Below are 72089 nucleotides of genomic sequence, written 5' to 3'. Positions count from 1 at the left end.
TTGGGTTTATTGTACAAACAATAAATTGATGGGTCAATAAATTTGTAATAGGGCCTATTGTTTTTCTTTCAAAAAGCCTAATTAAAGAGAATGCCCAAAATCTAAAAACTAAAAAATTGGCCCAAGTAAACTTTTGTTTCTCCTTCCCTTCTTCTTCCCTGTGGGCAGCTGTAACTTTCTTCCGTTCTTCTTCCTTGTCGGTAGCTGTAACTTTCTTCCTCCTATCAGCAGCAGTAACTTTCTCCCTCCTTCCTTGTCGGGGCCAGTACCTACAGACAGCAGACACACTTTCTTCTTCTTCCTTCCCTTTTCTTCTTCTTCTTTTTCTTAGTCCAGTGCAGGCACACTGAATTTTTCTGTGTCAAATCCAAAGTCCAGTACGAACATCAGCCTACACTGGACTCCATGTAGCTCCGCCCCTGATTGGAGGGCCCCTCCAATAGGGGGTGCCATGTGACGTTCTTGTTTTCCCCTAGTCGCCAACCCCAGACAAGTGGCTTTATTCATGTGAAAAATATCATTAGTCAGTAATCAGTTTGCTAAAAAATCAAATGAATATTGATCACTTATTTTCAAAATTTCATGTGCTTCCCGCCAACCTTTGATTAGGTTGGTATGCGGGGCCCATGTGAAAATAATTTCTAGTTGATTATCATTTCTTTTGCCCAAATTGATCCCAACAATTTGTCATATAGATTTTAACGTATTTTTCTCTTTTGTGTTTTCATTTATTTGGACCATTATATTCACTCTTCAATCAATCACTTCTCCTTCCTTTTTGCTTAGGATGTGAATGACTATTGTTTATACCACTCAAAGTCTCAAACCCTAATTAAAATTTTAAGACCCTATTTTATTTTGCTAAAAATTAAATTTTAGTAGGTTTTGATAAAATTCATGGTTGAAAAATTGGAGTTGAAATTTACTGTCCATTCAATTAATTCTTGACACATTATTAATTTAGTGGGTTAGTGGTAAAATAAGCCCCCATTTGGCCCCCCATTAAATTACATTCCATTACATTCTATTTTTCTTTTTCCTATTTTCAACTACACAATCTTTCATAAAATAATATTACACGTAAATCGAAAATTTTTCCTTCTTTTTCAACCTCTTATTTTTAAAAAAAATACTATTCCTCCCATTTTCATTACCCAAAAATGGGGGCCAAATAGGGGCTAAATGAGGATAAATTTGAGATAACGTGTTAATTATTGATGACATGTCAAGAAATAATTGAATGAACAGCAAAATGAACAACAAATCTTGACTCGAAAAATTGATTAAACTTGTGGATCATATGAAATGTGTAGTTAAAAATGAGTTTGATGAAATATGCTAAACTATTCGTAATCACTATGCATATTTTTTCTGATGTCAAAATGCATCAATAAATAAAATTGTATTGCCCGAAGTATAGTATATTAAATGATTCTTAGTTGCTCAAGAGATCAATCCCATTTAATCAAGCAAATGTAAAAGAGTGGTGTGAACTAGCATATGCATCGATACATAATTTTCATTTGGTGACACCCTGCCCCGTGTAACACCACTAGATTCGGACGTGGCATATGCCGATAATAGATACCAACTAAAAGTCGAACTCACCATCAAGACTACTACAAATACAATATATCACCTTTTATACATCATTTTTCTAACAAAATTTCAGTATTATCTCCCCTGTAAACAGGACTAACCAACCTGTGATCAATTTCACAATTTCATTTGGTGACACCCTGCCCCGTGTAACACCACTAGATTCGGACGTGGCATATGCCGATAATAGATACCAACTAAAAGTCGGACTCACCATCAAGACTACTACAAATACAATATATCACCTTTTATACATCATTTTTCTAACAAAATTTCAGTATTATCTCCCCTGTAAACAGGACTAACCAACCTGTGATCAATTTCACAAAAATCCCAAACTATAGCACAGCAAAATAAAGATAAGCCGAAATCTCCACTTTTACCAAGAAATACAATGAAATATACATATGGATACATAATATATAGTGAGCCCCATAACTATCTACAAGTGATGCAAAATCACATCTAACGTACTGAAAAATTCACCAAAAATGTAACCTCTGACTGAAATCTAAAATTCGCCTCTCAAACTAAGAACTTTCTCCACGAGCCTTTGGCCCCCTCCGTGAACGAAAGTCGATCTCAAAGACCTCTCATAATCAATTCTAGAACACGGTCAAGGTCCCTCTGTGAACTATATGTACACGATCAAGACCAATGTCAGGTCAAGACCCTCCGTGTAGGATAGAACACGACCAAGGCCCCTCTGTGAACAAGAAGAAGTATATAATCATGAGTACTTTTCTGGTCGATCTCAATATTGCAAGTCTCACATGCCAAACAAATCTCAATATCACATGTCTTACATACTAAGTCACAAATATGCCATTAATAATCTTTGATATTCCACATATATCATAATAAAAGAGATTTTCATAATAACCATATAATTCGAACACATAATTACACATACTTTGACAATATACTTCATTTATAAATATTTTAAAAATATTTAAAATTTTCCACTCACAGAACTATGTATGCCGAAATCAATTCGATTGGTACGCTGTCCCGATATCCGTATCGCCGCCTGAAATATAATATAATTTTTAAATCAATAATTAACTAATTTAAGTAATTTCAATAATTAAATAGGAGATACCCAAACATAATTATTTCACGTTTACACGATTTTTAACGTCTCTTTAATTACTAAAACTAATTTTTCTTTCATTTTACTCAATTTCATAGTTTATTACACTTAACCCCTTCAATAAAATTAAATTTAACCTAACAATCTAACAACTATAAAATCAAACATAACTTAACAATAAGTAACTTTTTACTTACCTTTCAAAATTGAAAAATTCAAGTGTAATAGGATAGAGCACTTAATTTCTAACACATTGACGAATTTTCCCCTTTTTTTCTTCTTTTTCTTCCTCTTTTTTTTTCCCCTATTTTTCCTTTCTCTTTTTCTCTCTTTTCTTTCTCCGCGCCGTGTTTTTTTCGTGTGGATGTAATATGTATGTTAAGGATTTGGTTTACACACATATCTATATATGTAATTGCATTGGAAATTGATTGTTTGATAACCGCCTCCCCTTTTTATTTTTATCTTTTTTTTTTTTTTTAAGTTTGACTTTTCTTTGTGAATTGATTAGAGTATTACAAAACTTACCCCCTTAAAAGAATTTCGTCCTCGAAATTCGATCAACTAAGTACGAAAAATCTGGGGATACTGGGGATGCATCTGCTCTTCACTTTTCCATGTCGCTTCTTCTATAGCATGATTCCTCCACAAGACTTTAACCAATGAAATAGTCTTACTACACAAAACCTGTTCCTTCCTATCCAATATCTGAACTGGTTTTTCTTCATAGGCAAGATTTTCCTTCAGTTCTACTGGTTGTGATTCCAAAACATGAGATGGATCTGGAATATACTTACGAAGCATAGAAACATGGAATACATCATGAATTCTGGACAAGTCTGTTGGCAAAGCCAATCGATATGCAACTGGGCTGATACATTCAACAATCTCATATGGGCCAATATACCTCGGACTCAATTTACCTCATTTACCAAATCTGATAAGACCTTTCCATGGAGACAATCGCAGGAAAACTCTATCTCCAACATCAAATTCAAGGTTTCTTCTGCGTCTATCTGCATAGTTCTTCTGTCTATCTTGGGCTGTGTTTAACTTTTCTTTAATTATCTTTACTTTCTCAGTAGTAATCTGGATATATTCGGGACCGAATAACTTTCTTTCATCAACTTCATCCCAACATACTGAAATTCTGCATTTCCTATCATACAGTGTTTCAAAAGGAGTCATTTCTATACTCGAATGATAACTGTTATTATAAGCAAACTCCATCAAAGAAAGATGAGTATCCCAGTTCCCTTTGAACTATAGTGCACAAGCTCGTAACATGTCTTCCAGAGTCTAAATAGTTCTTTCTGACTGACTATCTGTTTGTGGATGAAAAGCCGTACTGAAATGAAGTTTAGTACCCATAGCTTTCTGTAAACTGGGCCAAAATTTAGAAGTGAAACAAGAATCTCTATCTGAAACAATAGATACTGGTGCCCCATATAAACTGATTATCTCGTCAACATATATTTTTGCCAATTTATCTAACGAGTAAGTGACTTTAATAGGCAAAAATCTAACAGTCTTCGTCAATCTGTCTACAACGATCCATATGTCATCATATCCACTCTGAGTCCGTGGAAGTCCAAATAAAAAATCCATAGTAATGTGTTCCCATTTCCACTCAGGAATAGGCAACGTTTGTAACAATCCTGCTGTTTTCTGACGATCTGGTTTCACTTGCTGGCAAATGAGATATCTGGATACAAATTCAACTATTTCTCTCTTCATTCCATGCCACCAATAGTGTTCTTTGAGTACATGATACATTTTTGTACTACTTGGATGCATCGCGTAAGCTGAACTATGTGCCTCTTCTAGAATTTCTCCCTTCAATTTCGAATTATCTGGAACACATAATCTGTTTCCCATAACTAAAGCTCCATCATTTCAAATGGTATAGTCTGTATGCTTACCTTTACTAACTTCTTCTTTCAATTTGCTCAACACTGGATCTTGATTTTGAGTTTTTCTAATTGTGTCAATCAAAGTAGGCCTCAATTGGAAGTTGGCAAACATTGCTCCTACACTAGTAACTGATAATTGAGCATGAGAACCTCTGAACTCACCAAACAAAGATGAACATACTGCATTAGTCTGGGTCATAGGACTCGATATTTTTCGACTGAGAGCATCAGCAACTATATTAGCCTTCCCTGGATGATAATCAATCTTGCAGTCGTAATCTTTTATCAGCTCTAACCATCTTCTTTGCCTCAAATTTAACTCTTTCTGATCGAAAATATACTTTAAGCTTTTATGATCTGTATATATCTGGCATCTCTCACCATACAAGTAATGTCTCCAAATTTTCAAGGCTAAGACAACTGCAGCTAGCTCTAAGTCATGTGTAGGATAATTCAGTTCATGTTTCTTCAACTACCTGGAAGCATACGATATAACTTTCCCATTCTGCATCAAAACACAACCAAGACCCTGACGTGAAGCATTACTATATATCACAAACTCTTCACCGGGAGATGGAAGGGTAAGAACTGGAGCTGACACTAATCTATTCTTCGATTCAAGGAAACTTATCTCACAATTTTCATTCTAAACAAATTTAGCATTCTTTCTAGTCAAACTGGTCAAAGGAAGAGTAATTTTAGAAAAACCCTCTACAAAACGACGGTAATAACCTGCTACGCCAAGAAAATTTCGGATTTCTGTCACATTAGTAGGTCTTTCCCATTTTACCACTGCCTCTGTTTTCTGCGAGTCAACATAAATTCCTTCTGCTGATATGACATGTCCCAAAAATACAACTTTATCAAGCCAGAATTCACATTTATTGAATTTAGCATACAACTACTCATCACGTAGAGTCTGCAAGATGATTCTGAGATGTTCTGTGTGCTCATCATGATCTCAAGAGTATACTAAAATATCATTAATGAATACAATCACAAATCTGTCTAAATACGGGCGAAGCACTCTATTCATCATATCCATAAATGCTGCTGGTGCGTTGGTCAACCCAAATGGTATCACAAGAAATTCAAAATGACCATACTTTGTCCTGAAAGCAATTTTTGGCACATCGCTGTCCCTGATTTTAAGTTGATGATATCCAGAATGCAAATCAATCTTTGAAAATACTGCAGCACCTCGAAGCTGATCAAACAGATCATCAATACGTGGCAAAGGATATTTATTGCGAATTGTCACCTTGTTCAATTGTCTATAATCTATGCACAGTCGCATGGTGCCATCTTTCTTTTTCACAAACAAAACTGGTGCTCCCCAAGAAAATATACTAGGTCTGATGAAACTCTTATCTACCAACTCTTGCAACTGAACCTTTAGCTCTTTCAATTTTGCTGGTGCCATTCTATAGGGTGTCCGTGAAATAGGTGCAATTCCTAGAATCAGATCTATAGTGAACTCCATATCTCTGTCTGATGGTAAGCTGGTAATTCTTTTGGAAATACATCGGGAAAGTCCTTGACCACTGGGATATCTTCAAGTTTTAGTTTGCTAACATCTGTATCAATTACATGAGCCAAATATGCATGGCAGTCCTTGTTGAGTAATCTTCTAGCGTCAATAGCAGATATCACACAAGACAGTAAAATTCTACGCTGTCCATAGAATATAATTTCAGGGTGTCCTGGCTGTCTAAACACAACCTCTTTTTGAAAACAATCAACTGAAGTTCGATTTGTTGCCAAAAAGTCCATACCCAAGATAACATCGAAATCATGTATGTCAAGAGGTATTAAATTTGCCCTCATCTCGTTCTCCTTTACCTTAATTCCACAATCTCGATATATATTGTTTGCTAATAGTGATTCTCCTACTGGTGTATTCACTACCAAACAACTGCCTAAAAGTTCTGGCTTTTGATTCACATATAAAGCAAATGCAAATGACATAAAAGAATGTGTAGATCCAGGATCAATCAAAATACAAGCATTTCTATCAAAAATAGACAACATACCCATGATAACATCTGGTGACTCCTCTGCCGCCTGCTGAGTCATAGCAAAAATTTTTCCCTGGGTCTTCAGTTGTCCTAGTTGCCCTTTTGATTTTGTACTACTACCGCTTGCGATATTAGACCGGGCCACACTGTTTGTACCTACTCTGTTAGCTGAATCATCTCTCTGAGTCTAATTCTGTCTTGTACTACCAGCACTCTGCTGAGGAAACATCCTCTGTGCCATGCTACCCTCCTGGAATACAGCTGGACAATTCCTTTTCAGATGTCTTTCTTAGCCACGGCGATAGCAAACACCAACTCCCTTGAACTTTAAACACTCTCCAAGATGAGATCTTCCACATAATTGGCAAGAAGAAAATCTGGCACAAGTAGAACTCTCTCCTTGTCTCGGAGTAAATGATCTCTGGAAAGAACTCTGAGTATAATTACGACTGGCCAATGGCTGCTGTATAGTACTGGGACTGAATCTAGGACCCTGACTTCCTTGGAGTCGAGATTTGAATTGACCTGAACTGGACACACCAGGTCAAAATCCTCTACTGTCCCTCCGTGGTGGTCTATAGCTAGAAGCACTTGCCATTGTCTGACTACCGCTTGCTCTGAACATTGTTTGTTCTCTACCACTTGGCCTATCAGAAATGCTCTTTTATACTCTCAAAGCCGATTCCACTAATTTGCCAAATTCATTCCAGCCTGCAGCTGTTACAACTGACCTGATTTCTTCCCTTAACCCATTTTTCAAACCATCTGCATTTATCAATTTCGTTGCATACCAGAAGTTGGGCATATTTTGAAAGTTCAATAAATTTCACCTGATATTCTGTAATAGTCATCTGGCCTTGTATTAGTTTTAGAAATTCCTCCTGCTTTGCATCTTTATAGGACTGAGGGTAATAGGCATCGTAAAAGATACGAAGAAAATCTGTCCAAGTAATGATGGAAGGGTCTAGATATGCGCTCCGTACCGACTGCCACCAATCATACGCACCTTCCTCTAATAAGAAGGTGGCGAAACACAACTTTTGATCGTCTAAGCAACCCATAACGTCAAATACCCTCTCTATCTTTGTCATCCATGCCTGTGCAACTGCAGGATCGACTGTGCCAGTGAACACTTTAGCCCCTAACTTTGTAGCCCTTTCAATACTAAAATCTCTGTCAGTATTACACATAGCATATGCAACGGCAATAGCAATTCTTTCAACAGCAATAGGATCAGTTCCAATCACATTTCCCTGTCCCTGTTGTTCAGGAGGCTGGTGAATTGATTCATCTACTCTCTCGGGCTCTCTCAGTTCATCTCTATCAGGAGCAATGTGAGACTGGGGCAACATATCTTAGAGCTTTCGAGTTTTGGCACCACGAGGCATGACTCACCTACAGTTATGCATGATATGCTAAATATTAGAATGTATGCATGTACAATGCAAACCCATGAACTCTAATGCATGCTCTAATACCAAACTGACACACCCCGTCCCGTGTAACACCATTAGATCCAGACGTGGCATGCGCTGATGATAGATACCAACTAAAAGTTGGACCCACCATCAATGCAGTACAAATACAATAAATCACCTTTTATACATCATTTTTCTAACAAAATTTCGGCATTATCTCTCCTATAAACAGGACTAACCAACCTGTGATCAATTTCACACAAATCCCAAACTATAGTACAGCACAATAAAGATAAGCCGAAATCTCTACTTTTACCAAGAAATACAATGAAATATACATATGGATACATAATACATAGTGAGCCCCATAACTATCTACAAGTAATACAAAATCATATCTAACGTGCTGAAAAATCCACCAAAAATGTACCATCTGACTGGAATCTATAATCTGCCCCTCGGGCTAAGAACTTTCGCCACGGGCCTTTGGCTCCCTCCGTGAACGAAAGTCGGTCTTAAAGACCTTTCATAATCAATTCTAGAACACGGCCAAAACCCCTCTGTGAACTATATGTACACGATCAATACCAATGTCAGGTCAAGACCCTCCGTGTAGGATAGAACACGGCCAAGGCCCCTTTGTGAACTAGAAGAAGTATATAATTATGGGTACTTTTCTGGCCAATCTCAATATTGCATGTCTCACATGCCAAACAAATCCCAATATCACATGTCTTACATACCAAGTCACAAATATGCCATAAATAAACTTTGATATTCCACATATATCATAATAAAAGAGATTTCCATAATAACCATATAATTCGAACACATAATTGCAGATACTTTGACAATATACTTAATTTATAAATATTTTAAAAATATTTATATTTTTCCACTCACAAAACTATGTACGCCAAAATCAATTCGATTGATACGCTGTCCCGATATCCGTATCTTCGTAGGGAAATATAATATAATTTTTAAATCAACAATTAACTAATTTAAGTAATTTCAATAATTAAATAGGCGGTACCCAAACATAACTATTTCACGTTTACGTGATTTTTAATGTCTCTTTAATTACTAAAACTAATTTTTCTTTCATTTTACTTAATTTCATAGTTTATTACACTTAACCCCTTCAATAAAATTAAATTTAACCTAACAATCTAACAACTATAAAATCAAACATAACTTAACAATAAGTAACTTTTTACTTATCTTTCAAAATTGAAAAATTCAAGTCTAATAGGATAGAGCGCTTAATTTCTAATACATTGACGAATTTTTCCCTTTTTTTCCTTCTTTTTCTTCCTCTTTTTTTTCCCCCCTCTTTTTCCTTTCTCTTTTTCTCTTTTTTCTTTCTCTGCACCGTGTTTTTTTTTTGTGTGTGGATGTAGTATGTATGTTAAGGATTTGGTTTACACACATATCTATATATATAATTGCATTGGAAATTGATTGTTTGATAACCGCCTCCCCTTTTTATTTTTATCTTTTTTTTTTTTTTTAAGTTTGACTTTTCTTTGTGAATTGATTAGAGTATTACATTTGGTAACATTTGTTTCGTGCAAAAATCATATTATTGAGCATTCCTAGTATTCCTTTAATTGAAAGGAGTTAGGTCTTTAACATGATCTACATTTACTAGATTTTGCTTGATTTTGAATTTGATTTTGATTTTATTTTTTTCAAATGTATGGATTTCCTCTAATTATCTATTGGTGTTGTGCTGTCATTTACTTGGCAAAATATATTATAAATTAAAACAAAAAAACATTTACACAAAAATTATTCTAAAAAGATCTCTATCAAACAGGATATTTATCCTAATGGAATTGCTCTTTTTTTTCTTTTTTTTCCTTTTTTTTTCCTTTTTTTCCCATTTCCTTTTAATGAGTTGAAATTATCTTTTATACACTGTGAGAAGGTTTTCTAAAATAAAATCTTATAATTTAATACAAATAATTTCTAAAATTTTAAAACAATAATTTTCATATATCAAAAGGAACATTTCCATCTAAATTAAAATATAACCATATTTAAAATTTTTGAAGAACAATTGGAGAAAAATAAAAAAATTCAAATATCCGTTGAAGTATTAAGAATAACACACACACATATATATATTGAAATTGTAGTCAATTTGAATACTTCAATTGTTGTAAAGAAACATAGATTTAGCTTAACTCGATAAAATTTGGGTTCGAGATTATTCATGTTGTTAATTCTCCGTATTTCACTATAGTATTCATTAAAAAGAATTTATTTTATTTTTTTCTAAATTTCAATGACAAGTTTGGTCCACAAATTGTTCAAAACTAGACCCCATAAGAAATACAAGTTGATAATTCTAACTACACACACACACAAAACTTGTGGATCCTAAGAAATGTGGAGGGATAATAAGTGAGCAAAAGTGGAGGTGGGCACTATTCAATTTGTACGATTTTTAAACTATTTTCAAACCAAACCATTTGAAATGGTTTTTAAAAATAAATGGATTAAAATATAAACGAACCAGACCATTTTTCCCCGTTTGGTTTGGTTTAATATCATCATAATTTTAGTGAAATAAAAATGATATATTTTAAACAATTGAAAAAATATTAATTTTCAATACAAACTAAAAATAATAAAGAATTCAACTAAAAAATATAAGCTTCCAAAATTCATTACTTTTGATATAGATAAGAAAAATATTATCATAAATCATTATTTTCCTAAAGAGCAAATACAAGTCGACTAATAAGTAAATTTTTTGAAATTTAAATTCAACTAATAAATCTTAGATTAAATAAATATTTTTATTTTTGGTAAATCCAGAGAACGATTCGGTTTGATTTCAAATAGCTTTTAACTATTGAAATTAAAATCGAATTGTTTCTAAATGATGTTGTCTAGATTGAATTGAAACATTGACTAGTCTATTTGGACTTAAACTAATGATTCAAAATTGTGATTTTGATTTAGTTTGATGGGTTGACAATGCTTTGTTTATTTCGAAGAAAAGTTATGTAAAAGTTATGATGTGTGAATAGTTAGTTATTACGAGTAGTTCTTTGTCCAAAAGATGCAGCGGCATAAATCGTCAAGGGTGCTTCCTCCTATCGCCTGCTATCGAAAGCCTCTTGAATCCTTGATGTAGCTTTATTTAAAAATTAAAAAAATAATAGAATTGCTAGTTTTAGAATCTCGTTGGATAAAAAAATGATTTTTATTAGGGGTGAACATGGTTCGATTTGAACGGTTTGAAACAAATTTTCAAACCAAACCATTTAAAGAGATTTGAAATTTTTTCAAATAAAATCAAACAACTTTAATTTCTAAACCAAACCAATCCAAACTACTTTTTTTAGTTTGATTCGGTTTAAAACCACGGTTTAATAATGGAAAAAAAATTCATATATAATCAAATAAGTTAAGTTATAAATACATAGTCTAAAATTTCATGTCAAATATAAGTTGAATTTTTAAAAAATTACAAATCAAAGTAACCTAAGCATAATCATTATAATGTAACAACATGAAATAAATATTGTAAACTCATAATTAATACTAATGACATCCATCTGCAACGATAATACACAATTTATTTCTTCATAAATATAAAAGTCTTATACATAAATTCATTTATTATAGTCAAATGATATAAAATAACTAATAAAAGAAAATGAATGAAAAAAATTCAAATACAATAGTACTTAACTATTGTGACTTTTTATGAATCATCCAATACTTCTACTCTATCCAAGTATTAGTGAATTGTTTTAAGGGAGTCCGACAACTATTAGAACAAAACAATATAAGTACTAATAAAAACATAGAAAAAATTACAAAAAAATAAAAGAATTTGGATTATCTAATTTGAATTTAGGCAAAATTTGAGAAAATTATTATTAGAAGGAAATAGAATGTGTAAGTTTGAATTAAAACCTATATTTAATATTATAGTTAATTGTAATGGATGATCGATAAATATGATTTAGTAATAGTTGTTCAACATTATACCCAATTTGAAAATTCTACATTTACAATTGTGATGACTGATGGTATTTGGATATGATTTAATTAATTAATTAACTGAGATGTGAAATTGTCGAATTGAATTATCTCTAATATGGATGTATATTTTTAACTGAAATATGTTAAGTTTTAATTGTGTTAAATAAAATTTAAACTAATTTATTTTCAAATTGATTTTGGTAAACGATTTGCAAAAATTGAAATATAAACAAAACTATTTCGAAGCGATTTTGTGCGGTTCAAAATCAAAATGTTGACGAATCTACATGGAACCAAACCAATGATTTCTAAAAAATGGTTTCGGTTCGATTTTGCAATTTGATGATTTCTTTGTTCAGCCCTAATTTTTATGGCCCGCAATAGGATTATCAAAACCCGAAGAGACTCCAGTGACCAAATAAATAAATAAATTGAAACTAGAATAGAAGGGCAAAAGGGTCCGAACAAAAGTTGAAATCAAAAGGCGGGGAACACAGCGCCCCAAAAAAATTGAATTTTCAATTATAGTTCTCACTCTTCGAGTCCCGAGTCATTGCAAAGTGCATCCACTCTGTCCGCTTTCTCGTACCTCTCTCTTATTGTCCTTTTACGCTCAAAAACTTCTATCACTGCACATAATTCAGTTTCTCACTCTCGATTTTCAATCAAACTCACGCCATTTCTTTTCGGTTGTAATAATTTTCTTGGATTTCAGCTCAAATCCCAGGTCAGTTCACTCATTTTTTTGTACTTGTTTGCTGTATTTTATTGTTAATTGCGTGGTTTCGTTCTGATCTATGATGGTCTCTTTTAAAATTTTTAGCTAAACAATGTATTTTTGATCTATTTAAATCTCAATTGCTTGTATGGGATTTTATTTTTTTAACTTGATTGTTGGAATTTTCTGTTAATTGCCGTGGTTTCATTTTGATTTGTGCTCGGCAATCAGAAATAGCGTGTATTGAGTTTACTGTTTTTGATCTTTTGTTCATTTGCCTCCTAGTTGCATTTTTCCCCCGAATTTTAGGTTTTATTATATGTTTTATGCCTTTTTTTTTCTTTTTTTCTTTTTTTCGATCTGCACATTTGCAAGTATTCACTGGATAATCTGGACATATAGCTGATAAATTAGTGCATCTCCTTTAATACTGTAAGAAACAAGCTATTTACTTTTACTGATAAAAAAAGTGTCAAATACATGGAAAAGATCTTCGAGAGCGAGGTCCACAGTTAACATCTCAAGGTGATTTAGGATTTTTAACCAATTAAGGTATCAAAGCTAGTTGGCAACTAAAATTGAATTGAAATAAGTGCATGTTAAAGAAAACTCACAGATTGAAGAATAAGAAGTCAAGAACACTCTACAAACACCAAGAGATCACAAAACACAAGTTTCCCAAGGTATGGCTAAATTTAGCCAATGTCCTCTATGAAGTTCCTGCACCATGCTTTCAAGAATGCGTTCAATTGGATAAGTTTTACAAATGATCTCACCCTTAGAGCTCTCGTGAACCCTCGGAAAACCCCAAGAATCTGTAATGAGTAATATTTTGAACCTCAACACACCATCTACCCTAGACTTACTGGAGAACTGATCAAAAGATTACATGAATGAGTTGTTAATTGCTATTTGTAGTTTCCTCTTAGATTATAGAACGAATATGATTGATCCTAATTAGGACATTAAAAATTATAGGCATAGATAGTTGACTTTTGATATTGGCATGGAATGTAGTTTCTATTGCAAAATAGAGGTGATACACGTATAGGGTGGGGTTCACTGAACCCTCACCAGATCAGATACAAGAGGTGGGGTGGGTGGGACCGTAAGGAGAAAATATTTTCAATTTTGAGCACCTGAAGTCTAGAGTAGTTGCTTGATTTTTTGTTCAATTATGTATGATTCAGTTGTACTTCATGGAGTTCCTAAAGCTTTCAGGTATTTTGTAACTCCTTAAGCCGTTTCTTTTGAGTTGTCAAGTGATGCTCTAACGATATGTCAACCATCATATAAACTAAGCGATTAGGCATGATTCTCATGTATTTTAGGTACTTGCACAGGCAACGATGGAGAATGAGGAGATGAAGACAGATTCATTGTGGTGGTATAGTCACACATCTCCTGAAATTTCAAAACTTGTTGCCGAAGATGTCAAGGGTAAGCATTTAAAACGCATCCAAGAGATAAGAGTTGTGCTACACTTACAAACATGGTTTACAAAGTAGGTTGATAAAATAACATCCACACCAATCATTTCAAAAACAGGTTTTTAAATTATTTGAAATCAATGTCCTGGATTTTACTAACACATCTTTTGTCAACCAAGAATTATTGAAGAGATAAAACTTCTCCTGTCTGATTTCTGGAAAAAATCTGCACGAGATTTCTGAAAATAAATGTGTTTGCACTTGTGCAGAACTTCCTTGCCCCATATCCCGAGGTGTATCTAAACCTAAAATTTTGTAGTAGTAAAATCAATTGTTATATTCTGAAAAGAGAGTCATCATCATCTCTGAACCTAAAATCAATTGTTAATAGGGTTAAGATAAATGCACTCGGTGAATTCTAAGGGATTAACTCTTACGAACAAGGCACATTATTATCATGATCTTAGTGAAATATTGATATACATATATTTCTCTGGCACCCAAAAAAAAAAAAAAAAAAATCACTAACGGACAATCTACACAAGCAAAATATTAAAATTGTTCCCGATTCCCCTATTGCAGTGGTAGATGAGAGTGTCGAAGAAATGCTAAAGTTGATTGGACATAGTGGGGATTATTCCATGGAGAAGGTCGACAGTTATCATCTGAAGCAGGATGAGTTAATTGCTCATGTCAAGGAATTTTCCCGGAGGTACCATTTGCTAGCTGAACGTTACAGTGGGCTAACAGGAGAATTACACAGGTATGTTGAGTCTGGAACCAAAATGGAGAATTCTATACTTACTCCAGATAAGAATCTGGGAATGCAAGAATTTGAAAGGGGTGATTTCACTTGTAATTCTGTAAGCTCTGGAAGAGATACTTCTGATTTATCTCTGAATGATGGCTCTAGATTTATCATGTTATCATCAGATTCTGATTCTGAATCTTACAACTCATCCCCTAATGCCCATTTAAGTCCACTTCCAACTAGAAAAATGCCGGAACATGTGATTTTGAACCTTGAGACTGAGTTTTCAGGGATGGAAGGTGTTGTTGACCCAACAAAGCGTGGCCATGCAATTGACACCCAAAAAGTGGACAGTGGAAGGTACAAAGAGATGTTAAAAAACATCTCAACATATGAAGAACAACTTAGGATTTCTAGCCAAAAACTTAGGTTTCAAGAAGAAGAAATTACCAGAATGAGAAATGAACAAAAAACGAATGAATCACTTTTGGTAAAATTGGCTAGTATGGAAACTCAGCTTGAATTAGCAAAGAATGAGATAAAAATGCATGTGGTTCATATACAAACGGAAAACAGAAAGGTTTCTCAGCTACAAATGCACATAGCTGTATTGGAAGCCGAGATTGAATCAGAGAAAAGCCAGGTTCTTGATTTGCAGGAGAGTATAATAAAGTACAATGCAGATGTAGCAGAACGTGATTATGAGATAAGAAAGCTTAGTGCTGCCCTGCAAGACGCCTCGGAAAATTTTGCTTCAGAGAAAGCTCAGCTTGAGTCTCATATTTCTGATTTGTCAGAACGTTCGACCACCCAAGAAGCAAGGACAGAGGAATGGGAATTGCAGTGTGAATCATTAGTTAATGAGATCAAGCAACATGAAGGCAACAAAAATGAGATGAAAAGAATGCATGAAGCCCAAGAAGTAAGTTGGCAAGATGAGATAGAGAGTATGACATTTGAGCTATATGAGAAAAATGAATGTGTGAACACTATGAATAAAGATCTTGACAGGCTGAAACTGGAGTATGACACTCTCCGGGCTGAGAAAGATGAGCTCAATGCTAAGTTACAGACACTTAGTGCAGAGCTAAGTTCCCGAGAAACTCAAGTTCTAGAAACAGAGTGTCGTCTGCATCAGTTGCATTCCGTAAATGTGCAGCTAAGTGCAGGATTTGAAAATACCAACAAAATAACGGATGAATTAAGATCTAAAGTAGAGGAATTAGGGGAAGAGGTGGAATGGCAGAGAGTCTTGATCTCGGACAGTGCCGAAGAGAAAAGGGAGGCTATACGGCAGCTATGTTTTGCACTGGAGCATTATAGAAATCTGAATGAAGAACTTCGCGGTGCGTATAAGAGGTCTCATAAGTTTGGTATTACTGTCTGAAGCTCAAAAAGTATTCGACAAATATCTCATGATGTTTATTTCTCAAATACTACATAAGCTTTACATCATCTTGGATCTGTATTTTGCCCAGTATTGTAATTCATAGTATTAAATCGGTTTTATGTAAGCTTGACATCATCTTGGATCTGCATTTTGCCGTTAATTTGGTTTTCAGAAAGCATGCTTGTGCTGATTCATTTATGGACCGTTTGGGATGTTAGCACTATATTATTATTTGTTCAGTTGGCTGATGTGTTTTGCGTTAACTGCACTGTACGTCACCCAACTTTGAATGGAGGTGCAACCAGGTCATTTATCTTCAATTTGATGCAATCAAATTTGAAATTACCAAACTCCAATTTACTTGCAAATCTAGTCATTCATCTTCAATTTGGTGCCATCAAGTTAGCCATTTTGAGTTTGCTTGTGGATCTAGTCACTTCATTAGTCCTTATTTGTCTTCCTTCAAAACAAAATTATTTTTGTACGTAAATTTAATTTTTTTTCTATTTTTTAATTACACCATTCTTCAAAAGCTTATTCAAAATATTATTTTTTCTTAATAATGGCCATCAAGTACGATCCTATATTGTTAATTTAACTAGTGAAATATGGTGACCTCGATGTTAAAGTAATGAACATCTAATGTGTAAAATTATTCTTTTAGTTTATATGTTAAAATAATGAACAGTTCCAACACAGTATTGTTGTCTTCAAACGATATTTATTCCATCTCGAATACAATTTTGGTGCTTAAAGATTCTCGCGACAAATGGTTTGAAGGATTAATCAAGCCTTGCAAAGAATCAAACTCTTAAGCACGTGTGATTCTCCAAAACTTCAAGCACACGGAGGGGGAATCAATGACTGGAAGAAAAGGATGTTTTATCCTTTGGGGAAACAAAGTAAAGTTTTTCATATGTTTTTAATATAATTTTAATGTCCATCAAACACATATTTATAGCTATGGATCATAGCCACATGAAGTGGTGCCAAAAGAAAGTGATAAACTGCCAAAATTTCAAACCAAAACTACCCCAACGACTTGTTGGTTCCTCTATGCGGTCGCATAGAGTAAACCTATGTGACCGTATAGATTATTCAAAAGCAGGGCTTAAAAGCCCTTACCACCATGTGACCACACCTCTAAGAGGTCTATGCGATTGCACGGATCCCAATTTGGCCTTCGTTTTCTCTTTCATTCTACATTCGTTTTTATTGATTTTTGAACAACATTTTCCATCAATTCCCCACTGTTAAAAATTCAATAAAGTTTCATATTCAAAGTATATAATATTCATGCGTAAGTTTTTAGATATCTTTCGATTTGAATCTAATCATAGTGTAATTCAAACAAAGTAAAGTTGAAATCAAAGTTAGCATGGAGTTTTGAACTAGTTATTCCATGTGACAATACCGATAAGAACACACACAAGTATCACGTGTTCTCAAGTTCCTCAAATTCATTTAGCACTAAAATGACATTGTGTTCATTCTTTTCAACAAGCTTTTAAGAGAGAAACTCCAACTCTTTATTAAGACACCACCTCAAAGTTTATTTAGATGAAGTTCTTCCAGTATCTTTGTTACTTTTAGATATACTTGTATTTTAGCACTAAACTTCGTTAAGAACTTAAAGCTCAACCCCCACTTTAGTAATATTTAGCATTATTTAATTAGGATAGAATTATCGCAAATTTATATAATACTGAAACTATCCACATATCAAATAACTTGTTGTTAGCCTTTGAACCTGTGGATCACCTTTTGAATAATAACATGTAGGGTTGCCGTCATTGATAGACCTTTTAGTTTAAGAGTTTCAATCCATCATATTCGAAGTAAATGCTACTAAATCTCTATTTAATGATTTAGTTAAAAGATTCGCTAAATTCTTGATTAATTTCATATGACTTAGGAATTTATTCTTTCCTTGATTAATTTCCTTATGAAGTCACGTCTAATACTCATGTGTCTTGACTTTTCATTACAAATGACTTAGTATCTTATCAAATATAGCTAGCCAACAATCGATTCATATAATAGATACAACTTGCCACCACCAAGAAATCCTTACATGCTTATCACTAGCTTTAATTAAAGCTTTATTCATTTCCAAACATGGTTGAAAGACTTCTATCAAATCATTACACTAGCCGGCCACTTTAACTTGTGGATTTCATACGTATGTATTCACTTATCATCATTGAATCATTACAATAATCTTTAATAGCATGAATATTCTTTAAATATTCCAATTGAACTTGCAAACGCCGTGATCGGCTTTATTTCATTTCATCCACTTTAAACTTAATGTATATCATCCTTATGATTAGTATAAGGGCATCCTATCTTTCCACATTCATAGATATCTTTCTATAATTTAAAAAGGTATAGGGAACTATAACTTTTATACTAAGTTACCCCCAAAATTCCTCAATTAGAAATACATATGCAATCAGATAATATTGCATCTACAAGTCTTGAACTCTTCTTACAAGTTCACAAGCATTAGTGTTAGTACCCACATTGTGGGTTATACTTGAACTTGGAGTTCATCAATTTTTTCATAGTTCGATTCACTTATCACTTTTTATAATATCCTTGAAAGTCTAAATACTTTTAGATAGTGGTCTTTAAGTCATAATGTACTTTAACCTATCTATCTTTAATTTTGATCACACAATTTGATCAAGATCATCTCATAGATTGATAATGCTTTTCCAAGTATAAACCAACTCAATTGGTTTCACGATTGAAATCAAATTCAACGAATGAAAAAGACAGAGTATCCCGATTTACAAGAATTATAACTTCTTCAAACTTATGCAATTTATCACTTTTGTGACATTCATAAGATAGCATCATATCACATCAAATAAGGTACATATTAGCCTTATTCACCGTAATTAAATCAGGACAAAATCACATTTTTTCGTACTCTCATGCAGCTATAATTTTATATAAATCATCTCACTTAATTTCATTGAATTTATGGAGGCTATCATCATAAACCAAAGTTTAATATAATTTCTAACCAAATATGAAAATTCAAATTTGCCATGTCATTTCCATAAATAGTTGGCATCTATTCTAATACCATTGGAGTTGTACCAGTGACCAACACAGAGATCCCATAAATATACATGTCACTTTATTTGATATCTAAATAAGATAATCAATTTGATGTTATATTCATACTTTATTGCACAAATTAAGATTACTCAAGGAATGACATTGGATTAAGCACCGAACAATTATAGTTCAAACATATGCACTAATCAGCGAATATCAAATGAGTAAATTCACAATTAATTATCACATTTATGTAATCTCATGCATGGATCAAATTAGTATGTGCAAGCAGTGGATATCATCTCTCTTTGGATAAGGCAGGAATAAAATATAAAATGTAGATCCATGTTTTGATAAATTCACAAAAGGATTAGGCGCGCGTGCGCACACACACATGTATGAGCTCCATTATTGAGTTGAGTATTCATAAGCTTATAATATACTCTGCATATTACAACAAAAGTATTTGATCTACTATCAAATTCAAGATTTTTAGTCAGAATATGAAGATCGAGAGAATTGAGAATTGCTCCATCAGTAACTTTGATAGAAAAATTTTGATAACAGTTTGAAAATACTGGACCACTTTCTAGATTAGATTCTAGAAGTGAAATTATTGAATTTTCAAAATTGAGATGTCTCTTATCTCTAAGAGTAAGAAGAATTGGAACATTAAGACCAAGTCTAAACAAGGGTTTGATTGTTATTTGAACTAATCTAATATGAAGATATTTAAATTTCTTCTCGTGGAATTCAATAGCTTCTTTTTAAGTAAATTAATGAAAGAATTTTGACTTTTAATTAAAACAATTTGTTCAATTGTTTTGATAACATAATTTTGAAAAAAATCAAATTTTCCTTTTTGATAGATGTTATGTTTATCCATATTTGGAATAGTCTAATTTTGAAGACGCTGTTCAATTTGAGCAATTTGAAGTTCATGAGAATTGAAATCATTTGACGTAGATGATGAAGATGCACGATCAATTTCTTCTTCTGTTTGAAAAACATTTGTTCTATTTTCATTTGCTTGATTTTCTCGTCTATTTCTAGATCTCGATCTCTTTAACCAATTTGTTACTGAAGACATAACTGAATTTAATGAAATTAAAACAATTTATCAAAATAAAAATAGTTAAATAAGATAGATTGATTCTTATCAAGCCTATAAACGGGACCACCCAAACACGCTTACCCCGGCAAACAACGAGCTGACCAACGTCTATTCAATAGACATCCCGAAATCAAATCAGGTTTTCTTATTTGATTAGTACCTATAGTGATAAATTAGAATAACCTCACCAAACTCTATTATGACTCTGATACCATAATGGCCCAGGGAAAGGGTAACTAAAAATAGAGATCAAAGAACTAAAAACAGAGATCAAAAGATTACAAATTTATAAATAAAACTTTGATTACAAAATTAAAAGTTACAAAATTTTGAAGAGAACAAACTTTTATAGCTAAAATTCGCTCTGCCTTGAAGTAAAGAAAGTCTTCCTTTTTATAGAAGAGTCCGGACTTTAAAATTTTCTTCATTTTGAAGAATCTTGCAAAGCAGTGTCTTCTTTTGAATAATTGATCAATCTTTTGAGAAGTGGGGAATAGCATCATCTTTTGAGAAGTGGGGAACAACATCTTTCTTCTTTTGACAGCTTTTGACTAACTTTATAAAGGTAGAATCTTTACTTTAATATCGTCGTCAAAATGGTTCCATTCTCGATCACAAAATATCGTTTGAGATTATTGGAAAATTTTCAACACCAGGGAAATGGAGAAGAAACAAGATAGAAATAATATCAAGAAGATGAAAACGAATTCGAAGGCTCAAACACGGTATCGTTGTCCTCAAACAATATTTTCCCCCTCTCGGATACAATTTCGGTACATAAAGGGTCTCGCGACAAATACTTTGAAGGGCTTATCAAGCCTTGTAAAAAATCAAACACTTAAGCACATGTGTGATTCTCTAAAATTTCGAGAACACGAAGGAGAAAACAATGAATATGGAAGAAAATGATGTTTGATCCTTGAAATGAAGTAAAGTTTTTCATATGTTTTCAATATGATTTCAATATCCATCAAACACATATTTATAGCCATGGATCATAGCTACACGAAGTGGTGCCAAAAAGAAGTAAAAAGCCACCAAAACTGCCCTAATGGCTAGTTGGTTTCTCTATGCGGTCGCATGGAGTAGACCTATGTGACCGCATAGATTATCCAAAAGTAGGGCTTAAAAGCCCTGCATACCACCATGCGACAGCACCTCTAAGAGGTTTATGCGGTCGCATGGATCCCAATTTTAGTCTCAATTTTCTCTTTTATTTCACGCTCATTGTTATTGATTTTTGAATAGCATTTTCCATTAGTTTTGCCTTTCTTTCTTACTGACACTTCATTATACTGTACAGAAAACTGATGCTTGGGCCCCAGGAAGTGGTAGAAATCTTGATGCTTATATATTGAAGGACCAGGTACCATATAATCCTCCAGCAACGACTTTAACTGAATCCCCATCAACACGCACAAAAACCAAAAAAGAACATAACATAAAATCTCACCTTTTTCTCTTTTTATTTACACATGCTTTAATGCATCCACCTAGGCAACTGCCTAAGGCCTCAAAAAAGTGGCTTGGGCCCAGGGCCTCACAATTCATGGTATATACTAGCAGTTCAGCAGTATAAAAGAAGGAAGCCATCAACATTATTCTCTAATATGTTGCTGCCTACTGTAATACATATGTGTGCGTAAGATGAGAGAAGAAATAAAGAGTGTGTGAGTGTGAAGAGAAGTGTGGTGTGGCTGTGAGTAGAGAGTTGAAAGTGGGAAAATAAAGTAGGAAGAAAAGTGAATAGATGAGAGATATATGGGGAGGGAGGGAGAGAGAAAGAGAGTCGCATGTGAGAGAATGATCATAGGAGAAAACATGGGTTGTTGTGAGTTGAGTGGAAAGTCAGAGAAAATAAAATTGAGTATTCCACTTCCATTGCTAAATAATATTATAATTTGTTAGTAATTTTGCTCTGTCCAAAATTTGTAAGTTTATTTCAATCAGTAAAAATCATTTTGTTTTGGTATTTGAATTCAACAATTTGATATCAAAGCTCAACATTATATCTGTTTGCACTATGAAAACTCGTTTTTGGAGAGTCGTCTCTAAAATTTGTTAAGTTTATTTCATCGATGAAAATCATTTTTTTTTTGGTATTTAAATTCAACAATTTGATTTCAGAGTTCAACATTATATCCATTTGTACCATGGAAACACACTTTTGGAAAGTTGTCTTTCATCATCAACGCATACATAAAATGATGTAGACTCTATTTGGCAATGATCATTTTCTCTCATATCATTTTTGGGTTGTAAGTGATATTTTATTTTGCAATTCTATCTTTTAGATTGTACAAAGTTTTCATATAAATATAGATATATATTTTTATTTAAATATTGTTACATGTGTAAAAAAAAAGTATAGAGCCTCAAAAAAATTTATCACCTAGGGCCTCCAAATTCTTAGGGCCGGCCCTATTTTTAAGAATGGAGAATTGTACTTTTTCATGCTGGGAAACAAGATACAGATAGCGTTACTTGGATTTGATGCTGAACATGGAGGTTAGGGAAATATTCAAGACCAGGGGAAAGATTATTTCTTACATATGAATTTTTCTTGACCAACATGAATTCTTGGAGGTAAGTTGTATGCACTGTATTTTTGTTAGTATTAAATGTTTTACGTCACTTGCTCATTTGTTTGCTTGGGTTCTGTTTTCTTCTTCTTCTTCTGGGTTCTTGACATCCTCTCTGTAAGGTTGAAACGCCCATGATGAAATGACTGCCGGTGGAGCTGCAGCCGCCCATTTGTGACCCATCACAACGATCTCAATATGACGCTTTACATGCGCATTGCACCTGAGCCTTATCTTAAGGAGCTGGCTGTTGGTGGGCTTGAGAGAGTATAAGAAATTGGAAAACTGTTTAGGAATGAGGGAATTGACTTAACACACAATCCTGAGTTCACAACTTGTGAGTTTTATATGGCTTTTGCTGAATACAATGACCTGATGGAGCTAACTGAAGAAATGCTCAGTGGTATGTTACTAGCCTGGTTGCAAATTTGAGTCATTCTGTTGCTGTGAATCCATTTAATCCAGAATGATTTTTTTGCCTGGAATTTTCTAAACATAATTTTATGTGGACCGGGATGGTCAAGGAACTTACAGGTGGCTATAGAATTAAATATCATGCCAATGGTTCGGATAGTGACCCTATTGAGATTGACTTCACACCTCCGTTCAGGTTTGTGGATTCCATTCCTTTTATATTGCCTCTGCGTTTACTTGATTATGTCATCTGAGGGAGAATTGACATGATAGAGGAATTGGAGAAGATGGCAAATCTAAGCATACCTAAAGATATCTCCAGCGAGGAAGCTAAATATCTGGCAGATGCATGTTCAAAGTTTCATAGCAGATGTCCTCCTCCTCAATCAACAGCTAGATTGTTGGACAAAGTAAGTTTTATATGCCCACTATTCTGTGAAATTAGTCGTCTAGTGTAATTGTGAAGTTTGATGTTGAATAAGGGCTCTTGAATAGTGGTTCACTTTGTTTATCTCTTTCTATGTATGCAAATGCAATGCTATAAGACTACCACGCAATCCCTTTATCAGACTACCATGGATCCTAATTGAAGATTTTAAAAACACAAGATGGAGCTTGAAGTTGTTGTCAATTTGCTGTGCTAGATTTTCATGTGATTTTTCTTTTGTAGATCTGAATGGCAGGTTGAGACCAATTTATTTTTTTGTGTGTGTAAGTATTTGAGATTTCTGACTTCAAATTATTGTGACCGATACTTTTGAGTAGGGGTTTCTAATTGTTAGGTCTAAAAGTGTAATTTTGTGGACAAAACGAGCTAAATTGTATAATTATAAAAGTCAGGGACTTAATTGAACATTGGTGTAAAAGTCAGAGACTTAGGGTGCAATTTGTATAGATGAGGTAAATTAGTGCTCGAGTCGTTGAAGGAGTCCAAGATGTTCAAGAAGATCACACAAGATCATCAGAATGCAATTGGAAGTCTAAAGGATATCAAAGAGCCGCACAAATTATGTTCCAGATTTTTAGTCATAACTTGAAATGTATTTTTCACATATAAAACGTTGGAATTTGGACAAGGCTATTTCAAGAATAATTGTAGCCCTTTCCATTATCTTTCTAACACAACTTGAATCACCTCAATCGAACATTAGAAGAGAAAGTTATGATAAAAATACTAACAATTGCTCACTGTCGCTCGCTTCTCGCTGGCATTTCGCTCGAGCGAAAAAAACAAAATACTTCTCGCTCGATTCTCTCTAGCTCTCGCTCGAGTGATACTTCTATGCTGCAAAAACCCTATTTCACATTTTTGAAGTGTTTTGCTCGGCCCATACCATCTAGACACTTTAAAATATAAATACTCAAGTCCTGGGATGAAATTGATGAGGTTGCTACATTATTCTTTCATTGCAAAAGATATTCATAACATCTTTGAAGAGATCCAAAGTGCAATTAATTGGAGATTCTATCTACATCAATCTTGTGATCCCACAACCATTGTTTTGGGGAAAAATATCGAAGTTACATAACCCAAAACACATTACTTCCTTAATCTATTGAGGAAGGGACTCTCTCATTGGAGGATTAAGAGAGGTGGATTGAGGCGCAGTTACAAGCACAAGAACAGATGGTTCATGGTGTTCCACTTGGTGATATAATCAGCCAAGGACTAGGAGGTTGTAATGGACAGCAGATTGGACTGCAGAAGGTAGATTAGGAAATCTAGCAAGAGGCTAGAAGTATCTACAACAGTAGATAGTGAGGTGGAACAGTGGGTCTGATTAGGTACAGAGTTTGGTATAACTTGTACTTACTGAATTGGTATAGTGGAGGTAGCTAGCTTGGTCCCGAAATTTTACCCACGTTGGGGTTTCTCCGTCATCATATTATTTGTTATTTACTGCTTTCCATAATATACAAACTGCGTCATTCCAACATAAGTTAATTGACTTATATGATTAATCACCTAGACAACTAATTAAAGTGATTTGTTACCTTAGTTAGAATAATTTCGCACATAAGGTCAAATTGGTTAAAGTGAAATCTAGAATGTAAATTTGGTAACGCATAAAATTTGAACTTGACACTGTATTGCGTTCGCTGAACTTTCTAGCACATCTAAGCGTTCTAGGTTGGAATTTTTTTCTAATGCATGTCAAGTTATTGACCACTTCAAGTTCCTATTTGTTATCTATGATATTTCAGAGATTCCTTGTGTTCTGATGTTTATCTGATGTAACATTATCTGTTTGTGAACCTTTGAGATAAATGGATGGGGGTAGATGATTTAATTGATTACATTTTCACTTTTTGACAGCCGGGTGCAGAGGTTCTGGATTTGAAGGTTTGAAATAGAGGACAAGGGATGGTTAAAGTTCTTGATTGTAGACCAAATCACTATGTTCTATGTTGATGAATCGTACCCGGTTATCATGTAATCAGTGATTTTTTTTCTTTAGTATTCACTAAATTTTTTAAGAAAATTGGTTATACTTGAAAGTTTGAGATGTTAATGATCAAAAGAAGCAATATTGAGAGTTTCCTACAAGTTTTTCTAGCTAAAACTCAGGAAAGAAGAGGAAAGAAAACCTCTAGTTTTCAACTGGCATGCATCTCGTCAGCTTAGAATCCAAAAGGCTCCCTTCTAACGATCTTAAATCATTTTCCTTTGAGTAAACTTAAAAATATTTTCTTAAACTAGCTAGATTTAAGTTTCCTACTCCCCGAATCATTAATTTGACTGCTAAAGAAATATTAACCTACCTAGGATCCCCAATGAACATAGCTAGAGTTTTGGCCCAAATTAAGACTATCCCAAAAATTCTGCCAGTTACATGGTACCCAATTTTTTCAAGTCATGTGAACTGGCAAGATAAAAACAAAGTTCAAAAATTTAACAGAAAAGATAGAGGGACAGGTTTAGGACTGTAGGCCCTCCAATAGGGGGCGCCTATTTTTTTACCCTGTTTCCAACCTTGTCCAAAAAGTAGGGTTCAAAATTTAAAGCTTTACCAAGACTGTAAAATAGATCAATCGAGAGCTAACCTCAGCTAGAGTTCATAAGAACTTGTGTCAATTCAAAACTGTATAGACTTCTTGGTGTTTATTGGTTTGGTTGTTCAAAACCAACAATGAAAATAAAATAAAATTAAGAGGCCACCCATCCGACCGCATGGCCCTATGTTGAGGCCATATGGCCTCGGCTTGCATGAACCATGCGATCGCATGGATTGGTACCATGTGGTCGCATGGTACACTTTTAGTGATTGTTGGTGGTGACCTTTTCCTCGATTTTTGGCATCATTTCAAGTGTATGGACGAGGCCTATATATAGATATGCCATGTTCAAGGGAAAAATGTTAGAAAAATATCTTGCAATCCATATTTTGTTCCAAAAAATAATCAAATCTCTGTTTATATTCATATTTAGTCTCTTTTCGTGTTCTTCAAGTTTCAAAGAATTTTACTTTGTGCTTTGGCGAAATTTTTTACAAGGCTTGATAAAATCCTTCCAACCACTTGTCGGAATACCCTTAAGCATCTCATAAACACCAGAGAAGGGGCAAACAACATTTTATGATAGAGATCCCACATTCAGGCATCGAAATTGTTATTGACAACAGTAGTGATTTCTTTATTTTGTTGCTGCAATTTTTTTTTTTGGTCTCTACTCCATCCCATCATTATTTTACAATAATTTCAAACGTTATTTCCCAATATGGAGAGCGAGACAACAATGATAACAATCAAAGTTATGAATCAGGAGTTGGTGCGATTAGATCGGTTTGATGGCACTATTTTCACACGATGGCAAGACAAGTTGAAATTTCTACTTATTGCATTGAAGATCTTCTATATTTTGGATCCAAATTTGACATCCTTACTGGAACTAACAAATGGAGATATTGAAGCAATCAATACTGAAAGGCAAAAACCCCAAGAAGATGAATTAATATGCCGTGGTCACATTCTTAATACGCTATCAAATCTTTTGTATGATTCATACACAAACACAACATTGGCAAAGGAGATTTGGAATGCATTGGAAAATAAGTACAAAGCGGAAGAAGAAGGTACCAAGAAATTTTTTATTTCTAAATACTTCGACTTAAAATTTCTTGATAATATCCCATTACTTCCCCAAGTGCATGAGTTATAAGTAATTGTCAACAAACTAAAGGCGGTAAAGATTGAAATCCTGAAGACTTTTTAAGTGAAAGCTATGATTGCTAAACTCTTTGGGGCATGGAAAGGATATTGGAAGAAAATAATGCATAGTTTCGAAGACTATTCTTTGAAATAATTGCAAAAACATCTTGGATTGAAGAAAATCTAGATTGCGTGATAGGAGTGAAAACTCTTTGGAAGGAACTTTTAAGGCCAATGCCATTGAAAAACCTGAACCGCCTGTGAAATCCAAAAAGAGAAAATCTTTAAGGAATTTTAATAAGTCTAAGAAGAAGGCCAAAGGAAGGTGTTTTGTATGTACAAAATTTGAACACTGTGCAAATGATTGTGGACATTGAAAATGAAACAACTTTGAAGATAAAATAAATTCCATCCAAGAGGACAAAATTGTGGTCACCATAAGTAAAATAAATGCGATCAAGGGAAAGTTTCCTTGGTGGTGGTATGATACTTGTGCTACTGTATATATATCATATGATAAATCTTTATTCAAAACATATCATGAAGTGGATGGAGAACAAGAGATTCAAATGGGTAATAAAGTTCGATCCAAGGTTATTGGAAAGGGAAATATTGATATCATCCTCACTTTCGGGGAAATCGTTACCCTTACAAATGTATTACATGTTCCAAATATGAATAGGAACTTAGTGAATGGTAATCTCTTAGGATAATCAAGTATCAAATGTGTGCATGAATCCGGTTAACTTGTATTATCCCTTAAAGGGAAACTTGTTGGAAAATCTAGTCTTGTGAAGGAATGGTGAAATTATGTATGATTGACAATGTAATAAATAACGTTGATTTTCCTTATTCCCCTGATTTATTTTCATTATGGCATGCTATATTAGGTCATATAGGTAGAAGTACTATGAAATGAATGAAAAAATATGACTTGATTTCATATAATGAAAATAATGAATACAAATGCAAAACATATGTAGAATCTACGATGGTTAAAAGACCTAATCAAAGTGTGAAAAGAACGTCTAGCATCTTAGATCTCATTCATACTAATATGTGTGAAATGAATGACATGTTGACTAGGGATGGAAATATGTATTTTATTACTTTCATTGATGACTTTTTCTAGATATACATATGTGTACTTGATGAAACATAAAAACGAGGCGTTTAATTTGTTTAAAGTGTAACAAAATGAAGCTGAAAACTATCTAGAAAAAAAAATAAAGGCCTCAAGAAGTAATAGAGGTGGTGAATACTTTTTTAGAAATTTTAACTTGTTTTGTGAACAACATGGCATAATTCACCAATTTCTACACCTAGGGCACCCGAACAAAATACATTGGCTGAAAGAGAAAATAGAACTTTAGTAAAAATGATTAATGTTATGCTTATATATGCTAAGTTGCCGTTTAATTTGGGGGATGAAGCTTTATTAAGTGCATATAGGATACTTAATAGGATTCTTTCAAGACATACAAAAGTTTCTCTGTACGAATTGTAGAAAGGAAGAAAATCGAGCATTAGATACTTGAAAGTGTGGGGGTGTCTTGCTTATTGCAAGAATACAAACTCTAATAGGACCAAATTAGGTCCAAGAGGCATTAAATGTGCCTTCGTTGGATATGCTAACAATAGCACATTTTATAGATTGCTAAACTTGGAAACCAATGTGATTATCGAATCAAGTGATGTAGAGTTATTTGAAGATTCATTATCCTTGGATAATGAATTGAGGGATAATCTTGGAAATATCACTAGCTGAAGTGGAACATGTGATAAAATGTCTTCCAAAAATATTGATGAGTCTAGTGAACCACAAAGAAGCAAGAGAAGACCTGATAAAATTGATTCTAAACTTATCTCCCTTTACATAGTAGAGAGAAATGAATTGAATGTTGTAAGAATAATTTCTTTTGTTCTACAAGTGAAAATCGATCATAAAATTTAAAAAGAAGCTATGGCTTCTCGTCATAATATCTTCTGGAAAGATGCAATTAAAGATTAAATGGATTCGATAATATCTAATAATACTTGGAAACTTATCAATTCGCCATCAGGATCCAAACCTATTAGATGTAAGTGGGTATTTAGGAGAAAATATAATGTTGACAGCTCTCTAAATACTTTCAAGGTTAGATTGACACTCAAATGATATCGGCTATTTTGATATTTATGCACCGATAGTTAGAATAACATCGATTAGGATATTATTCGCATTGGCTTCGATATATGACTGTAAGTTCATCAAATGGATGTCAATACGATATTTTAAATGGGAATCTCGATGAAGAGGCCTATATGGAGCAACCCAAATGGTTCGTTCTACTTGAAAATGGACACAAGATATGCAAGTTAGTAAAATCATTATATGGTTTAAAGCAAGCACTAAGAAATGGTATGAGAAGTTTGACTTATGAATAATATTATTCGAATTTAAATATAATAGTGCAGATAGATGTTTATATTCTAAAGTGTATGATGATTAAATGACATTTATATGCTTGTATGTTGCGACATGTTGATTATAAATAGTCACATGGACGGTATAGAAGAAACGAAGATGTTTCTATCTTCCATATTCAAGATGAAGGCTCTTGGACAGGTGGATGCCATTTTGGGTATCAAATTCACAAAGACTAGTGGGGGTTACCACCTAAGTCAATCACATTATATCGAGAATGTGATAAACAAGTTCAAACACTTGAACATAAAAGAGTATAATACCCTAATTGATCCAAATTCAAAACTTGTAAAGAATGATGGAAGGACGATTGCTCAATTGGAATATGCAAGGGCTATTGGAAGTCTTATGTATGCAGTTCAATGCACAAGATCGAATATAGCATATGCAATTAGTAAACTTAGTAGATTTAGTAACAATCTAAGCAATGATCATTGGAAGGCTATTGGGAGAGTTCTTGAATACTTAAAGAAAATCAAGAATTTAGGTCTACAATATACTAAATTTTCGGTGGTATTGGAAGGATTTACCGATGCTAGTTGGTTATCTACCACGGGAGAAAGGAAATCCACTTTGGGTTGGGTGTTCACTCTAGGAGGAGGTATTTTTTCTTGGAAATCGAAATAATCCTGTATAACACACTCGACCATGGAATATGAGTATTTAGCCCTATTAGAAATCGAGAAAGAGGTTGAATGGCTTAATTGGGATCGAAGAATATTTCTTCAATACCTAGCACGTGTGATAGTTAAGCCACTTTCGCAAAAACATACAATGAGGTTACAATAGAAAGTCTAGACACATGAGTCTTAGATATGATTACACAAGCAAATTAATCAAAGATGGAATAATTTTCCTAAATTATGTAAGGTCAATTGAGGTTTTGGCGTATCTTTCGACTAAATCTCTAAATAGAAATTTAGTAGCATCTACTTCGAGTAGAATCGGGTTGAAACTCGTTAGCTAAAAAGATCCACCAATAACGGCAACCCTACCTGTCATTATTCAAAAAGATCATCTATGGGCTCAAAGGGTAACAACAAGTCATTAGATATGTGGATAATTGGCATTATTCAATTTCGTAATGACCCTATTCCAGGTAAAAGAATGCTGGTTGTTATAGAATCGAGGGATAAGCTTTAAGCCCTTAATGAAGTTCAGTGCTAAAATATAAATATTCTTAAAAGTAACAAAGGTACTAAAAGAATTTCACCTAAACAACCTTCAAGGTGGTGTCATCTTAATAAAGAGTTAAAGTTGCTCTCTTAAAAATTTGTTGAAACGGACAAGCGCAAGGCCATAATAGCGCTAAGCAAGTTATGAGGAACTTGAGAACACGTGATGCTCGTGTATGTGTTCTTATCGCTATTGTTACAGGGAATAATTGGTTCAAAGCTACGCGCTATCTTTGATTTCGATATTACCTTATGTGAATTATACTATGGTTATATTCAAATTAAAAGATATATAATCCTTATGCATGAGTATCGTATACTCTAAATATGGGACTTCATTAATTTTGAACAAGTGGGAGACGCTGTGTATTGATTTGATTGCTCAAAACCAACAATGAAAAAAAAATTTAAGGGGTTACCTATAAGACCGCATGGCATGATAACCATGCAGTCGCATGGCTGCGACTATGCCGAGGTAATATGGCCTTGGCTTGCATGAACAATACGACCGCATAGATTTATACCATGCGGTTGCATGGTACACTTTTAGTGACCATTAGTAGCCATTTTCTAGCGTTGTGGATTAGAATTTGGTGACCTTTCACTCGATTTTTAGCATCATTTCAAGTGTATGGACGAGGCCTATATATAGGTGTGCCATGTTCAAAGGAAAAATGTTAGAAAAATATCTTGCAATACATACTTTGTTCCAAAAAATAATAAAATCTTGATTTATATTCATATTCATTCTCTTCCTATTTTTCAAGTTTTGGAGAATTTCACTTGGTGTTTTGGTGAAATTCTTTACAAGGTTTAATAAAATCCTTCAAATCATTTGTTGGAATATCCTTAAACATCTCTTAAATATTGGAGATCGGGGCAAATAATATTTGAGGACAGCGATCCCGCATTCGAGCCTTCGAAATTGTTATTGACAACATTTGTGATTTCTTCATCTTATTGCTACGATTTTCTTGTTATTTCTTTTGTCTCTACTCTATCCTTCCATTATTTTATAGCATTTTTATTTTATTTTGAATCCTCTTTGTATTCAGATCACTGAGCTAGTAAATAATACTATGTGTGGCAATAACATGTTCTTATTTGCATCTTTTTTCTGAAAAGTAAAGTTTGAATTGCAGCAACAGTGTTTGATACCAAGGATATAGAAAATAGATCTAGCATTGATTAATCCTCTCTCTCTCTCTCCCCCTCCCCCCTCCCTCCGTCCATCTCTCTCTCGCTCCACTCATTGATTTTTTTGTGGATCTTGTATGGCACTTTCTTGAGGAGACATGTATAAACCCTACTTTCATTATTAACCATCCGGAGATAATGAGTCCGTTAGCAAAGTGGCATAGATCAAAACAAGACCTATCTGAACGGTTTGAGTTGTTCATTAACAAGCACGAGGTATGCGATGGCATAATATATTTGCATCTTCTCTCTTCCTTTTCTCTCGAGTTTGCTATCTAACACATCCTTTCTTCTTGCGTTTATATTTACGCGACAATTTTGCAATGCATACACAAAATTGAATGATCCTGTTGTCCAACGCCAGCGTTTTGCTGACCAAGTCGAGGTATTCATGATGAAAAATGCATCATAATGGCTTTATCACCGTATTTTTCATAACTCGTTAACAATGAATGGTTTTCCAAATTTAAATTCACCCGGTGCTCTGTTGAAAATTTTCCATGCCCAATTCAGGATCGATAGTCAGGTGAAAATGAAGCAATGGCCTTGGATGAAACATTCTGTACGACTCTTGAATATGGGTTGGGGTTAGGTATGGATTGATTTGCAACGTTGTTAACGGATTCACATAACATAAAGGTTTGTGACCTTAGGTGTGTCTGACAACTTTAGTCTCTAATGATTGTTTGCTTTACATGTTTGTCTCTCTTCGTTTGGCTAGCATTCCAACTGTCGACTGTCATATCTCTTATAAAGACAATTCGAGGGATCTTTCCCATGTATTTAAGAAGTAACAGTTTGATTAAGATTAACTTATTCTAAACATCCATTATTATTTGGTGAACAGGAAGTTTTACTCTTTCCAGCTATTCAACCGCAGGATGATCCTTCGACCAAAGACATGTACAAACTTTACTTTTTAGCATCGTTGACACCTTTTGGTGGACATCTTTTTCATGTTGGCTAAACTGATAATGAGCAAGACGATTAATATATATTCAAAAACTAATTACCAAGCTTAATGCTTAAATTGTGTCTAAGCATAGAAGCAGCCCTTCAGGTGCTTCTACTTCATGGGACTTTATTTGGACAAGGAAAGCAATAACTAGATAGAGTGGAAATATTAAATTTGATATCCTGTCTTTGGCTCCAAGAATGAGGAAGTTGAAAATGGAATCCTGATCCTTAGGATGATTGTTTCTATGTTTTTAGGTTGCAAGGAAGCAGTGTAATCGTATAATTTTTTGAAAAGTCCAAGTACGCCAAGGGGCTTAGTTGAGCGATGATTTCTTTTTAATTCAAATTAATGTATTTCGACTGAATATTACAATGAAGTCAAAACAGCACAAGCTTACCCGCACTAGAGGAAAAAGGTGATTATGATGTTGGAAGAACGAGGAGTTTACTAACTTAGATTGGCTAAGGCTTTTGAGGAGGACAATACTAATAGGAAAAAGGAAGTAAAACAAAAGGAAACTTGTATTTCTCAACTCCAAAACTTGTACACTTTCGCTTGTTACAAAATGGAGGATCCTATCCCTTTATATAGTGTTTACATGAAACTTTTAGTCCACACTATTTTCTAAAGACTCCTAGACTATATATTTACATAAGACTTTTAGACCACACATTTGGACAAGATATTTTCCTAAAATTCTCTAGATAGACTTTATAAGACTACATAATCTTATTGACACATTACTTCATTTATCACCACATATTTTACTTAGATATTTATATATTTTTCTAGTAGATATTTATATAGATTTTTCTAGATAATATTTTTAGAAATGATATGCATGTTGGGCTTTTTAATTGATTTGGGCCTATGGGCAAAATCCTTAAACCCATACTATTTAGTCCAAAAGTCAAGTTTATTACTCAACATCCCCCTTAAACTTGATTTTACTACTCCAAATAGAGTTCTTAACTTGCGAAACACGTCGTGCTTGAGTGGCTTAGTGAAAATGTCGGCAATCTGCTCCTAAGAGGTTACATATTTCAGCTGCACTTCTTTCTTTGCAATGCTTTCTCTTATGAAGTGATATCTTATGCCAATGTGCTTGCTTCCATCGTGGAATGCTGGGTTTTTTTCTAATGACAATGCCGATTTGTTATCAACATGGATTTCGGTTGGTTCTTCTTGTGAAGCTCCAAGCGTCTTCAACACGCTTCCAAGCCAAATCGCATGGCAGACACTTAATGTAGCTGTAACATATTTAGTTTCACATATAGATAGTGCTACTATCGATTGCTTCTTTGAACTCCAAGTGAAAGCTGTGTCATCCAAGTAAAACACATATCCAGTCGTATTCTTTCTATCATCACTGTCTTCGTCCTAATCGATATCACTTTGATATAGTGAATAATCCTCTTTGCAGCTTTCATATAAGTTATAGTAGGTGTCTCCATATAGAGACTGCTGAGCCTAACTCCAAAATGGATATCTGGTCTTGTGCACGTCAAGTATTTTAGACTTCTAACAAGATTCTTAAAAAGTGTTGGGTCTACTTTTTTACCTTCATCATTCTTCGACAACTTGGTTCTGCATTTGACGGGGGTGCATCAGGCTCGTAATCCTCCATTTGCTTTACCTCAATCCCAAGATAGTAGGCCATGAGGCTGATATCTATCATCTCGAATTCTTGAGCCACGGTTTTCTTAAACTCAGTGATCATATTTTGATTATTTTCTGTAAATATAAGATCATCTACATACAAATAAACAAGTAAAATATCTCCTTTCTCATTCACCTTTGTGTAAAGGACGTACTCGTGAGGGCATTTTGTGAAGTTATTTTCTTGAAAATACTTGTCAATTCTACTATTCCATGTCCTTGGAGCTTGTTTCAACCTATATAAAGCCTTTTTTTAGTTTTAAGACTTTACCTTCATGTCCTTTTATTTTGTAGCTCATTGGTTGCTCTACATAAATTTCTTCTTCAAGATAACCATTTAGGAATGCAAATTTCACGTTCATTTGAAAAATCTTCCACTTATTTTGTGCTGTAAGAGAGATAATTAATCTTATGGTTTCTATATGAGCAACAGGGGCAAATACCTCTTCATAGTCGATTCCCGATCGTTGGTTGTAGCATTTGACAACCAATCTTGTTTTGTATCTTTCTACTTCTCCTTTAGCGTTCTTCTTTGCCCTGTATACCCACTTAACTCTGATTGATCTCTTTCCTTTGGAAAGAGTTGTCATCTCCCACATATCACTCTTACCAATGGCCTTAATCTCTTCATCCATGGAATCTTTCCATCTTTTATTTTGCGCCGCTTCTTCAAACATTATTGGCTCACAATCGGCAAAAGGATAAAAAAGTGTGAAATCATTTTGATTTTCAATTACCTCATATAGCTCTTGTAGGCTCCTCATCCGCGGTGTCCTTTCTCTTGAACTTTCTCCTTGTGAAGATGATGGGAAAGCATCTCCATGAGTGGGTGATGGAGGTGGACTGATAAGCTCTTGCTACTCTCCATTCTCTTGTTCTTCTTCCTCAAAGAATGGTAATAAGTCGTAGTCTTCTTCTTAGACACCCCAATCCCAAGCTCCTTCTTCATCAAACTCGACATCTCTACTTATGATGATCTTCTCCTTGCTTGGATTATACAATTTGTAGCCTTTAGAACAAGAGTCGTAGCCAATAAAGACATACCTTTGACTTCTATCATCTAACTTGGACCGCTTTTGATTTGGTACATGAACATATGCAATGTTCCCAAATACTCGTAGGTGAGAGATGCTAGGCTTGCTTCCACTCTATGCTTCTTGAGATGTCTTATTCCACACACTTCTAGAAGGCGATTGATTAGACAGATACACGTCGCAATTAACGGTTTCGGCCCAAAGTTCTTTGGGCAATCTCTTATTATTGAGCATGCAGTGGACCATGTTAAGAATGGATCTATTCTTTCTTTCAGCTACTCCATTTTGTTGTGGGAGTATGGAACTGTCAATGGGCATCGTATTCCATTCTCTTCACAATATTTCTCAAACTCTTTGGAGGTGAATTCTCCTCCTCTATCTGATCTCATGCCTTTTATGCTTAGCCACTTTCTTTTTCAACAAGAGCTTTAAACCTTTTGAAAGTTCTAAAAACTTCGAATTTTTGTTTTAGAAAATAGACCCAAGTCTTTCTACTAAAATCATCAATAAAAAGAACAAAGTAATTGCTTTTACCGAGAGAGCTTCGATTGATTGACCCACAAACATCCGAGTGTACAAATTCTAGCAGCTTCTTAACTCTTGTAGATACTTCTTTTGGAAAACTTTTCCTCGAATGCTTTCTAAGTAAGCATCCTTCACATAATTGATTAGCATGATTTATTAAAGGCAAACATTTCACCATCTTTTTCTTACTCAACAATTTTAAGCCTCCAAAATTAAGATGCCCAAATCCAGTGCCAAAAGTAAGATGAATCTTTAAAACAAGCCTTTAAGCATTTAGCACCATCATTTTGAATGTTTAACGCAAACATTCTATTTCTTGTCATTGGGACTTTAGCAATCAAATTTTCTCTTTGATCTCTTGTTGAAAGACTATAATTTTCAAATGAATATTATAGCCCTTCTCTAAGAGTTTTCCCAAATTTAAAATGTTATTCTTCATATTGGGCACATAATAGACATTTGAGATAAATTGATGCATACTATTTTTCAAGCGGATCAAGATTTTACCTTTCCCTTTCAATGGGATCTTGGATTCATCTCCAAAGGTAATGTTGATGCTTATTGATTCATCAAGCTCTACAAAACATATTTTTTCTTCCATACATATGGTTGCTTGTTCCTATATCCAAATACCAAGTATTTTTTCTCTGCTCTCTTCACCTTTGTAAGCCAACGATAGTGCAGAATCCACTTCACTTTTCCGACAAACATAGTTGGCTCTCTCCTCAACTTGATTAGTAATATTTCTACATTTTGAAGCATAATGACCAAGTTTTTGACAATTGTAACATTTAATTTGAGATTTGTCATACATTGGCCGTTCATTTTGCCTTGTACCTTTTCCTCTTCCGTGACCTCTGGTGGAAAATGAGCTTTGTCTTTTTTCCTCGTAAAATGTACTTCTTCCTCAATTTTGGCCTCATCCTCTTCCTCTTCCTCTTTGGCTTCTTCTATTGACGAACCTTCCTTTGCCCTCGTTCAAAGTGAGCTTTGATTGAAGAGATTACTCCAATGACTCTTCTTTCACTTTTTTCTTTAGTCTTTCCTCATGGGCTTGTAAAGATCCCATGAGTTGATCGACACTCATACTATCTAGATCTTTAGATTCCTCAATGGCTACAACTATGTAGTTCAATTTAGAATCTAAAGACCTAAGTATCTTCTCAATTACTCGAGTGTCGTTTAACTTTTCTCCATTCATCTTTAATTGATTCACAATAGCAAATATTCTAGAGAAGTAATCAGAAATTGATTCTGATTCTTTCATTTCTAAAGCTTCAAACTCATCTCTAAGTGTTTGGAGTCGAACCTTTTTCACCTTCTCAACTCCTTTGTGGGAGTTTCGTAAGATCTCCTATGCTTACTTACTTGTAGTAGCATAAGCTACTTTCTTGAACATGCCTTCATCTAAGGCTTGATAGATGAGGGTGAGCGTCTTCTTGTCCTTCTTCCTTGCATCTTTTAAACTATCCCTTTGTGCTTGGGATAGAGCGATCTCGTCTTGTGGCTCCGTGTAGCCTTTCTCTACTATCTCCCATGCATCTTGGAACCTGAGCAACGCTTTCATTCTTATACTCCAATTGTCGTAGTTATCCTTGTTGAGTTGGAGAACTTGAAAATAAATCATCCTACTTGCCATTTTTCACAAGAACCTTAGGGCTCTGATATCAGGTTGTTGGAGGAATAAGGAGTTTATGAACTTAGATTGGCTAAGACTTTTAAGGAGGACAACACTAATAGAAAGAATGAAGTAAAACAAAAGGAAACATGTATTTCTCAACTTCAGAACTTACACACTTTGGCTTGATACAAAATGGAGGACCCTACCCCTTTATATAGTGTTTACATAAAACTTCTAGTCCACACAATTTTCTAGAGACTCCTAGACCACATATTTACATGAGACTTTTAGACTACACATTTGAACAAGATATTATCCTAGAATTCTCTAGATAGACTTTATAAGACCACATAATCTTATTGACACATTACCACATTTATCATCACATATTTTACTTAGATATTTATATTGATTTTTCTAGATAATATTTTTAGAAATGCTAAGCATATTAGGTTTTTTTAATTGATTTGAGTCTACGGGCAAAATCCTTAAACCTATATTATTTAGTCCAAAAATCAAGTTTACTACTCAACATATGATTGATCATCTTTCTTTAGTCTTCTTAACATTATTTGGTGTTTCAATCAATTTGTTATTAAAAATTCCCCAACACATCCCCGTGGCATGCACAAAGGTTTGTTTAGTAGCTAATTGCATGTAAACATTATTGATTTTGCACCAAAGCCAATTTATCAAACTTTTTGGATGAGTCACTTGAAGAATGACATGTTATAATTTTTTGGTTTGCTAACAAAATGAAGGGACAAAATATTAGACCGGATAAATGAATTTTCCTCATCAATTCTTGTAAAGATACCACTGCAAAAAGTGGTGTATTTGGAGTGCGGTCTCTGCATGTTTTTCTTCTTCATTATCGTCATTGGTCATGCAATTATTTGCCATACTTTTTGCAACAAAAAAAAATTCTCAAGATGAACCTTCCTCTAAAGGTATGCAGTCTAATATGCTTTGTCAAACTAGTGGTTTTTCTTAGAAGCACATGAAGGCATGTTATTTTGTCCAGATTAAGTTGAGAATTCACCTCTTAATTTATATTACTCTATTTTTATTATTGCAGAGCTCAAAAAAAAAAAAAAAAAAACATCACATTGTCTTGAGATTGCTAACTTACTTGTTGTTGCTGGACATTCAACATTAGAGAACTTAATAAATTAAAATAATAATAAAATATACCATATTCCAGTTTATGGTTGATGCGTTGTAATTTAATCGCAAGTCAATTCTTTTGCAACTCATACTTCTACATGGTACAATTGCACGTGCACGTGCACAAGAGTCAGCCCACACAAATTCACGTCTGTGTGTGTGTAACATTGGTCACTATAAACTGTATTTCTTCTTCTGCTCGTGCTTCTAGGTTAGTCAATGAACTAAAAATTTAATGGTAAAAGTTGTGTACGTGTTTCTGGCGTATGATTTCGTAGTTCTCTTGTCGAAGCACAATCAATGACCTTTAGAATGTTTAGGTATAATGTAAATAATTAACTCTGTTTTTTTCATTGTGAATCAAATTTGTCCTATGGAGCATAAAAAAGTCTCTTTGAATATTTTACCATCATACAAAATGATATGAAAATAATGTACAAATGGAAGAACTTTTCCCTTCAATGTGTTCATGTATTGAAGTAGTATTTGTGTTCATTTGAATTGTAACCTGAACCCAAAAAACTTGCATATGCACTATTCTTACTTCGCAGAAATATTGGACAAAGCGTGACAAATTGCTTCCTGCTTTTGCCTTCAGTAACTTTGCAATCGCATGGGTATCATTGTAATAGCTAGGGTCTTCTTTTTGGCCTTTTCATCTTGGTTCAACTTTCTATTTAGCTCAAGTCCCTTTTGTAGTGTAAGCCCTTTTATCTATTAAGTCTTGCCGCGTTAGTCCCTCATCTTCCAAATTATGCACCATTTGAGTCCTTTTCATCCTTTTTTTGTTCATCTTCTCAAAAAATCATTCATGATTGAGTTTCTCCTAAAATAAGCGATATGCACACAAGTATCACATCACAAATTTAATCCCAAACACCAGGATTTGACTTCCTAAATAAGGGTAAATATTACGCTTGCAAAAACCCATGCACGTATGAAGTTTATCCCTCAATTTGTTTCCTTTTAGTTGCATTTCGTATATTTCGATAAAATAAAGGATTTGGTTTTGTTGGTTATTTCAGGATCACAACCTCACGTTTTCTGTCCATGTGTTTTATTTATTTAATATACTTAGTCAAGTTATGTTTCCTAGTTTGTTGGAAATGGTTAATTTGTTATGTCCAGCAGTGCGTCATGGCTTGATTTCAGGCCACTTTGTTAGTTTTTAAGTTTTTTATATTATGTAAACCTGACGCATATGAATGAATTGAATTTCTAGTTTCTATTCCCATATATATTCCCCAGTTTTCTTACTTTTTGTTTAAGGACATCTCATTTATCAAATTTTTCTTTTGTCTTTAAACTCACAATTGGTATCAGAGTCTTAATCTTGAGAGACCCGTGAGTTCTTTTGAGGGTTCAAATGGAAGGTGAATCTAGTTTTTCATCAATGGCTCCGCCAGTTTTCGTTGGAGACAACTATCAAATTTGGGCGGTGGAGACATACCTGGATGCGTTGGATATATGGGAGGTTGTTGAAGAAGATTATGAAGTTCAGCCTCTCCTAGCAAATCTTGTATGGCACAAATCAAGACATAAAAAATGGAGAAAAGGATAAGGAAATCGAGGGTGAAAGCTTGTTTATTTGCGGTGGTTTCACTAAGGATTTTTACCAGAATTGTGTCTCTCAAAACAGCTAAGGCCATTTAAGACTATCTCAAGGAAGAATATGAAGGAGATGAAAGAACTAAAGGGATGCAAGTCCTGAACTTGACCAAAGAATTTGAACTTCAAAGACTAAAGGACTCCAAGACAATTAAAAATTACTCAGACAGGCTTCTTAGCATCGCAAACAAAGTGAGGCTTCTTAGATCTATGTTTACTGACTTAAGATTGTAAATAAATAAGTATAAATAAAAATAAAATCTTGTTACGGTACTTAAAAGATATGAAGAAACCATCACTACCTTGGAGAATACTAAAGATCTATCAAAAAATTCCTTAGTAGAATTGCTTAACGCATTGCAAGCATAAGAGCAAAGAAGACTAATGAGGGAGGATACAACAATCGAAGGAGCTTTGGTAGCCAAGCATCAAAACGTGGCCAACAACAAAAAGAAAAAGAAGAAGGAATTTGAAGGAAATGGAGCAAGTACAACACCGGCCAATGCAAAAGGTAAGAATGGAAATAAGAGGAAAATCCTATCCACATTGCTAACACTGTGAAAAGAAAGGTCATCGTCTGTTTAGATGTTGGAGTAGACCAGATGCTAAGTGTTTCAAATGCTATCAACTTGGACTTGAAGCAGTAATTTGCAAAGGAAAAACTCAGCAATAGGAAGTTAAAGCCCAATTGCTGATCAAGAGGATGAAGATTAGCTGTTTGTGGTGTCTTGCTTTATAGGTAGTAGTTCGATTGAAAGTTGGCTAGTTGATAGCGGTTGTACCAACCACATGACCAATGACAAGGAACTCTTTAGAGATTTGAGGCCAATTGACATTACTAAAGTCAGAATTGAAAATTGTGATTATATCTCTGTCAAAGGGAAAGGGACAATCTCCATTACCATCATTGCAGGCACAAAGAGAATTCCAATATTCTCCACGTACTAGATATTGACCAAAATTTGTTGAGTGTAGGTCAATTGATTGAAAAGGGCTTTAAAGTGATCTTTGAAGATGGTTTCTGTCACATTCTTGATGCCACGGGTTCGGAAATTCTCAAAGTGAGAATGAAGGGCAAAAATTTTTCTTTTGATCCCGTCAAAGAAGAACTTGCTACATTTTCCATTGAAGCCAGCAACACCGAGATATGGTACAAAAGACTTGATCACTGTCACTTGCAAAAGATGCAGCTCATGAAGAAAAAGGAGTTTATAGTTGGCTTACCAACCTTTGGAGATCACTTAATAAATTGTGATGCTTGTCAATATGGTAAACAAAAATGGAGACCATTCTCAAAGTCAACCTAGAGAGCTACTCACAAGTTACAGCTAATCCACAGAGATATATCCAATCCTCAAAAGAATTCTATCATTCGCAGGTAGTTGCTATTACATTGCTTTCATTGATGATTTTATTGGAATGTGCTTTTTCTTCAAATTCAAGTCAGAAGTGGCTGGAGCGTTTTGAGAGTTCAAGAAAATGGTGGAAAACCAAAGTGGCTTCAAAATTCAAGCTCTAAGGTAGATAATGGAAAAGAATACATCTCAAAAGAATTTAATTTATTTTGCGAGGAAACAGGCATAGAACACCAGCTTACTGCTCCCTACACTCCACAACAAAATGGAGTTAGTGAAAGGAGATATAGACACATAATGGAGGTAACCAGATTTATGCTTCATGACAAGGAGTTGTCGAGGAAGTTTTGGCTGAGGTGGCAAATATTGCAGTTTTCTTGCGAAACAAATTGCCTACCAAGGCATTAAAGGATAAAACTTCATTCGAGGTATGGTATGGCTATAAACCTTCAATCAATTTGTTTGGAGTGTTCGATTGTGTGTGTTTCTCTCACGTTCCACAAGTCAAGCGTGATAAACTGGACAAGAAGTCAAAACTAGGCATCTTCCTAGATTACAGCTCTTCCTCTAAGGCCTAGAAGATATATCAACCTCAAACGGGAAAGATAATTGTAAGTAGAGATGTGTTCTTAATTGTAAGTAAAGATGTGTTCTTCACTGAAGATGAGAAATGGAACTAGGAACAGAAACAAGAGACATCCACAAGCAAGCAGAAATCAAATCTCCCATTCCAAACAACAGAAGTGCAAGCCCTTGAACAGTGGCAAGAAGATTTGGAAGATAAACCACCAATTCGTGGAACAAGACTACTCCATGATATCTATCAAAGATGCAATGTGGCCATTTGTGAGCTTGCGGGTTATGAAGCCATTAAAGAACATAAAAGGAAGAAGGAAATGGAAGAGGAGTTGTCCATGATAAAAAGGAACAAGAGGTGGAGGCTAGTTAATAGACCGAAGGATAGAAAAGTCATTGGAGTGAAATGGGTGTTTAGAACCAAGCTCAATGCTGATGGATCCATCAACAAACATAAAGCCAGGGTTGTTGTCAAGGGGTATGCTCAAGTTTTTGGAGTTGATTACTTGGATACATTTGCCCCTGTTGCTAGATTAGACACTATTCGGCTAGTACTAGCTGTAGCAGCCCAAAATGGGTAGAAAGTGTTTCAATTAGATGTAAAATCAGCATTTCTAAATCTTTTATTGAAGGAGGAGGTCTTTGATGAGCAACCAGAAGGATTCATTGAAGAAGGCCATGAAGACAAAGTGTACCTACTTAAAAAAGCTCTTTATGGCTTAAAACAAGTGCTTAGAGCCTAGTATAGTAGGATAGATGATCATTTATTGAGCTTGGGATTTACAAAAAGCCTATCAGAAGACACTCTCTATGTTAATAAAAAAAAAAGTGAATGACTTTCTTATTGTGTCATTGTACATGGATGACTTGTTGGTGACAGGTAGCTATGCCAAACTTGTTGATGAAATCAAGTAAGAGATGATGCCGATTTTTTATATGATAGATCTTGGCCTGATGACATATTTCCTTGGTATGGAAATCAAACGAGATGAAGGAAAAGTTTTCATTTATCAAAGAAAGTATGCTAAGGAAATACTTATAAAGTTTCATATGGAGGAATGCAAAGCAACAGCTACACTAATGAGTCAAAAGGAAAGCTTAAGTAAAGAGGATGGCACAGATAAAGTCAAAGAAGGCTATTTCAGAAGCATGGTTGGATGTCTAATGTACCTAATTGCCACCAGGCTAGATATCCTTTTTGCTATAAGCATTCTCTCTCGTTTTATCCATTGTGCTAGTGAAATGCATTTTAAAAAAGCAAAAAAGAGTTATTAGGTACATCAAACGGACTGTTAACTTTGGTGTAAAATTTAAGATGTGTGAATACTTCAAGTTGATGGGATTTTCTAACAGTGAGTGGGTTGGATCCGTAGATGATATGAAGAGTACATTTGGATACTGCTTTAGTCTAGGTTCAGGTGTGCTATCTTGGTGTTCCAAGAAACAAGAGATTGTAGTGCAGCCTACTGCAGAGGCTTAATTTGTTCCTGCTACAGAAACAGTGAATCAAGCATTGTGGCTGAGAAAGTTAACGATGCAGAGGTATTTGTGGACAATCAGGCTGTAATTGTAAAATCTCACAATCTTGTATTTCATGGAAAAACTAAACATTTTAAGATTAAGCTATTCTTTTTAAGAGAAGTGCAGAATGAATGAGATGTGAGCTTGGTTTATTACAGATTTGAAGATTAGCTTGCAGACATTTTCACAAAACCTCTACCAGCAAATAAATTTGAGCTTCTGAGGCAGAGGCTTGGAGTTTGCAGCTCCTATGCAAGGAGGAGTGTTGGTTATTTGCATCCGGATCACAACCTCACGTTTTATGTCCATGTGTTTTATTTATTTAATATATTTAGTCAAGTTATGGTTCCTACTTTGTAGGAAATTGTTAATTTCAGAGGTGGATTTGGGGGGGTTGGGCTGGGCTTTTTTTAAGGTATTTTTTTATTTTTTTTGGTAAAAAATCAGTTTTTTACGTGTAAAATTTTTTTTTGGGCATAATAGCCTGATTTGAAATTTTGTAGCCTAGTCTTGGATCCAATCCTTGAATCCGCCCCTAGTTAATTTGTTATGTCCAACAGTGTGTCATGGCTTGATTTCAAGCCACTTTGTTAGTTTCTCAGTTTTTTATATTATGGAGACCTAATGCATTATAAATGAATTGAATTTCCAGTTTGAATCCCCATATATCTTCCTCGGTTTTCTTACTTTTTGTTCAAGGATCATTTATCAAATTGTTCTTTCATCTTTAAACTCACAGGTTTATTGTTTCTCTTGCCGAATCTTTCATGCTCAAGTGATTCAATCAACACTTGACGTCCGAGTTTGTTCCTAGTAGTGATTTTCCTTTTCAATTTATCGGTGTTTGCATTTATGTCAAAACATGATATAATCGATCTTGGATAGATTACATTGTTATGTTGACTTGGAGAAAACTTCATTTATATTCCTCCTGTTTGAGTCCCATTTTTTGGAGATACATGTAAATTATTTTATTGGGAGAATGTGTGGTTCAAAATGAGTTTAGAAAAAAAAAGGATCAAATAAGAGCTTAATTTGCTAAGCGTAGTTGAATCATTGCTCGTGGTGTTCACGAGTTGTTGACGAGATCAATCTTATATAGATAGTTACAAGCACGTTTGGTTTAACTTGTAAGTATCTTAGTTTGACAACATAAGCTAGACTAATTTGTTGTACAATCCACGTCACAAAGGACATGTTGGGGTTTCTTTAGGCACATTCGCATTATGGCACCAAGTTGAGAAACGTTAAAATTTTCAAAATCCAAAGAAACATTAAATCAAGATCAATCAAGAAAATTAATCTTTTTCAAACCCTTACAAAATTTCTTCTTTTACAATTTATCTTGTCTAATTGAATTTGAAGTCATGCATGGGTAAAATTTATGGGCACACCTTATTTCCATATGTTTATAAATGTTATTAATTTTTTTTTTTTTTTATCAATTTCTAACTTATACTCCCATCATGCTATTTATGTGTATAATTTTGTTATATTCATTTTGTTTCACCTTTTGCCCACAACTAAAAGTTGGAATATTTGATTGTAACCTCTTTTACTATTTGATGGGGTTTAGCTATCTAATAGTTTTGATCACGTGAGAAATTTTTCATTGAAGATTATTAAACTTACAAGTTTGCATGTTAATACAACTTCAATTTGATTCTAAATTCATATTCGGTTTCAATTTGATCATTACGTTTTTCATCAGAGAACGGATTGAATTCATAATCTACATAACTTCTCCCAAAAATATAAATCCCCACAAATCTTTCATTGGTTTTCATTATTTTTAAAATACATTTTTAATCACACACTATTTAATAAAATAATATTGCACGCAAATTTAAAACTCTTCTTTATTTATTAATCACATTCTCCATCAAAATACTATATCAGAACATATTTTGGACAAAATGGGACTTAAACATGTTCTTAGTGTTTCATTGTCCGAATTACATTTTTTTGTCAATTTTGTAGCAACTAAAGACAAAGTAGTCAAATTAATTATAAATATAAATTTCGTTATCGAAAATAAACAAAAATACTAATCGGATGATTAAATTGAAATTAATCAATCGAATCCACTAAACCACTAAAGATAAAATTGACCTTTCTATGTACAAATGTAATCTAATTCCTTGAATTTCTTCATTTCACATGTTCACAAAGTTAACCCTCACCTCTCAGACATAACGATGCACTTATCGATGGCACACTCTACTACTGAGTCAAAAGCCCCATCGTGTGAGCGACTCACTATGTCAAAAACAAGAAAAATCACTTCCCCCTCTTTCATTTTTTTGACCCATGTCACCACACTTGTATATTTGATAACATCAATAGAATTCTCGTGTCTTGACTTTGGGGAATTTTTCACAAAATTTCTCATAGTTGTTAATGAATTAGCAGAAAGAATCACCAATTTTAATTAAAACGTCATGATAGCTAAAGCATTGAGGTCATAAATTTGCCACGTGGCATACCTATAAATTAATTTAAACCAACTGTTACTGGCTTGGTCGGCTTGCCCATTAATTCGTCTGGCCCGCCAAGCCGGTCATTATCTAGGTGGGTTCGACTTATTGTTGGGAAATATTAGTAAAATATTGTAGACATTTACAACTCGCGTTCACTGGCCAACAAGATGCCACCTGGCACCTTACAGCTGGCTTCAATAAATGTCTTTGGTCAATGGAAGTCAGTCCACGTCGAGTTTTGACGCCTTTTGATAGGTTTGACATTTTTACTCGGCCGGCTTTTACGATTTTGTTTTTCTCTATAATTTATTATTATTGTCTATTCTTTAGGAATAAAACTTCGTGTACAAGGAGTGTATTGACAGAGTCAATAAGTCTTAGCCAGGAGACACGTATCGTCTTGTATGGATACTGTCACTCGTATCAAGTACATGTAGCAATTGTTTTTTTTTTAATTATGACTTCGTGTACATTGAGTGTCTTAGCCAATTACAGGAGACACGTATCGCCTTGTATTAATCCTGTCACCCGTATCAAGTACGTGTAGCTATTTTTATTCTTTATTATAACCAACGTTTTAAAACTTGGCCCCAAGCATTGACCTGAAAAGAGAAAGGATTACGAGTCAAAAAATTCAATTGAGATCAAATTGAAGGTAATAAATAAATATTTATAAACTTTTTAATTTTATTTTCACAACAAAATATAATTAATTTTTCATACCATCAACTCAAAATAAATACAAATATGTCAATTGTATGTTTTTTAATACTAACTTAATTAGTTTTTAATCTGTTGGATCACTTAAAAACTCATTCCAATTTTACTATAATTTGTAAGATTAAAAAATGTTTAGCAATATATAGAAATTGAGTAATTTAATTTTATAGTCATGCACATTGTCGCCATAAATAATATTAAACAAGTGTGCTTTACTGAAGTTTGTCAATCCCACATTGAAGGGTTATCAATTATGGCACTTAAAAATTAGTTATAAAAAAGCTTCATAGGGTAGGAAAATGGGTAAATGATTGACATTGCTAAGGTAACCTTCTTATTATATAATATATTTTTTTTATTAAAAAGTTTTGGAAATCAATCTAAAAATTAGGATTGGTTCCCAATTTTCGATTTAATTGACTGGTTATTAGTTAAATGGTTAATTTATTATAATTTGGTCCAATTCCCCGTTTTACCTGTTGAACTAGCCAGTCCGGTCCAATTTTATAAACATTGATATGACTATTGCCATCTCTAAGGTAAACTTTTTATTATATAACAATTTTTTTTTTATTAAAAAGTTTAGGAAACCGATCTATAAATTTGGATCTGTTCCTCGTTTATGGTTTGGTTGACCGATTTTTCTAATCTTCGATTGGTTATTAATAAAATTGATAATTTATTATAATCGGAACAGATTTTGGTCCGATTCCCAATTTTACCGATTGAATCGGCAAGTTCGATTGATTTCATAAAGATTGATTATGACTATCCCATCGGTAAGTAACATTTCAAATCAAATCAGAAAAAAAGGAAAATAGAGAAATATCAGATAATGTTTAAGATTAACTTTCTAGCAGTTGAGAAAGGATCTAGAATTTGTCGAGAAGAATGACATGAGCCATCGAATACATTTGTTTCCCATTTTTGTAAAAATGAGAATGAAAAATATAGTCGTTATGGACCTCACACAAGAGATAGAAATTCAAATTTGGTGGTTTGTTGTGATGGATAACGGTCATATTTTTCATTTTAATGAGAAAAGAATGAAAAATAAACTAGGGCTTAATATCGCCAAACGGACTATGATTACAATCTATTTTTATTTTGAGTGGGAATTATCAATTATACCAAATAAATTCGTGGTGTCTTTGTGGTCAAACATCCAAAAGAATAGTAACCCAAGCTAATAGTTTTTAGGGAAAGAAACAAAGTATTACCTTTTATGTTTGATTCAATGAGAACAAAATTTCACCCAAAAAAGCTTACATTTTTTCTAAAAAAAAAAAATCATTTTTGCCAAAAACAAATATATAGCGAATAATTCTATTTGTATATAATTATTTATAGATTAATGTACACGAAAACAGGGAGAGAGAGATTTGGCCCCTGTTAATTTTGATTATAATGGAGGGAATAATGTTTTTTTTTTTTAATTAATGATTGTAAAAGAATGAAAATTTTTCAATTTACGTGTAATATTAATTTATTGAAAATTGTATAGTTGAAAATAGGAGAAAGAAAATTTTAATTTAATTTAATTTGATGAGATTTAATGAGGGTCAAACGGGGGCTAAATTTTAAGCCATTACCATTAGCAGTTTAACATGGCAGTAAGAAGGGTAAATGTGTAATTTAAATAAAGAAAATCGTCAAAAATGAAAAAATACAAGGTCATGACCTTGAACAGTTACACGTCATTCCTCTCTCGCTTCTGAACTAATCTACGCGCCGACTTTAACTCCCTCTACCCCACTCCAGTCTGTAAGGTTGCACTGTCTCTTTTGTGCGCGCGCGCGTGTGTGTGTGAGAGAGAGAGAGAGAGAGAGAGTAGTGATTACGCTAAAAGACTCAAATTTCGACTTTTGGCATGTACAAGTTGAAGTTTCTTTCATACGGAACAAGACTTCATGTTTTGTGATTTTGAGAGAGAGAGAAGAAGAAGAAGTAGAAGAATGTTGAAAGGGAAGTTACTTGGCTTTAACGAAGAGATTTCTTATTGGATTACTTTACATTGAAAGTTTCTCTCTCTGTATTCATATATGGAGATGAAGAAATGGATTTGTAAAGTCTTCTAATTGCTTGCTGCAGCTGCTGTTCGCAATTAATTCAACAAAGGTATGATACCGTATGTATTTCAAATTTTAATGAAGTAATTTTCGTTTAATGGGTTTCAGTTTGATCCGATGTATGTTTACTTACAAAATTCATTGCTAGCTTTAAGATTTGATGGAATTGTTTGATTGGATTTGCGAGAGGGAGTATTCTGGTTCTGGGCACTCCAAACAGTTTCTGAATACATTGAAGAACATAACCCAAGAAAATCTTGTCCGTTTTAAATAAGAAAAAGAAGCGAAAATCTTGTTCGTTTTAATGCAGTACTTCATACTGAACATAACCCGTGTTTACGTAAATGATGGATATCAGAACATGAATCTCTTTGAAAGTTAATAAAAACTTCTGTGGGATTTCTTATGATGTTCGACCACTTCTTTCTGCTAGAAGTTGATCATACCAATATATCATTCTTGTGCTGAAGACCTTGTGACATTACAATCAATTATATATATTATGTCAATTCAGACTTGATAGGCCCCGGAAATTTTCTGGGTTTATGAATCAGTATCAAGTCTCCTTTCATTCTGTAATTCCTCACTTTCAAGATCATGTCTATTCTATCTTCGCTATTTTACTGTTACTTCCATAAGTTGGAATAATTTTGTTATTCTATTATTAGGTTTTGGGTTATACTTGATATACATCGGGGTGTACATCAAGGTGTCCCCTTCCATGTAAGGGGGTGGACACCTTTATGTACATTTCTTGATGTACAAGTGGAATAATCCTAGTTTTTATGCGTCTCCCTCTCCCTATGTGAAGTATGATTATCTGATCTGATCCAAAAGCTGGCCTCTTTTTTACTGTCGTTCCCTTCTTTGCATCTCGTCGTTTTTCAATTGCTTTTTGCTTTTGTAATTTTCCATCTAATGGTTTGACCTACACAATATACATAAGTGTCTTATAGTTCTGTTTCTGAATATAACTTCATCTCTTATCATTATCATTATGTACTTGTTTGGTAAGGATTTTAATAATTAATTTTTTGATCATTAGAGATAAAGTGGGCTCTACCTACGATAGAAAAATTCAAAAATGACGGCTGAACTAGTGCAATAACGATAAAAAAAATTGACTTAAATTGGCTTAAAATCCATACCAAACAAGCACTATATTCACACATTAACTTGCTATTTTTTACTGTATTCATTGTTATCCCTTGCACTTGTCTTATTAATATCAAAATAGTTTTTAATGGAAACTTTCATATTCAACATTGATGTTTCATGGCTTTTACCAGATTTTGGCTGTTTGAGCAATACTACGGCGTCGTTGCAGTCAAATAACGGGGCGAGAATGACAACTCAAATAAGCGCAAAATTTCGACTGGTTAGATGTCCTAGATGCCGACATCTTCTGACTGAGTTGCCTGAGCTTCCTTTATACGAGTGTGGAGGATGTGGCACAATTCTAGAATGTAGTGACCTTTTCCCAAGTTAATAGTACACTTACCTGTCTTGACTTCGATTTGTCGTTCATCTTCTTGTTTGTGTTATGACATATTGTGAGATAATGAATTTGTTTGAAGATTTTCTAAAATATGATCGAGACACTTCACATATGCAGAAGTTCATTTTTTTCCTTATAATTTACCCTTTTGAATTCAGCTAAACCTCGGAGAAACGACACCAACTACGATGGAGTACACTTGCAAGAAATAGAGCGAGTTTCGGAAAGTGAGCCGGATTGTATTTTGGAGAATGAAGCGAGCAGCTCAAATCTAGATTTTACCCCATTGGGTGGAAAATCTTCGCGAGATGGAGAAAAACCAAGAGATCAAGGTGAATCTGGGGACAACGATGGGGAGAAATGTGAAGATACGAGTGTCTCTAATGATTTTTCTAGCTTGCCTCAGGTTAACGGTTATGAGAATAAAGATTTATCCAAAGTGGACATTGGACAGTTGAAGCAGGATAAAGAAGGAAAATGTCAATTAGCCCAAAATGCCGAAACATGTGAAAGAGAATTTCAGGATTGCAATGGGAAAACGATTGCGGAAAGAAACTCTTCTGCTGAATTGCCTAGTTCAAGTGAATGTACCAGTCGTGAGGCAGAAGTTTCAATCCCAGAAATTAGAGAACATGTGGAATCAGATGACAAGAATCAATCAGAGCAATGCTCCGGAAGGGATCAAAAGAAATATGGAGATTCTCAAACAGAATGCTTTGGAAGTGACAACTCTCTTAACCAATTCGGCTCTTCACCCGAGCATGATCATCATCAGAATAGGATGCCTCCAGATGGTGAACACAATGAAAGAGAAGAAAGTACACATCTTTCATCGGAAATTAGTGAGAAGAGTCTAAATGGTTTTATGGACTACAATGGGGAGAAATGTGAAGATAGGAGTTTCTCTGATGAGCTTCCTAGCGCATGTGAGGTTAACGATTGTGAGAATAAAGTTTTATCCGCGGAAGTCATGGAACAATTGAAACAGGATGAAGAAGGTAAATGTCCTTTCAGCCAAAACGCCAAAAGTTGTGAAAGTGGAATTCCAGACTGGAATGGGGAAAGTGTTGCAGGCAGAAACTCCTATATAGAATTTCCTAGCTCAAGAGAATTTACTAGTCAGGAGGCCAAAATTTCAATCCCAGAAATCAGAGAACGTGTGGAATCAGATGACAAGAATCCATCAGAGCAATGTTCCAGAAGGGATCAAAAGGAATATGACGATTCTCAAACAGATTGGTGTGGAAGTGACAACTCTCTTAACCAAGTCGGCTCTTCACCTGAGCATGATCATCATCAGAATAGGTTGCCTCCAGATGGTGAACACGGTGAAGGGGAAGAAAGCACACATCTTTCACCAGAAAATAATGAGAAGAGTCTAAATGGTTTTATGGACTACAATGGGGAGCAATGTGAAGATAGGAGTTCCTCTGATGAGCTTTCTAGCATATGTGAGGTAAGCGATTGTGAGAATAAAGTTTTATCAGCAGAAGTCACAGAACGGTTGAAACAGGATGAAGAAGGTAAATGTCCTTTCAGCCAAAATGCCAAAAGATGTGAAAGTGGAATTCCAGACTGGAATGGGGAAAGTGTTGCAGGCAGAATCTCCTCAGAATTTCCTAGTTCAAGAGAATTTACTAGTCAGGAGGCCGAAATTTCAATCCCAGAAATCAGAGAACATGTGGAATCAGATGACAAGAATCCATCAGAGCAATGCTCCGGAAGGGATCAAAAGGAATATGACGATTCTCGAATAATATTGTGTGGAAGTGACAACTCTCTTAACCAAGTCGGCTCTTCACCAGAGCATGATCATCATCAGAATAGGTTGCCTCCTGATGGTGAACGCAGCGAAGGGGAAGAAAGCACACATCTTTCACCAGAAAATAATGACAAGAGTCTAAATTGTTTAATGGACTACAATGGGAAGCAATGTGAAGACAGGAGTTTCTCTGACGATCTTTCAAGCATATGTGAGGTTAGCGGTTGTGAGAATAACGTTTTGCCGTCAGAAGTCATAGAACAGTTGAAACAGGATGAAGACAAATGTCCTTCTGGGCAAAATGCCAAAAGATGTGAAAGTGGAATTCAGCATTGGAATGAGGAAAGATTTACAAGCAGAAATCCCTCTGCTGAATTTCCTAGTTCAAGTGAATTTACTGGTGAGGTCGATGTTTCAACCCCAGTAATCAGAAAACATGTGAAGTCAGGTGAAAAGAATCCATCGGAGCAATGTACTGGAAGGGATCAAAGGGAATGTGAAGATTCTCGAACAGAATCATGTGCAGATGACAACTTACTTGGCGAAGTTCAGCCTTTACCTGAGTATGATCAACGGAAGAATAAGTTGCCTCCAGATGATAGAGAACATAAAGAAGGGGACGAAAGTACTTATCTTTCGCCAGAAAATTATGACAAGAGTCCGGATGGAGGGCTTCTTGAAGAATTGGATAATAATAGGCAAGATTCTTCATCCTTTGAGATTGCTCTGCGTGCAAATGGAAAATCATCGCTGTCAGCTGGAGGCAATACTGAAGTAAAAAAGGATATCAAGAATCTGCCTCGCTTCAGAAGCTCAAGCACAGAAAAATATTTGAATGCAGATTCAGGAGATTCTTTAGTCACCGCTCAAGACCCCACCAATGAGAACAAGACATCTGTCAATCGCTTGTCTCCCAATACTGAGCAACTTGAGCATTCTCATAGAGAAGACACACGAAGTTTTGGTAGAGTGAGCCCTGTAGATACACTGGATAGTGTACGCTCCGTCAACTCTTGCTCTAAGCATGGTCTCAAACATGTAGATATGTCTAAATATCCAGCTACCAAAAGTTACTATGATTATGACGCTAGCATATCTTCTTATGATGGAACCATTGATCAAGTCCCCAACCATGTTCCACACCCTCACAGAAGAAAGTTCAAGGAGAAAATCTCCACCAGCACTGCCGAATTGCACAAAGAGGATGGATTAAATACGACTAACACGAGGAGTAGTGAGTCAGAGATGCAATATTGGGCAGCCAGTTCCTCGTCCGTCTTGCAAGGAAAGCAATATCATGCCATGGAAGGCAGCAGCAGTTGGCACCAAGTTGAATTGCCTAAAACCAGAAGATATGGCCGCAAGAGCGGTAATAGATTGGCATTCCCTTCAAGAGATTTCCAAGCTGATCACAGAAATGGAAGCCTGTCAAGTTATCAGCAAAGTTTGCTCCAAAACCGTCGAGCTTACTATTCATCAGATAGGCCTACGTACTCTGAAACAGACAAAATGGACTTGCTGAGAACCGTGTGTGAACTGAAAGATCAGCTCAACAGGATGCAATTTTCAAAACCATCGGCAAATGGAAGGTTTCCTGCTGGTTTTCTGGAGGAAAAGTTAACTCCCTTGTATTATGATCACTTAGCACCAGAAAGGGAGATGTATGCAGATTTCAGCCATCCCACATATCCTGTCAGACACAATCAGTTGAAAGGTTGGCCCCAACGACGCAAGGACTCCAGAATTGCATTTTCAGGGGAGGCTGCCCACTACAGACACCAGGTTGACTGCTCATGTTTGCATTGTTGTCCCCAAGACTGGCACCGTTCTGCTCAGTTGCCTTCACATTCCATGCTCTGCAACAATGGTCACTGCGGGGTCCACACTGGTCATAATTGCTGTAATGTCCTTCCCTCTAGTTCCTCCAGTCCCCAGCATTACACGAGCTCTGAGCAATCTTCAGGGGGAAGTGAGACTGTGTCTGGAAACCAGAAGCATAAAGACAAGGAAATGAAAAGGTTATATTTAAGGGATAAGTATCACATAACGAAGCGGCTTCTCCTGCCCATTGCTGGTGGAACCCCACTTATTTCTTGTTACCATTGCTCAGAACTATTGCAGCTGCCTTCAGAGTTTCTCCGCTTCAAGAAAAAATATCATCAGCTGAGGTGTGACGCATGTGGGAAGGTTCTGAAATTCTCACTCCTGGAAAGAATGCACATAGTTCCATATCTTCCGGAAGCTTCAGCTCCGCCGCCCAGTGAGGCTGATGATCATAGTGATGCTATCAGTCAAAGAAATCGGTTGCCTACATCTCATGCTAATTCTCGCTCGCATGCTGAAACCGGGTCATGTTCAGATGACTATGGGATGTCTTTCTGTCGAAGCTGCTCAACAGAAGGGGAGGCTTCATTTCTTAGACATTCAGCCGACTGCCTTGAGTGGAATGCTTACAATAGAAAGATGTCGTCTAACAGTTCTTATCAGCCCATGGAAGATAGAAAAATGAAGTCTGTATTGAAGGGGAATGGGAACGGGAGTTTGGTGGAAACCTCTAAACCAGCCGTAGCTTCATCGGAGAAGGCTAAGTGGAAAAAAGTGTCATCTGAGATTGAAGAGCTGCCAGAACCATCAAATTCTCGACTTCATAGGTTAATGGGATATTCTTCCCCAAGTCAAGTGTTAGACAGGTGAGGTTAAATTGAAAATCAAATGTGGAGGTTTCAAGTGTTCAACGTGCATTTGAAAAGGAGTTTCCCGGATTATTTTTAGTAACACGACTTTTTTTTAAAGCAGAATTCCTTTATATACAAAGGTTTTCTGAAATGAACTTACTGTACGAAGTTCATCAACCGTGCTTGGATTTTCCAGGATCTCAGAACAATGATCCATACAAGTTGCATATTCAACTGTAAGTTCGTCATGGATGCATTTTCAAGACACTTCACATTTTCTTCTTCTTCTCTCGTGTTGTACAGATGAAATACAACCAATATGAACCATAGTATAGCATAAAGTCAGGTTTATTTTTTTCATATAGATATGATCAATATAAAAAAGTCCTGTATTGTTTATTTCCTGCGTTGTAATAAAATAGATTTACAGATAATGCAATGATAATTTTCTTAAACCATGGAGTGCCACATTCTTCACATCCCAGCTAAATGTTAGATACAGAATCTTCCCAAGAAGCCTTGTTTGGTGCATATTTCACATATACCTTTATAAGAAGTTTTGTGCAATTTGACCTTGTGTGTGTTTGTTCAGGACTGCGGGGCTGGGGATTCTGAGATACAAGTTTTAAAATTTAGCATTTGCAGAAAGTTTCAGAATGTCTGTTGATTCTAAAATGATATATTTGCATGAAATTAGTGAATATGAAGTCCTTAGTCTATAGTTCATAAGATTTGGAATCATCTTCACTGGAGATTCGTAGAGTTATGCATGTTTTTTTAAAGTGCTCTAAATTAATTTGTGAGCTGAGTACGTGCTAATGAATGAATTAGATTTGTCATCTTTAGACATATTAGGTAGTTCTCAAAAGTTTGATATATTTGCCAGTTCATTTTCAATATGAATAGTGTACTCAATGGTGAAACTTTCCGAAATTGCAATACTAGAAAATTGTATTGTTAACATAGATGCACCACCAATATCCCCGATCAATGTCTTGTCTTCAATATAATTTTCTTGAATATCTTGATAGACCTCTAGCTCAAAAATAGGCGGGCCATCATAATCCCCACCTAAATAAATATCTCAAACATCTGGATTGACGGGAGCAAAAATATTATCATCGACCGAGAGCAAAAATATTATCATCGACATTGGAGACCCCATCCATTTACTCTGCCACTATCAAACCATCGTAATAAAAAATCATCAATAATATGTAACTTCAACACATTCACTGGTCGAAGCAATTTTTCCTCTATCAGTTGTTCTAATACATCACTTTAAGAAAGACTTGTGCTAGCTCATTGTGTCGCATGACTCTCACTATCTAGGTTTCAGAAACACAAAACAATCAAGAACTATATTGCTCTATGATACCAAACTGATGCCACAAATTAATACAAAATATGATTAACACTTCAAATACTCGTTGTTCAATTGAATATCCAGGATTTTGACCATATAATATTCATTGATTCACTAATAAAACTAATGATACTAAATAATTTGAAAATTAGAGAAAGTCTTAAATTTCATTAACAACCAACTTATATGGAATCATATATTTAGCTTTTAAAGGAAAATAAGAAGTCCTAAATTACTGTTCTAAAAGAAAAAGACAAACTCTTGAAGTTAATCTAAAATATCTCCAAATAATTAAAGCAGGAAATTTAAATAATAAAAAATAAAATAATGCCGAATAAGAAATTTTCGATTTGGCAACTTAAACAATAGATTTTGTTCAGGGAAAATTACATCCCACCAGTGTTTTAAAGATCACTATTCTTAAATCAGGTAAGTTTAATTAAGCGCAAATCAGGTAATTAATAAATAATAACAATATTAAAAAAGTAAATAAACACATCCCCATCCTCCTACCCAATAAATCAATTTTCATTCCATAGTTTACACTCAGGTGTCTCTCTCTACAACCACTCCAACGACTCTTGATGTACACCCACTCCGACGATCTGGTGTTCGGTGACGGCAGCTGCCCACTAGTAGATTTGTTATTTTCTTCTCTCTCTCTCTCTCTTAATTTCTGAGTTTGATTTATCCAATGGATATGGTGGCTTGTGTGGCGATGGTTGCTGTGGTGATTTTTATACGGTTGTTGTGGTGTGTGAGGTTGTTGTGATGGTGGTTTGTGGTTGATGTGGGTGTGGTAGTAGTTTTAGAATTGTCGGCTAGCAACTGTGAACGTGTGGTGGTGGTAAAGTGCTGGCGATGGTGGTGAGTTGATGTTGGTGTGGTAGTGACTGTGGCGGTGGTGGTGGTGGTGGTGATGGTGATGGTGATGGTGATGGCGACGGTGACTGTAGTGGAGTGGGAAGGAAGAGTGTGGTCTAGGGTGTTGTGACCATTGGTTATTTGATTTTTTGGGTTTTGGATCTGGCGGGTGGAGGTGGCGGCTATGATTGTGGTGGTGTAGTGGATCAATCTGTACTTTGGGGGTTTTCTGAGTTTTGGATCTGATCAATTTGTATTTTGGGTTTTTTTTTTTTTTTTGTTTTTGGATCTGGTAGCGATGGTGGATCTGGTGACGATTTTTGTTGGAGGTACAGGTGGAGGTGTTGACAGTGACGGCGACAGATGGTCATGGTGGTGGTGTGATGGTGGTGGTGTTGTGGTATTGGCGAGGGTGATCGCAAGCGGTGGTGAAGCAATTATTTGGTTATATGTGACCAATTGTTAAATTGTGACATTAAGAATTGATAACTTGTGACTGAAATACAATTTGTAACCAACTATTTAGGCATCCGTGACCAATTATTTGGCTGATTTGTGATTAAATATTACATGTCTGTGACTAAAAAATAAATTGTGACAAATAAACTCTGACTTATATGACCCATAGATAAAATATGACTTGTAATTTGAATAATTTGTGACCTCGAAATAATATGTGACCTACAAAATTTTTTATTTGTGACCACGAAATAATCTGTGATCAATTAGTTTGACGATATGTGACCAGTAAGTAATTTTGTGACCTATAATTTGAATTTATGACCATTAATCATGTAACTATGACTTTATTACTTTTATTTAATAAATATTTTTAATTAATTAAATACATACCTGATTTTTGAATTTTCAAACTATTTACTTGATTTTTAAATTGGGGTAAACATTAGACCTGAAATGTGATTTTTTCCCTTTTGTTCAAATAAATTGATGGGTTTATGGGCCTTGGTTCATGAGTTCATCATAGGCCATAATGGCTCCTTTCTGCCCAAAAAAAATTATATTATTTATCCAATCCCAATATGGTGACTAGATCAAAATATACAATTGCATAAAAAAATGTGGAAAGTACGTGCAACCTACTTTAAAAATAACATTTCAAATATCAGAATTATAGTTTATATATATATAAATCAGATGATAATACAATATTTTAATATTATATATAATATTATAAAATTCAATTAATTATATACCCAAACCCCAAACACTAAGAGTCACTCCCTTCCTTCTCCTCAATCCATTCTCTCTCTACTCTACTCCACATCTTCCTCTGTCCACCTCACGATGCCGCCAAAGGCCTAGATGCGAGAGCAGCACTGTATGAGGCCATGCACCGTCATCGGTGAGGCTTCTCTGCTTCAGCGCCACCCACAGTGGCGATGATGTCGCTACTTAGAGAAGTCGCACGCCAAGGTGCCTCGTGCAATGAATGGTGGTGGTGACGTGGGCCGCATAGTATACTTCGGGACAAAGTTGAAATTTTCTCGAGAGAATCCTATTTTAACTCAATTTCTTATTTTTGGCATGTTTATTATTTTAGAACTCTTAAATCCTATTTGGACTCAATTTCTTATTTTTGACAAGTTTATTATTTTAGGAATCTTAAATCAGGTTTTTTCCATATTTCTAGATTTTAGTATAATTAGGAAATTTATTTCATTAGTGCATCCTAAGGCTTTGATATTTTGAGAATTAATTCGAGAGGTTTTTTTGCTTCCAATATTTGTTCTTGTGTGGAACAATCGAACTTATCAAGAATTCGCGATCTTGTGGCGTTCAAAACTCGGGTAAGATTCAGTTAATTGTGTAATCAAAAAGTCCTTCGTGTCTTTGTTACCTTGGAGTTATTTGATTCATTAATTGGTTGGGTTAAATCTAAATCCGAATTAAATTTATAAGTTTCGTGATCAAAAGGTCAATAGTTTAATATACTATTCGTTGTTTGGTTCGCAAATTTGTGAATTGAATCCTAAACTTTGATTTTTGGCTTTCTTGGGGTATATGTCATTTTTTTGTGGGTTTAATAGCGATGTAACTATTCAGTTTCACATCAGGTGGTATCAGAATTCAGGCACCAGAATCAAAGTCATATTCCTTTGTTTTTTTTCTTATTTTGGAGTCTTTGTTTTGTTCTTCGTGTTTCCCATTAATTTTGAGTCCTAGATCTTTTTGTTTTTGATAGTTTATTTGTTTTGTATTTTTGCCAAAAAAAAAAAAGTTCACGCACTGTTCCGTACCGCAACTACTGTTCAAGAGTTTTAAAAAAAAAAGTTTGGAGTCCCTCCAAAAATTCTATTTAATACTTTAGTCATTTTTCTTCCTAATCTTGAATCTGCATAATTCAATTGGAATTCCACAAGAATCATTCAGGTTGAGTTCAAAAATTGTTCTTTGGACATTGATTGGAAGCTTGAGTGGTAAAAGGCTGAGTGGTGAGTTCAATTGAGGGTAAAAGCCTAATATTGAGTGATTCCCAAGTGAACTTTGGTGAGGCAGAAAATTGTGAGCAATGTCTGACAAGGAAGGATCAAATTCTAGCCGAAACGATAATCAAATCAACTTGCATGATGACTTCGTGCAGCGGTTTGAGCGGATGATGATAAATATGAAAAATAGGTTGGACAGGCTTGATGTGACAGTTACAAACCTTAGCCGGGGTCAACGGGTAAGCATACCACATGCTAGGAGACCGGCTAGATGAGAGCCTAGGGTAGATATGCAAAATGAATATGGGTATGACAGTGAATGGGATGGTGATGAATTTGAAGAAGTAGAGATGGGACAGATGAGAAATAGAGCTGGTAGGTTTGAACGAAGAGTTAGAAACTATGGGAGAGACAACGGTGATGGAGGTATGGTTAGCATTAAAATGTCAATTCTAACATTTCGGGGTGGGAGTGACCCAGAGGCATTTCTTGAGTGGGAGAAAAACGTGGAGTTGATATTTGAGTGCCACAACTACTCAGAGGAGAAGAAAGTGAAGCTTGCAGTCTTGGAGTTAACTGATTACGCCATCACTTGGTGGGATCAAGTGGTCACTTCACAGCGCGGGCATAGGGAGAGGCCGATAACTACTTGGGATGAGTTGAAAGCAGTGATGAGAAAACGGTTTGTGCTTGACCACTATTATAGGGAACTTCATCAAAGGTTGCAGGGGTTGTACCAATGGTCAAAGAGTGTGGAGGATTACCATAAAGAGATGAAAATTCTAATGATTCGGGCTAATGTGGAGGAGGACTGGGAAGATACCATGGCGCGATTCCTGAATGGGTTGAACACGGACATCACAAATGGTGTTGAATTGCAGCATTACGTGGAGCTAGAAGATATGTTGCATGTAGCAAAGAAGGTTGAGAGGTAGTTAAGAGAAAATGGGGAACTAGTAATCAATAGGGGTCTAATTCATCTTGGAGGTCTAGATGGGATGAACCGAAGGTTGATGGGACTGTTGTCAATAATAAAATTGAACCACCTAGGGGAAAGGATAACAATGCTGGCAAGGTTGCACTAAAAGCGAAACCACAGTAACCTAGGAATCGGGACATCAAGTGTTTCAAGTGGTTGGGGACAGGACACATTGCCTTTCAGTGTTCAAACAAACGAACCATGATTTTGAAAGACAGCAGGGAAGTGGTGAGTGACAGTGATGAAGATAGAATGCCCAAGTTAGAAGATGTTAGTGATGATGACGGGGTGGAGTATCCGGTTGAAGGGGACGCATTGATGGTGATGCGTACACTTAGTTAGCAAATCAAGGTGGAAAAAGAGGAGCAACAGCGGGAGAATATTTTCCACACACGATGCCACGTGGAAAATAAGGTATGTAATTTAATAATTAAGGGAGGTTGTTGCACAAATTTACCTAGTACCACATTAATCGAGAAGTTAGGTTTAAGAACAATTAAACACCCAAAATCATATAGATTACAGTGGTTGGATGATCATGGAGAGGTTAAGGTGAACAAGAGGGTGTTATTGAATTTGTCAATTGGGAGGTATAAGGATGAAGTGTTGTGTGATGTTGTGCCTATGAATGCAGGGCATATATTATTGGGTAGGCCTTGGCAATACGATAGGAAGGTGAAGCGTGATGGATTTAGAAATAGGTACAGCTTCGACATGGATGGAAAAACAATTACACTTGTCCCTTTGACACCACAACAAGTGTATGATGATCAGTTGAAATTGAAAGGTAATGTGGGAAAATGAAAGAAACACGAAAGGAGAGCTTATATGCAAAGAAGAGTGGGACTGGTGGTGGAAGTGAGTTGGTGAATGCTAACATATCCCTCCCCAATTTATATAATTCTGTGGTGCAGGAACATAAAAATTTATTACGTGAGGAAGTGTCACTTGAGTATCCTATTGAGGTGCAACAACTGGAGCAATTATGGAACATCGACGAGGGGTCAATCAACCATGGCATCGCGGGATATGATAGTTTCAAGCGAGGGCTAGATAGTGGTCAAGCAAATGGAATAAGCATAGTCTATGAACCAAGTCCAGATTCGAGGTCGAATCTTTTCAAAGAGAGAAGGAATGATATGATCCGGGTTAGGCCAAAGTCAGCCGCATAGTATACTTTGGGACCAAAGTTGCAATTTTCTCGCGACAATATTATTGACTTAATTTCTTATTTTTGGCAAGTTTATTATTTTAGGACTCTTAAATTCTATTTTGACTCAATTTCTTATTTTTTGCAAGTTTATTATTTTATGACTCTCAAATCAAGTTTTTTCCATATTTCTAGACTTTAGTATAAATACGAAATTTATTTCATTATTGTATCCTAAGACTTTGATATTTTGAGAATTAATTTGAGAGGCTTTTTTGCTTCCAATATTTGTTCTTGTGTGGAACAACTGAACTCATCAAGATTTCGCAATCTTGTGGCATTCAAAACTCGGGTAAGATTCAGTTAATTGTGTAATCAAAAGGTCCTTCATGTCCTTGTTACCTTAGGGTTGTTTAATTCATTAATTGATTGGGTTGAATCCAAATTTGGATTAAATTTATAAGTTTCGTGATCAAAAGGTCAATAGTTTAATATATTATCGATTGTTTGGTCCACAAATTTGTGAATTGAGTCCTAAACTTTGATTTTTGACTTTCTTGGGGTTTGTGTCATTTGATTTATAGGTTTAATAGCGATCTAGCTATCCAGGTTCATATCAGGTGGTATCAAAGTTCAGGCACCAGAAAATTGTGAGCAATGTCTAATAGGGAAGGATCAAATTCTAGTCGAAACGGTAATCAAATCAACATGCAGGATGACTTGGTGCAACGGTTTGAGCGGATGATGATAAATATGGAAAATAGGTTTGACAGGCTTGACGCGATGGTTACAAACCTTAGTCGGGGTAACGGGCAGGCATACCACATGCTAGGAGGCCGGCTAGACAATAGCCTGGGGTGGATATGCAAAATGAATATGGGTATGGCAGTGAATGAGATGGTGATGAATTTGAAGAATAGAGATGGGACAGAAAAAGAATAGAGATGGTAGGTTTGAACGAACGGGTAGAAACTATGGGGGAGACGACGGTGATGGAGGTATGGGTAGCATTAAAATGTCAATTCCGACATTTTGGGGTAGGAGTGACCCAAAGGCATTTCTTGAGTGGGAGAAAAAGGTGGAGTTGATGTTTGAGTGCCACAACTACTCGGGGAAAAAGAAAGTGAAGCTTGCAGTCTTGGAGTTCACTGATTACTCCATCACTTGGTGGGATCAGGTGGTCACTTCACAGCGGAGGAATAGGGAGAGGACGATAACTACTCGGGATGAGTTGAAAGCGGTGTTGAGAAAACGGTTTGTGCCTAGCCACTATTATAGGGAGCTTCATCAAAGGTTGCAGGGATTGTACCAAGGGTCGAGTAGTGTGGAGGATTACCATAAAAAGATGGAAATTCTAATGATACGGGCTAATGTGGAGGAGGATTGGGAAGCCACCATGGCACGATTCCTGAATGAGTTGAATAGGGACATCGCCAATGTTGTTGAATTGCAACATTACGTAGAGCTAGAAGATATGTTGCATGTAGCAAAGAAGGTTGAGAGGTAGTTGAAGAGAATATGGGGAGCTAGTAATCAACAGGGGCCTAATTCATCTTAGAGGTCTAAGTGGGATGAAGCGAAGGTTGATGGGGCTGTTGTCAACAATAAAATTGAACCACCTAAGGGAAAGGATAACAACGCTGGCAAGGTTGCACCAAAGGCGGAACCACAGCAACCTAGGAATCGGGACATCAAGTGATTACATTGGTTCTTGGTTCAAATCCAAAATCGGGATTATTTTTTGCTTTCTTGGGTTCAACAATCTCATTGTAGGTTTCACAGCCATCGTTGCTACGCGAGTTCACATCAGTTGGTATGAGAGCTTGGACTCCAAAATAATCAAGGTTATATCTTTTATTTGTTGAGTCTTTTTGTTTTATCCGTTCCCAGTTTTCGTGTTCTTCGTGTTTTTGAGTTTTTGATCCATAAAATTTTTGTCAAATTTTCAAAAGTTGTTTGGGGGCTAATTTAGTATCCAAATTAACTTCCATTTGTTTTGTTGGTATCGTATTCGCATTTTCTTTCAAAAAAAATCTGAAAATTACAAAAAAGTAAAAAAGAAAAGGAGTGAGAGTACCAAAAAAAAATAGAAAAAGAAAATTTATTGTTATTTTTTGATTTACTACTAGCACCTTACAATTCAATTTTGAGTCAAATTTGTTCTTTTCCAACTCAACCAAATTTTTTTAGTTACTCGTTGAATTTCCTTAGTTTCCATTCAAAAAAAATTTCATTCAATTGGTCGGGTCCTTTAAAGTCACATTTCTTAATCGTATTCGGTTTGGAACCCACGAGAATAACTCCTAGTTGCGTTCGGTTTGGTCTTTAAAGCAATTGGACGAAAGCAGACAGAGTGATGAGATTGTTAAATGGTAAAAGCTACATTGAGTGATACACGAGTGAGACAGAAATTACTCCAACTATAGGTTGTCTGACAGGAAAGATTCAACTTCAAGTAGGAATAATGACCAGATCAATATGTCGGAAGAGGTAGTATGGTGATTTGAAAGATTGTTTTGGGATATGAGAGATAGGTTGGATAGGCTCGACGCAATAATTACTGATCGTCACAGGGAGCAGTGAGTAGAAGTGCCCAATACTAGGAAACAGGAGCCTAGGATGGAAGGGCGTGAAGAGTTTGGAAATGGTAACGACATAGATGAGGATGATATAGTCGAGGCTAAGATTGGAAGGTTGAGAAATAAAGGAGTTAGGTTTGAAAGGAGAAATATGAATAATGTTGGAGATAAAATAGATGGGAGTATGGGCAATATAAAAATGTCTATCCACCATTCAAGGAAATGAGTGATTCAGAGGCTTACTTAGATTGGGAGCAGAAGGTAGAGTTGATTTTTGATTGCTATAATTACTTGAAAGAAAAGATAATGAAAATAGTCGTTCTTAAATTCACTGATTATGCCATAACTTGGTGGGATCAAGTGGTTACATCGAGGGGAAGGAATCGAGAATGACCTATCAATATATGGGGTGATTTGAAGGCAATTATGTGGAAGAGATTCGTACCTAGTCACTATTATCGGGAGCTCTATCAAAAATTACAAAGTTTATACCAAGGGCCTAAGAGTTTAGAGGACTACTATAAAGAGATGGAGATGTTAATGATTATAGCGAATGTGCAGGAGGATTGGGAAGCCACAATGGCTTGAATAGGGATATTGCCAATGTAGTGAAATTGCAGCATTATGTGGAGTTAGAAGATATGCTACATGTAGCCATGAAGGTGGAAAGACAATTGAAGAGAAAGGGGATAGTTAGACAACCATCGGTTCCCTCGGGTTCTAATCTATCTTGGAAATCAAAGTGAGATAACAAAAAGGAGAAGGGGTTGTTTCTAGAGAAAGAACTAAAATGCTAAGTGGAAAAGAAGAAAATGCTAGCAAGACCACATCCAAAGTGGAATCGCAACAATCTAAGAGTTGGGACATCAAATGCTTTAGGTGTTTGAGAACAGGGCACATCACTTCTTAATGCCTAAACAAGATAGCGATGATTATGTGGGACAATGGAGAAGTGGTTAGCAAGTGTGAAGGTGATTATGAAGACATGTCGGAATTGGATGAGGCTGGTGATGGGGAAAAATTGGAGTATGCTGTTGGAGAGCTATTGGTCATGAGAAGAGCACTTACCGTCCAAATCAAGGCGGATAACTTCGAGCAACAACGAGAAAATATATTTCACACGCAATGCCACGTTAACAATAAGGTATGTAGCATGATCATTCATGGTGGTAGTTGTACAAATGTATCTAGAACGACGCTTGTGGAAAATTGGGACTCACTCTTTTAAAACATCCTAAACCTTATAGACTGCAATAGCTAAATGAATGTGGAGAAGTAGGATGTTGATAAATTTTTAAATTGTAGCTATCATGATGAAGTTATGTGTGATGTAATACCTATACATGCGGGTTATATTTTACTAGGGAGACTAGGGCAATATGATAGGAAAGTCATTCATGACGGGTACAAAAATCATGACAGCTTTGTCAGGGATGTGAAGTCTATTACCTTTGCGCCCTTAACACCGGCGCAATTGTATGAAGATCAAATTAAATTGAACAATGAGGAAGATAGGATATTGGAAGAGTTAGAGAAAAAGAGAGAAAATAGTAGAAACAAGAGAGAAAATAGTAAGGTGGCTAGTAGAGAGAAAAAAATGGAGTCACATGAGAGAAAAGAAAAAGAGTCTTCCGATATGAGAGAAAAGTAGAAAGCGAATTTATTTGCAAAAGGGAGTGAGCTAAAAAGAGCAATAGTTTAGAGGCAACAAATAATTTTGTTGATATATAAGTAGTCATTCCTCAATCTTGAGGAATTTAATCCACCCCTCCCTAGTTTGGCTAAATCTTTGTTGCAGGAATTTGAAGACGTACCTAGTGGATTACCACACATTCAAGGCATTAAGCACCAAATTGACTTCATACTCGGGGCTGTCATTCCAAACTGACTAGCATACCGAAGTAATCCCGAGGAGACAAAAGAGCTTCAGAGGCAAGTGGAGGAACTGATGAGCAAGGGATATGTAAGTGAGAGCATGAATATATGTGCCATTCCAGTGATACTCGTGCCAAAGAAATATGGAACCTGGAGAATGTGGGTGGATTGTAGAGCCATTAATAACATAACGATAAAATATCGTCATCCTATCCCTAGATTAGATGAATTTAGAAGAGCTACATGGTGCATGCATATTTAATAAAATTGACCTTAAGAGTGGTTATCATCAAATTCTAATGAGAGAAAGAGATGAGTAGAAAATCGCATTTAAAACTAAATACGGTTTGTATGAATGGTTAATAATGTCATTTGTACTCACTAATGCACTAAACACTTTCATGCGATTAATAAACCATGTTTTTTGCGTGTTTTTATAGGCACATTTGTTGTGGTTTACTTTAATGACATTTTAGCCTATAGTAAGGACCTTCATGAGCATGTAAAAGTGTGCTTATGGTTTTAAGAAATGAACAACTTTATGCCAATTTTTAAAAAATGTACATTTTGCATGAAAAATATTATTTTTCTCGGATTCGTAGTTACTGCTAACGAAGTAAAAGTAGATGAAGAAAAGATAAAAAGCTATTAAAGATTGACCAACACCTAAAAGCATAACTGAGGTTGGGAGTTTCCATGGCTTGTCTAGTTTTTATAGGCGTTTTGTAAAGGATTTTAGCACAATCACCACACCACACACTGAGATTGTTAAGAAAAGCGTAGGATTTTCATTGTGGGTGATGAGCAAAAGCATGCATTCAACACTATAAATGATAGATTTTGTAAAGCACCGGTTTTAGCACTTTCTAAATTTAACATAACTTTCGAGATTAAGTGTGATGCATCAGGAATAGGGATTGGAGCAGTTTTTATGCAGGATAGAAGGGCGAAAGCCTACTTCAGTGAAAAGTTAAGTGGAGCAACTCTCAATTATCATACCTACGACAAGGAGTTGTATTCACTTGTACGAGCCTTGAAGACATGGTAGCATTACCTGTGGCCTAAGGAGTTTGTGATTCACATTGACCACGAGTTGTTGAAGAACTTGCGAGGTCAAGGTGAACTAAACAAAAGACATGTAAGATGGATGAAATTTATAGAGACATTTCCCTACGTCATCCGGTACAAACAAAGTAAAGAAAATGTGGTAGCGGATACATTGTCGTGTAGGTATGTGCTACTAACTTCTCTAAGTTCTAAACTACTTAGTTTTGAATACATTAAGGACATTTATGTGGCTGATCTAGATTTTGTTAATATATACGAATCATGTAATAAGAGGGCTGTAGACAAATTCTTTAAACATAATGGGTATTTGTTTCGGAAAAATAAACTATGTGTTCCTAATTGTTCAATGTGGGAGTTGTTAGTAAGGGAAGCACACGATGGTGGTTTAATGGGACACGTTGGGGTTAAGAAAACTTTAGAAATGTTAGGAGAACATTTTTACTAGCCTAAGATGAAGCCGATGCTTAATTTTTAAACGGGGTAAGTCTAAGGTTTTATCTCAATGCATGTATACATTGTTATCTATACCTAGTGAACCATAGGTTGACATTTCAATAGACTTTATTTTGGGTTGACCTAGGACTAAGAAATGCCAAGATTTGATTTTTGTGGTGGTAGATAGGTTTAACAAGATAGCACATTTCATACCATCTCATAAGACCGACGATGCCACTAACATTGTACATTTGTTCTTTAAGAAAATAGTATGTTTACACATAGTCCCTAAGAATATAGTGTTTGATAGGGATGTCAAATTCCTAAGTCACTTTTGGCAGGTTTTGTGGGGTAAGTTAGGCACAAAAATGTTATTCTCTACAACTTGTCATCCACAAATCAATGGGCAAATCGAGATTGTAAATAGGATTATAACACAATTGTTGAGTACTATGGTCCACAATTGGGAAGAGTGTTTACCTTTCATAGAGTTTCCATATAATAGGGCCACGTATTCTACTACTTCATTTTCACCGTTTGAGATTGTTTATGGTTTTAATCCATAACACCTTGGATTTAATACATTTGCCTGTGAATGAACGAGATAGCTTAGATGGGAAAAGAAAGGATGAGTTGGTGAAGTCACTCCATGATAAGGTAAGGATACAAGTTGACAATAAAAATAAACACTTTACATCACAAGCAAACACGGGCCGGAAGAGCGTGACATTCGAACCTAGGGATTGGATTTGGGTACATTTCAGAAAGGAGCGCTTTCCAGAGCAAAGGAAATCAAAGTTGCAACCACGGGAAGATGAACCGTTTCAAGTTCTTGAAAGGATCAATGACAATGCATACAAATTGGATCCTCCTGGTGAGTATAATGTTTCAGCAACTTTTAATGTATCTGATCTCTCTCTCTCTCTCTCTCTCTCTCTCTCTCTCTCTCTCTCTCTTTGATGTAAGTTCAGATTCAGGGATGAATCCTTTTGAAGAGGGGTGGATACTGTGATCTAAGAGTCGAGCCCAAGAAGAGATCCATTGATTATTGGAGGAGGACCGATGATGCGTTTGAGGTCAAAGCTGGCCAATCAAGCGATAGGATTACTTGTACAATCAACAATTGACGAAACATTGATCTTGGTGAGGAATAAGGCAAGTTTCATGTTGGGGTCGAAGGGTGAAACCAATTGGAGCAATTTAGTGCAAGCTATGGAATGAGTTGTCCAAGGTGTTGGAAGGTAAGGGCTCGAGTATAACAAGACAAATAATAACTTACATGTTGGTCATGAAGGCAAAACCATGTTTGGTACATTGGATTCAAGTTTTGGATGATATATAAAAAACAAGTAGCATGGATTAAAATGGGCATAACTTTCAACTTGAGTGTCAGACTTTTGCTCATGAGTACTATCTAGAATCGTCACAAAATTTTGCACATGAAAAAAAGAGGAGTTAAAATTTAAGATATGCGACCACGTGGCTTAAAGGGCATGTGATCGCATAGCATATTCCCAAGACAAAATTGAAAGCTAAAAGTTGATCTATGAGACTGCACCTAAATGAACTATGCGGCCACATAGTTCATTCTTGGGATAAGATTTTCCTTTTTTCACGAGATTCCTTATTGCAGTAGAATTTTATTTGGAATGATATTTTGTAATATCTTAGATACTATTTCCGTGTTTATACCATATTTAGGGTTTAGTATAAATAGGTTTTATCATCTTCATTGTAGAAACAACTTTGATATTTTGAAATTCAATGGAGAGGCATAATTTACTTTCAATCTCGTTCTTCATTGAACCGAATGGGTGGCCATTGATTCATTAGATAGAGGGACCATTTGACTACTGACTGCATGAATGGATGAATCCCTCTGGTCGACTTGCGAAGGAAGATAATTTGTTAGCGTTCAACATCGGGTAAGATTCTTGAATTGTGTAATCAAGAGGTTAACAAATCCATTGATTACATTGGTTGCTTGGTTTATCGTTCTTGGTTCAAATCCAAAACCTCGATTATTTTTGGCTTTCTTGGGTTCAATAATCTTGTTGTGGATTTCGTAGCTACCGTTGCTACGCGGGTTCACATCAAAACAGGCATTATATTAGGAAAGAATTTTTTTTAAAACACTAAGCCTCTGTTTGGTGTAGATTAATTCTAGATTTTTAGAAAGTTTTGATAAAAATTAATACAATGTATAATTGAAAAGTTATGGATCTCATAAAATGAGTAGTGAAAATTAGTTGTTTATTTTAACTTAAGATTATAATCTGATTTTAATTTATATCATATAGGGCTAAGGTAATATAGTATGTTAAACAAAGAGTGAATTACATTCAGCCCTCGTTTGGCCCCCATTTTTCCAAATTAAAATGGGTGGAATAATATTTTTTAGAAAGAGTGGTTGAAAAAAAAGGAAAAATTTTCGATTTACGTGTAATATTATTTTAAGAAAGATTGTGTGATTAAAAATAAAAGAGAGAAAAATAAAATTTAATTTAATTGGGGCCAAACGATAAGTCAATTTAATCATCAAATCCCAATTTTATAAATCATATATTAATAGGGATGGCAACGGGCCCACCTTGCCTTAGACGGGGCGGGGCATCTTTTTACCCCATTGGGTGACCTTTTTTTTATTTTTTTTTTACATTTTCAAAATTTCGAGTTATACTATTATTAAAGAATAAAATACAAATTTAAAATGAGTTTTTAACGGATGAATTGTCTCGAAATAAAATTATTTTTGATTCAAATATAAGTTAGTTCAAATGAATGATGGACAAGTAGTTAGTACTTGTGGGTCCTAAAAAATGTGAGCTTAAGATAAATGTTTGATTTTGAAAATTAACTTCTTAGGAGAGAAAAATGAACTCGAAACAAAGGCTTACTTACAAAAAGCTTTATGTGCCGACGCGCACTGTCTTCCAAATGGTGCAGTTAGGTATGTGGGGTTATAAAGCAAGTGAAATGATTATATGTAATACTGTTTGTTAATTTTATTGGTTGTTATTGAATGTATAATTTAAATATAAAAGCTTGTTCTCTGGAGAGTTTTTATTTTACCATTTATCATTTTATCTGCATAATTCATAATGGATTTTTTTCTTCACCCCGTCCCGTCAACTCGCTCGAAACGAATTTTTTTGCCATCACTATATATTAACAAAAGCAATCAATGACAAACAAAAATCAGCAAGAGAGCAACAAATAACAAAGCAAGCAACAAAAAGACATAGATACATTCCCTGTTTAGTTTAGATTAATTATATTTTTAGTAGATTTTGAAAAAAGTTGAAGAGATATATGATTGAAAAATTATGGTTTCCGTAAAATATGTAATTTAAATTAATGACTGACTTTGATTTAAATTTTAATCACATTTTTAATTGAATGAAACATCATTTGTTACTCAAATAGTAAATTATCAAGTTACAAAGTTATCTTTTGCGATAGAATAATTTCCATAAACTCACTTTTGGATGCTGTTCAAATTTATCATCAACAACCTTTTAGATTTTTTCTTCCTCTTGTTTCGATTTGTAGATCCAAAAACCTTCCATTCTGACATTTAATTCGAGCTT

General features: G+C 35.0%; 3 protein-coding genes and 1 pseudogene across 4 annotated transcripts; all 4 read left to right on the top strand.

The window, feature by feature from the left end:
• Window positions 1–12621: 12621 nt before the first annotated feature.
• On the top strand, window positions 12622–16536 carry LOC111392672 (protein NETWORKED 4B-like). 2 transcript variants are annotated; one of them, XM_023018052.1, is made up of 3 exons: window positions 12622–12776; window positions 14111–14207; window positions 14780–16536. In XM_023018052.1, exons 2-3 carry the CDS (start codon window positions 14117–14119, stop codon window positions 16333–16335), a joined length of 1647 nt encoding a protein of 548 aa, XP_022873820.1. In that variant the 5' UTR covers window positions 12622–12776; window positions 14111–14116; the 3' UTR covers window positions 16336–16536. The 2 variants fall into 2 exon arrangements, with proteins under 2 accessions (XP_022873820.1, XP_022873819.1); XM_023018051.1 differs by having other exon boundaries at window positions 14099–14207.
• A 6421-nt stretch (window positions 16537–22957) lies between these two features.
• On the top strand, window positions 22958–33617 carry LOC111392669 (annotated as a pseudogene).
• Window positions 33618–43932: 10315 nt separating this feature from the next.
• LOC111392668 (uncharacterized mitochondrial protein AtMg00810-like) lies at window positions 43933–44286 on the top strand. The gene has a single exon (XM_023018045.1). It carries the CDS (start codon window positions 43933–43935, stop codon window positions 44284–44286), a length of 354 nt encoding a protein of 117 aa, XP_022873813.1.
• A 5251-nt stretch (window positions 44287–49537) lies between these two features.
• Window positions 49538–56194, top strand: LOC111392676. Its single transcript, XM_023018058.1, has 3 exons — window positions 49538–49850; window positions 51091–51267; window positions 51458–56194. Exons 2-3 carry the CDS (start codon window positions 51147–51149, stop codon window positions 55753–55755), a joined length of 4419 nt encoding a protein of 1472 aa, XP_022873826.1. The 5' UTR covers window positions 49538–49850; window positions 51091–51146; the 3' UTR covers window positions 55756–56194.
• The last annotated feature ends 15895 nt before the right edge of the window (window positions 56195–72089 follow it).

This window comes from Olea europaea, unplaced genomic scaffold, assembly GCF_002742605.1.
Source record: "Olea europaea var. sylvestris unplaced genomic scaffold, O_europaea_v1 scaffold959, whole genome shotgun sequence".
Lineage (NCBI taxonomy): Eukaryota > Viridiplantae > Streptophyta > Magnoliopsida > Lamiales > Oleaceae > Olea > Olea europaea.
The sequence above is the reverse complement of the archived record's forward strand: the minus strand, read 5'-3'. Positions and strand labels throughout refer to the sequence as shown.

What these genes read in the sequence shown, in the direction of transcription:
- LOC111392676 (XM_023018058.1), top strand. Translation starts at nt 51,147, where the DNA reads ATGACAACTCAAATAAGCGCAAAATTTCGACTGGTTAGATGTCCTAGA. An exon ending in ATGTGGCACAATTCTAGAAT is followed by an intron (nt 51,268 to 51,457) that starts GTAGTGACCTTT and finishes TTTTGAATTCAG; the next exon opens with CTAAACCTCGGAGAAACGAC.
- LOC111392668 (XM_023018045.1), top strand. Translation starts at nt 43,933, where the DNA reads ATGCCGATTTTTTATATGATAGATCTTGGCCTGATGACATATTTCCTT.
- LOC111392672 (XM_023018052.1), top strand. Translation starts at nt 14,117, where the DNA reads ATGGAGAATGAGGAGATGAAGACAGATTCATTGTGGTGGTATAGTCAC. An exon ending in TGTTGCCGAAGATGTCAAGG is followed by an intron (nt 14,208 to 14,779) that starts GTAAGCATTTAA and finishes CCCCTATTGCAG; the next exon opens with TGGTAGATGAGAGTGTCGAA.